The sequence below is a fragment of the Pyrus communis genome, chromosome 3, assembly GCF_963583255.1.
Source record: "Pyrus communis chromosome 3, drPyrComm1.1, whole genome shotgun sequence".
NCBI lineage: Eukaryota > Viridiplantae > Streptophyta > Magnoliopsida > Rosales > Rosaceae > Pyrus > Pyrus communis.
The window spans coordinates 3,806,604-3,858,177 of NC_084805.1; the positions used below are offsets into that span (position 1 = coordinate 3,806,604).

The 51,574-nt window shown below is 37.3% G+C and overlaps 5 protein-coding genes and 1 pseudogene across 6 annotated transcripts; 3 read left to right on the forward strand and 3 right to left on the reverse strand.

Annotated features, from left to right (window-relative positions):
* Positions 1-11,691: 11,691 nt before the first annotated feature.
* LOC137729080 (uncharacterized) lies at positions 11,692-15,142 on the reverse strand. The gene is made up of 2 exons (XM_068467902.1): positions 14,132-15,142; positions 11,692-12,177 (listed from the first exon to the last, which is right to left on the reverse strand). Exons 1-2 carry the CDS (start codon positions 14,982-14,984, stop codon positions 11,822-11,824), a joined length of 1,209 nt encoding a protein of 402 aa, XP_068324003.1. The 5' UTR covers positions 14,985-15,142; the 3' UTR covers positions 11,692-11,821.
* A 3,484-nt stretch (positions 15,143-18,626) lies between these two features.
* Positions 18,627-24,426, reverse strand: LOC137729079 (outer envelope protein 64, mitochondrial-like). Its single transcript, XM_068467901.1, has 13 exons — positions 24,038-24,426; positions 23,775-23,927; positions 23,539-23,663; positions 23,133-23,258; positions 22,861-23,043; positions 22,520-22,664; positions 22,216-22,384; positions 21,100-21,234; positions 20,804-21,004; positions 20,277-20,404; positions 20,140-20,191; positions 19,079-19,148; positions 18,627-18,881 (listed from the first exon to the last, which is right to left on the reverse strand). The coding sequence occupies exons 1-13, from the start codon at positions 24,301-24,303 to the stop codon at positions 18,799-18,801; spliced, it is 1,836 nt and encodes a 611-aa protein (XP_068324002.1). The 5' UTR covers positions 24,304-24,426; the 3' UTR covers positions 18,627-18,798.
* A 49-nt stretch (positions 24,427-24,475) lies between these two features.
* Positions 24,476-27,019, forward strand: LOC137729273 (uncharacterized). Of its 2 annotated transcripts, none has more exons than XM_068468145.1 (5): positions 24,476-24,588; positions 24,838-25,099; positions 25,232-25,364; positions 26,342-26,510; positions 26,684-27,019. In XM_068468145.1, exons 2-5 carry the CDS (start codon positions 24,890-24,892, stop codon positions 26,898-26,900), a joined length of 729 nt encoding a protein of 242 aa, XP_068324246.1. In that variant the 5' UTR covers positions 24,476-24,588; positions 24,838-24,889; the 3' UTR covers positions 26,901-27,019. The 2 variants fall into 2 exon arrangements, with proteins under 2 accessions (XP_068324246.1, XP_068324247.1); XM_068468146.1 differs by having other exon boundaries at positions 24,528-24,645.
* A 6,936-nt stretch (positions 27,020-33,955) lies between these two features.
* Positions 33,956-37,114, forward strand: LOC137727708 (tobamovirus multiplication protein 1-like; annotated as a pseudogene).
* Positions 37,115-37,255: 141 nt separating this feature from the next.
* On the reverse strand, positions 37,256-45,594 carry LOC137727750 (calmodulin-binding transcription activator 2-like). Its single transcript, XM_068466566.1, has 13 exons — positions 45,493-45,594; positions 45,278-45,397; positions 44,731-44,846; positions 44,437-44,525; positions 44,160-44,202; positions 42,942-43,119; positions 42,668-42,781; positions 42,226-42,524; positions 41,262-41,762; positions 39,961-40,652; positions 39,013-39,592; positions 38,203-38,526; positions 37,256-37,745 (listed from the first exon to the last, which is right to left on the reverse strand). Exons 1-13 carry the CDS (start codon positions 45,530-45,532, stop codon positions 37,611-37,613), a joined length of 3,231 nt encoding a protein of 1,076 aa, XP_068322667.1. The 5' UTR covers positions 45,533-45,594; the 3' UTR covers positions 37,256-37,610.
* Positions 45,595-47,092: 1,498 nt separating this feature from the next.
* On the forward strand, positions 47,093-47,695 carry LOC137727709 (probable amidase At4g34880). Its single transcript, XM_068466528.1, has one exon. It carries the CDS (start codon positions 47,093-47,095, stop codon positions 47,693-47,695), a length of 603 nt encoding a protein of 200 aa, XP_068322629.1.
* Positions 47,696-51,574: the final 3,879 nt, after the last annotated feature.

The following is a 51,574-nucleotide window of genomic DNA, read 5'->3' on the forward strand; positions in this document are numbered from 1 at the left end:
GAGCACAATGCCAGATGAAAAAAAAAAAATTAATCAGGCAAAAGTGGTCAACGTTTCGATTGTTTTAGAGACTTTAGGGGACAAAATGTTTTGACGGACAAAGTAAAAAATGATGTCAGACAAAGCTTTCGCGTCAAGAGAAAAAATTGGCACATATCATGCCACGTTTTGCTTGACGAAAAGAAATTCACCGGGGAAAGGTACGTATATTAGTGTTTAGGGTTACGATTCTTCGGGCAAAGGTGAGGGGCATTTTCGCATATTCAAATCCTTTGATGATTTTTGCATTGCGAAATTATTTTAACAATTCAAACGTCGCTATAGTTGGTATATACTCCGAGATGACATGTGCCAAAATTCACCCAATGCAAGTTTTTGAGATTATGCAACAGGACAAAATTCTTCGACGGTTAGAAAAGTATCATCACAGTTAAAGAGATATTTTAGCTTCGATTTTGATGATTTTTCATAACTAAACTCCTCGACCCAAAAAGAATACAATGAACTCACCCCCATCATCAATGTCAAATATTTACACTAGTGGTTGCTACACAATATTACATACTATTTAATAGAAGTATAAATAAACTCCAACTAAGTGTTTGTTAAATCTATTGTTTTGACGGATACACAGTCAATGAAACCAATTTTCACGATCCAACCGTCAAATTTGTTTGAATGTAGGAAGAGATTGCATACGCCAATAACTTTCAAAGATTAGGTAACAAGACTAAAGGTTAGACGGCTTCAAATGTATGATCACAATTTAAGACCTACAGAACCTTTTGACAAGCCCTGATCCTGATATTCCCTGAACACCAGGCTAGGCATATGCTGGTCAACACCTGAGGGTGACAAAAGCCATTTATTGAATACAAATGTTGAGAACAAGGAATAAGTAAGACTTACAAATTTAAATATAATGAATATGCATTTAAGAAACGTGTTCAGAGCACACATCTATTCTAGAACACCAAAAGAATTAATATCAAAACTGAATGAACAAAGGAGTGGGTCCTACACCAAGAGGACTCGAAGAAACCGATGCGGACTTGCCTTGATGCCAGGATGATACGCCTCGATTCTAAGTCCTAAGGGAGCGCAAAACAAATATGAGTGGACCAAGTTGATACACACACACACACACACACACACACACACACATATATATATATATATAATAAAATAGTTATCAACATACTAACCCCCAAGTTTTATGAAAACTCATAGCATAATATGTAATAAGTTTTTCCAAAAACCCTAGCATGCCATAAAACCTTTCCAAAACGCATCTTGTATATAGTGTGCTACTAGTGGTATCAATATCAATATCATACGGCTGAAGCCACCAACCTACACCCGGCACGAAGCCAATATAATAGTAACATCGCCCTCAGACACCAACCTACAACCGGCACGAAGCCAATATAATAGTAACCACTAGATACACACAAAAACATTGAATATAGACTTTCCAAACATAAGTGTGTGTGTGTGTGTGTGTGTGTGTGTGTGTGTATATATATATTTCAAAAGCATCTTCATAGTATAAAGTCATCCATCATCTATACTATAAAGAAGTGTGTGAAAGCATGTTCAAAATAGTATATCATCATCCATCAAATACCCTACAAGAACATGGGTTCTATAGAAAATATGGTATTCCAAAATAAGCTCAGTATAGCATGATAATCAATTTCTCATAAAGCGTATTAAGTAAATCATGTTTTTCATGTATGCATTTCTACTATTAAAACATGCATTTTAGAAGGGGTCCACTCACAGATACTTCGCCGCCGAAGAGCCATGCAAACTAGCGAAGATGGAATCGCCACAATATATGCACCTAAGCACATAAAGGGTCCAATTAATAAAACTATATTATAACAATTGAATTTGGGAAAACGGATTCAAGACGCCGAATTACCCTAAAAAGGGTCCTAGTTAAATTTTCGAAAAGTCAATAGGGGAATATTCCGTTAGAATATTCTAGGAATATTCCGTCTGATGGGCTGGAGGGTTTGGGCCAAAGGGCCCTAGGGTTTTTTAGCTTAGGTCTAAGCTTTACACGGCCCAAGGGCCTTAGTTCACTTAGGGTTTTGGGTTGGGTTTTAGAATTAGGAAATTGGGTTGGGTTTATGTTTCTAGGTAAAAGGGTTAGGGGTTTCACGGGCCTTAGGCCCTTTTTGCATGGCCTAAAAAGCCTCAGCTCCTTGGGGCTTTAGGCTTGAAAGCCCGGCCCGAGTCCAACACATGGGTCACCGGACCTAAAGGAAGGAAGGCAGGAACATGGTCAGGGACTTCCCTAGGTTCGACGGAGCTTGAAACATAACCATTTCAAGTAAACCAAAATACCAAAATGAAGCTCGTGAAGCAAGGAAGAGATCTATACCAATTTTGAGGCGAGTGGTGGCCGGAATCGGCTAGAAAACGCCTACAAAGGCCGGGTTCTTGCAGGAAAATATGGGGGAAACTTCCCGATCTGTTTTCACGTCCAAATCTTCACCATAGTCATTTTTAATCGTCAATAAAGTGATCTAGCCTACGGGGGAGGAAGATAGAAGGAGTTTCGAAGCTCACCTTCGGCGGAGACAGCGATACATCGTTGGAAATGGATGCACAGTAACCGTACCGTGCTATGTGAATGAGAAGAAGAGTTTTCCTTGCTTAGTTTAGGACCTAGAATGTTGGTTGCTTGAGGGTGTGCTCGCCAGAGTGATAAGGTGGTTATGGTGGTGGGTGCGTGGGTGTGGTGCTCAAGCAGAAGGAAAGAGTGTAGAGAGAGAACATGGGTAGAGAGGAGAAAGTTAGGGAAAATAGAGAAAAGAAAAGGATGAAGAGAGAATGGGGCCGGGGGACACAAAAATCAAGGGGGTGGGCCCCTAGGGCTCACCAATTAAGATCCAAAAATAATTTTTTCAATAAAAACCCAAAATTATTTTTAAAATCGGGGGTGGGGTTTTACACCTTTGATTTTCATGATTTTTTTTTTTTTTGTTTTTTTTTTTTTTTTGTAAGGATGGTAATTGAAGGTAAAAACCCACACTGAATTGACTTGATGATCAAATTTGATTATCTTTTAACCATTTGAAAACGAATAAAAAAAAAAGGAACAATTGAATTTTTGTTGTTCTCCTAATGTTGGTAAATTTCGTCGAGAAACTTAACTACGCCATCGGGCAACAATATTAAATTCGTCAGGCAAACTTTTAAATTCCCCCCACTTTTTCTCGAAAAATTAGACTTTCTCCCAGATTTAAATGGTTGCCCGATGAAGTATTGCAAATTTGGTCTGGCAAAGGCAATTTCCCACCAGTGTTTTTCTCCAAAAAATAAATTGGATCGACATTTCTATGCAACCTTTGCCCTACGTGTTGGTCATTTTGCTCGATGAAATAACAAGTTCATAATACACGTCATATTTTTTAAATTTGCCCATCGAGTGTCTAAGGTTTGCCCGACGAATGGATTCCTTGGGCAAATGTCATGATTTTTACAGCAGGCGGAGAGCCTTCTTTATCTTCCTCCCCCTCTACTCTCTATCTCTCTCACCCTCTCTCTCTCTCTCCATCTCTACTCTCTCTCTCTCTCTTTTGCCCCTTCTCTTATTTCAAGCTCTCACAGATGTATGTTCTTCTCCTTTTTCGAATTCAATTTTTTCAGTATTAGACATTTTATGAATACTTGAATATGTGAATTTGTGAATTGAATATACGGGAAAGGGGTCGGGAAAGGGGATGGGGTGGGGAGCGGGTTGAGCTGCGGGGTAGGCTCCGGGTGCAAGTACATGCCCACGAATTTAATGAAATATAAAGCGTTTATGTACAAGATCCAACCCACATAGATTGCATCAAAATGGTGGAAAACTAATCAAACGACAAGATGTGATAAATTTTCTCAACAAATAATGAGGTAGGCACAGGTGAATGGTCTTGAAAAGTAAGCATGGGAAGAACGCTGAGGAAAAACGCGAAACTAATTCATCTTATGTAATATTTGTTGTTTTTTAACAAAGTGAAAAAAAACATGAGAGTGGAGGAAAAGCTCATGTATAAAAGTGAACTTAATTAGGACTCAATTTGAGAAGACACCAATCCAGCTGGGGTGAATTATTAGTGGTATAAACTTAATTTCCATGTTACAACACCAATTGTTTTGAATAAATGTCAAATTGTTCAGATGATGACAGCTGAGGCTCCTGAAAATAAAACATAAAAAAAAAAAAAGCCTTTTATTAAGTTCTAAAACATAGATGAACTTTGCAGTTTATGGGACATTAAGCTGAATGCAAGTATAACTATATTAATTTATTTATGCTATAATAACGCGTATAACACTTGTTTGTACCATTTTAATACATATTTGTATTTTCAAACAACAATATTAGATCAATCCTATTTGGTTTTGTTGAACAATATCTTTATTTAAGAGCTTGAGTTAGTTGATTGTAGTGTTTTCTAAAAGCTTTTTTTTAATTTTTTTATGTTTCATATAGAAAAATATGTGTATTCTGTTGTCATATTCTTATTCAGAGTATCTTGAATAGGCTTTTTGAATAAGCTCGTAAGATAGTAAACCCACGAAAAGCTTCTAAATCTGAGGAGAGAGATGGTTTACAAGAAAACGAAGGTGAGAAGGCAAATGTCGAATTAGATCTTAGTGAACTTCATGGACTGGTTTAGGTGGCGAAGTACCAGCTACGTACTTTCATGGCTGGTATGATCAGTGGATACTGCTTAAATTCCGGGTTTAAGCACCACCATCATAGTGACCTAGACACGCTAACCGGTAGAACTGAACAATAAGTGAGTAGGTCTAGATTGTATCAATTTACTTGATAATATTTTGGTTTTATGAACCGAACCAGATCATATATGAATATCTTGTTCGATTCATGGTTTCAGGAGCTTAGGGAACCAAATGGAACCAGATTGCTGTGGATGCAAATTTCTGCCTTCTTGATCTTGGACAAAATTGCACCTACAAAACAATTAACACCTTAGGTCAAGACCAAGTGCCTCACGCGCTCATGATGAATTTTGTGGAAGAAAGATCTCCTATCCCAGCTGCTATGGTACTAATACAAAATTCAAACACAGTAATGGTAATATAAACCTACACAGTAATGGTAAGATCTCCTCCCCCAACAGCCCCACCCATTTGGTGGATTAAACCAGTGCAGTTTTTCCCCTTTTCTTGTTTAAGGCGTGCTCCGCCCTAAGCAAACCAAAAATAAAAAACAAATAAAAAATAAAATACAATTTCGTATAATATAATGTGGAAGGAGAAGACCAGAAACTTTTATATGATTAACTACCTAGCACCTGCCCTAACCCTTACATACAATTACTGACATCGTTAATTATACATCATGCATGGTGGTGCACCCAAAGTTTTCGAGAAGCGTTACAAAGCGAGCATAGGAGGCATGGAGGTTGGGCCAATCAGAAGACGAGCAATGTGTGAAGTGGTGTTGAGTTTTGGTTTTAAATCTTGTATTATATTTCTCATCATGTTTACAAGAGTGAAAGGCAACTCTTATAGAGAGCCGAAAAGAAGACTACAAAAACAAGGTTAACAGCCATACCTCACTACCAAATCAATCCTAACAAGTGGATAAGACAAATATTAATAACAAGTAAAATGATTCCTAGAAACAAGGAAGAAAGATTGACAAAAGACCTAAGTGGTTGAGAAAATCACTTTAACCCATGACTTAGCAAGAGTGATGTTTACAACCATACTTGTGACATTTTCTTTACAACCATACTTGTGACATATACAAGCAACTAGCAACTAGTATTCAGTTTGTTTCAATACTCCCCCTCAAGCTGGATCAAGGGGCTTAACTAATCCAAGCTTGCACAACAAACGCTGGAACTAAGTAGAATCTAGGGCTTTTGTGAACAAATCAGCCAGTTGATCGTGGCTTCATGTGAACACCGTATCGATCACCTTGCATTTAACTTGAGCACGAATGTAATGGTAATCAACTTCAATATGTTTAGTCCTATCATGAAACACTGGATTAGAGGCAATATGCATGGCAGCTTGGTTGTCACAAAACAAAGACATTGGTGTGTTGATTGTGAAACCAAGATCAAAGAGAAGACCTTTTAGCCATATAAGTTCACATGTTGTTGCTGCCATGGCCTTATACTCAACTTCTGCACTGGACCGTGCAATTACGATTTGCTTCTTGCACTTCCAAGTGACAAGATTACCTCTAACAAATGTGCAAAAACATGTGGTAGACTTTCAATCAATGGCATTTCCAGCCCAATCAACATCGGTGTAAGCCATGATGTGATTTGAATCATTGTTCTTCATAAGTATTCCTCTACCTATTGAGCTCTTAAGATAACGAAGTATTCTTTTGACAATTTCCCAGTGAACTAGTGTAAGAGAATGCATAAACTAATTGGCTAGGCTTATTGAATAAGAAATATCAGGCCTAGTAATGGTGAGATAAATGAGTTTCCCAACCACTCACTGATAAACACTAGGATCCTAAAGAGGTTCACCTTTTTCATGCAACTGAAGTTTGCTAGTTAAGGCTATTTGAGATGGCTTACATTCCATCATGTTACCTTCATCCAGAAGATCTAGAACATACCTTCTTTGATTCAAGAATAACCCCTTTGAAGAGGTGGCCACCTTAATTCCAAGAAAGTATTTCAAGGTCCCCAAGTCTTTAATGGCAAATTTTTGATGAATTGATTGCTTAAGAGCCATGATTTCACTCATATTATTACCTGTAATAATAAGATCATCAACATATATAAGTACCACTAATTTCCCAGTATTACCATTTCAAACAAACAAGGAAGAGTCAACATGACTCCTTTTGAACCATGCAACTTCAAGAACTAAACTGAGCTTTGAATACCAAGCTCTAGGGGACTGTTTGAGACCTTATATGCCCTAATAAAGTCTGCAGACCTTGTTGGATTCCTTTTCTCTTGGATAACCTGAAGGCAACTTCATGTACACTTCTTCTTCAAGCTCCCCATGAAGAAATGCATTCTTCACATCCATTTGGAATAAGGGCTATGCATTATTGACTGCCACAGATAACAATATCCTAACAATGTTCATTTTGGCAACTGGAGCAAAGGTCTCCTTGTAGTCAATGCCATAGGTTTGTGTAAAACCTTGAGCTATTAATTGTGCCTTGTGTCTCTCAATGCTTCCATTGGAGTTGAACTTGGTCTTATATATCCACATACTTCCCACTGCCTTCTTGTCCTTTGGAAGATCCACCACACTACATGTCTAGTTGTCAGTCAGAGCTTAGAGCTCTTGAGTCATAGCATCTTGCCACTTAGGCATGCATGAGGCTTCATGAAAATTCCTTGGTTCAAAAGTGTTGGATAATTTGTTAAGAAAATAAGCATGAGATGGTGAGAATTTGTAATAAGAAATGGCTACAGAGATATAATGCCTTCCAGTGTAAGTAATGTACTCTTGCAACCTCACTGGTGGATGTTTGTCTTGTGCAAGATTTTTTCTTGGTGCACTTATAGCTTGCTAAGTGGTTCAGGTTCTAATGGTCCTGAAGAGCTAGGCATGCCCTCACTTACGCTCTTAGTGGGGTGAGACTTCTCAGTGTTGGTATGAGCAGGAATGACTTCATGAACTTCTGCTAGAGTAGGCAATGGAAATAGGTCCATAAGATCTTCCCTATTGGAATTAGTCTCTAAACCTTTGTGGAAATAAGCTGAATATTCATCAAATCAAACATCTCTAGAAATTGCCAACTTCCCAGTATTAGGATTGTACATTTTGTAACCCTTTTGAGAACTGGAGTATCCCATAAACACACATTTGATAGCCCAAGGATCGAGTTTATCATGATGGGAAGCTTGAATGTGCACATAACAGGTGCAACCAAAGGTCCTGAGTGAGACAAGTCTATAGACCTGCCCTTCATGACTTTGAAGGGAGATTTATTATTCAAAACATGAGTTGGCAGTCCGTTAATGATGTAAGTGGTAGTGAGTAGGGCTTGAGACCAAAATTTCTTGGGAACATTCATTTGGATCATAAGTGATCGAGCACAACTAGTTTGATGCAAAATTCCATAAGTGCTCAAGTAACTACTCATGTTATTGGAAGTGTACTCGGTGCCATTATCTGATCTTAACATATATAACTTAGATGAGAAATGATTTGTGATTTGGTTGTGAAAGTCTTTAAAAGCATCAAACAATTCACTTTTAAACTTTAAAAGATACAACCAGGTCACTCTAGAATAGTCATCAACAAATGTAACATAATATCTATACCCATCACAGGATTCTACACTAGAAAAACCCTAGATAGCTGAATGAACAACCTCAAAAAGTCTACTAGTTCTAGAATTAGAGGAAACAAAAGGAAGCGTAGTGCCTTTTGACATTTGACAAGTTTCACACTCAAGTGTGTTTTCAAAAAAAAGGGAAACAGCTTGGTCATCATAGGTTCTGAGGGATGAGCAAGATGTTGGTGCCAGAGTTGGTGTTACTGAGCTTGACTTAGGTTAACACTGAGTTTTTTGACAAATTTGGACTCCTTTGAGAGGTAGTAGAGTCCATTTAAGAAGAACCCTTCACCAATCTTCTTCTGTGTAACTCGATCCTTAAACACAACATTGTGAGGGAAAATATGACAAGACAATCTAAAGATTTTGTGATTCTTCCTATGGACAAAAGCTAAAAAGGAAAGGAAGACACATATAAGGCAGTGGAATCAGTATGCTCACTCAGCAATCTAACTTTCCTTTTCCCTAGAATAGGTTCCCCTTTCCCTTTTGCAACAAACACATGAATTGGATCACTAGTTTTTTGAAATTCATGTAGACTAGAGGATTTATTAGTTATATGATTAGTGGCACCTGAGTCAATAATCCAAAAATCATGTGTAACATTAGCATTAAGAGCAGTGGAAATGGCACTAATTATACCTGGAATATTGCCTTTCGATGTGTTCTCCGAATCAACCAAGAAACCAGCAAATTTCCCTAGCATTGCAGTAGGGTTTTTAGTCATCACTTCCTCATGCTCAATGCTTTCTTGCTTCTTTTGAAGAAAAAATGCAAACTCATTGATCAAGGAAATCGGGTTTGTTGAGAAATTTTCCATCCCATCAACTGAGGAACAAGCTAAGTGAAAGGCTTTTGGAATGACTATCTTCACATCTTTGATCATCCGGCCTTCCCTATCAAACTTAGGTTTTTACTCATGATGTAAGATCCAACATTTTTCTCTTAAATGTCCCTTCATGTTGCAATAAGAACATTTCCAGTCTGCTTTCTTCCCAAGCACTCTATCACCAGTTGTCTTGTGATTGGTTGTGAAAACCCTAGCCTTAGAATGGGATTTGGGCTGAACATTCATCACTCTTCATCGAGTACCCTCTCTCTGTACTGCATGACACACACTAGTAAATAAGGGCAGCTCTGGAGTCATTAACGAATGACTACGCAAGTCTTTATACTCATCTCCCAAGCTTGCAAAGAGTTGAAACACCTTGTCTTCATCAGCCCTCTTCAGAAGCACAACGGAATCAGTCGTGTGTGGATAGTACATATCAAGTTCGTTCCACATGGATTTCAAGCTTCCAAGATGTTGAACAAAAAAGTGATCACCTTGCTTTAGACTAGCAACATTCTTCTTTAGTTGAAAGATATGAACTGAGTTGTTTAGGCTACCATACATGTCTTTGACAGACTCTTTTAGAAGAAGGGAAGATTCTGAGTAGCTGAAGAGCTTAGACAACTTTGGCTCCATGGAGTTAAGTATCCAGGACATGACCAACTGGTCAGTAGTGTGCCATGACCAACTGGTCAGCAATCAGCACTAGAGACATTTTCTTCTGCCATCTCTTTCAATGATGAGAAAACGAAGAAGAAAAAAGGAGAAAAAAAAAATGGACAGATTCAGGACCCTATGGTTCCTACTCTGATACCATGTTGAGTTTTGGTTTTAAATCTTGTATTGTATTTCTCATCATTTTTACAAAAGTGAAAGGCAACTCTTATAGAGAGTCAAAAAGAAGACTACAAGAGGAAGGTTAATAGCCATACCTCACTACCAAATCAGTCTTAACAAGTGAACAAGACAAATATTAATAACAAGTAAAGTGGTTCCTAGAAACAAGGAAGAAAGATTGACAAAAGACCTAAGTGAGTGACAAGGTATGGAAGACTAGAGTATGGTTGAGAAAATCACTTTAACCCATGACTTAGCTAGAGTAATGTTTACAACCGTACTTGTGACATATACAAGCAACTAGCAACTATTATTCGGTTTGTTTCAATAAGTGGTGAAGCCACAACGATAGCACTTTCTCTTGATCCTTTTCCTCTTCCAGCATCTCTATCGTCGCTTCCAACACTCTCTCCAGCTCAGCCCTTCCACCGATGCTCAAAACCAGGACATCGGTTCCGTTGCTGGCTCGGCATAGCAATGGCAGCCACAACATTAACGTCTGCACCTCTGTTTGCTTGTGTTGCTCTTGCTTGCTTTCGTCGTCAGTTTCATCCATTCCCAAGTGTTTGGCCTGCTTGAACAACAGTGCTGCACGAAAGGGTTTATCAGCTAGGGTTATATTTAGCTAAATGTAAATAAGTCAAGCCTATATTTAGCTCAATAAAAACAAGGGGTGTGCCATCCACACACCCATTTTTACTTCTCGCACACCATTTGTTAAGTTCTGTCCGTTGATCTTTTTCATTTCATCCGATCTAACGCCCGAAAATTAAAAGGATGTGTGAGCGCAAAAAACACTAAACAAGCCAAACTCGAGTAAGGTAATACTCGGTTGAGCGCAATAACGATCCCAATTATAAATGTGTATATCGAAGTTATGTCATGTCGTTGTTGAAAGAGGAACGCCTCCCTCCTTACACATAAAGAGCCAAGCACTTTCCAGTATAGAATTCCTGAATGAGGTGATGTCTTGTACGAAATTGATATTCTCTACAGGAAATGTGGACTTGTTTAAATGGACAGCTTATAGGACTCGAGGTACTTTAAAAACAGACGTGTGTTCTTCTAAACATAAAATTTGATTAATGGTGGATCAAACAGGAAGCAGTTTTTCCTTTCTTCTTGTTTAGCACCCCCTTCCCCCACCCCCCCCAAACAATTAAGCAAACTACAAATAAAAATACAATTCAATTTCGTATGATATAATGTGGAAGGAGAAGACCAGAAGTTTTTATATGATTCACTACCTGGTACCTGCCCTACCCCCTACGTACTATTACTGACATCGTTAACTATACATCATTCATGGTGGTGCAGCAAAAGCTTCCGAGAAGCGTTACACCAGCAAGCATAGGAGGCATGGAGGTTGGGCCAATCAGAGGACGAGCAATGTGTGTATCGAAGTTATGTCATGTTGTTGTTGAAGGAGGAACGCCTCCCTCCTTACACATAAAGAGCCAAGCAGTTTCCAGTATAGAATTCCTGAATGGAGTGATGTCTTGTACGAAATTGATATTCTCTACAGGAAATGTGGACTTGTTTAAATGGACAGCTTATAGGACTCGAGGTACTTTAAAAACAGAAGTGTGTTCTTCTAAACATAAAATTTGATTAAATGGTGGATCAAACAGTAAGCAGTTATTCAGGAACCACACCAACAACCACCACCCCCAACCCACCCCCCCCCCCCCCCCCCCCAAAACAAAAACAATTAAGTAAACCAAAAATAAAATTACAATTCAATTTCGTATGATATAATGTGGAAGGAGAAGACCAGAAGCTTTTATATGATTCACTACCTAGTACCTGCCCTACCCCATACGTACTATTCTGACGTCGTTAATTATACATCATTCATGGTGGTGCAGCAAAAGCTTCCGAGAAGCGTTACACCAGCGAGCATAGGAGGCATGGAGGTTGGGCCAATCAGAGGACGAGCAGTGTGTGAAGTGGTGAAGCCACATCGACAGCACTTTCTCTTTATCCTCTTCCTCTTCCAGCATCTCTATCGTCTCTTCCAATACTCTCTCCAGCTCAGCCCTTTCTCTGATGCTCAATACTGGGACATCGGTTCCGTTGCTGGCTCTGCATAGCAATGGCAGCCACGACATTAACATCTGCATCTTTGTTTTCTTGTGTTGCTCTTTCTTACTTTCATCGTCAGTTTCATCCATTCCCAAGTGTTTGGCATGCTTGAACAACAATGCTGCACGAAAGGGTTTATTAGGGTTATATTTGGCTCCATAAGAAACAAGTCAAGCCTATATTTGGCTCAATAAAAAACAAGCCAAGGTTGAAAATTGGTATTTAAGACGGAGATTGATACTTTATCACTCCATCTTTCTTTTGTTTTTAAATAAACTACACGCATGAAAAAAGAAACGGACGTTTCTGTGACTATGTTAACAAGAGTAGACTAACTTATTGCAGTCATTAACTCGAAACAGTTTGAGCTCAGCTCAGTATTGAGCTCAAAGTTTATAAGCTTGCTCCGCCCATATGAGAAGCAAGCCAAGCTTAGTTTGCGCTCAAAAAACACTAAACAAGCCAAACTCGAGTGAGGTAATATTCGGTTTGATTTGACTAATTTACAGCCTTAAGCACACCTGAGGTCCTTCGAGATGACATCTGATGAGTGCACGGCGTGCGGTGTTTCAAAAGCACGGCTTATTTCAAAAAAATTAATAAAATAGCCATATGGAATACTCGATAATAGACTGTTTTACAGCTTAACGTGAAAATTAAGAATGCACAAGCTTATAGAAGTTTTTCTTATAATTTTGGTTTAACTCCATAATGACTAAATATGGGATTAAAGATGGTTAAAAAATGCAAAAAAATTTGTAGCTCAATTAAGTAAATTGTAATCGAATTAACGAGTCTGATTCCTCACACTCCTTATTGTTTGTGTAAAGAAAACAATGTTAGGGAGATCAAAATTTTAAATTATCTACATGATGCGGCGGTTGATGATTGGACTCATTTATTTAATAATTTAAAGAATAAATTTAACCATTAATCGTCACAACATGTAGTTTCAAAATATGATTAAAATTTTGATCTCTATAGCATCACCTATAAATATATATATATATATATATATATATATATATATATATATTCCATTAACTGTGAAAGTGCTATAAATTTTGATTTCAGTAGCTTTACCCTAAAATCAAGAATGCTTATTTTCACAAATTGAAAAGTCAAACAGAGGGGAGATAGCCGTACGTAATTTATGAAACTTTCCATCTACCACTCCAAATCTTAAATGGCGATCTCAAATTCTTAATCATCAATTCTAACAAATATATAAATATATAACAAAAGAGAATAGATATTCAAAATTGTAGTGCTCCACGCCAGCAGAAAATCATAATTTTTAACCAAGAATGCAAGTCCACTATCATTCGCTAATGAAGATTTCATGTCACATCTCGACCCCGACGGGATCATTTCTCAGATCCAACTCCACCGTAGCATGATATTGTCCGCTTTGGGCCCCGATCATGCTCTCACGGTTTTGTTTCTAGGAACTCACACGAACTTCCCGATGGGTCATCCATTCTGGGATTACTCTCGCGCGCTACTTGCTTAACTTTGAAGTTCTTACGGAACCCGAAGCCAATGAGCTCCCAAAAGGCCTAGTGCTAGGTAGAGATGGGAATATACATATAAGGATCACTCTCCTGGGCGATGTGGGATGTCACAATCCACCCCCCTTAGGAGCCTGACGTCCTCGTCGGCACACACACGACCAGAGTTAGGCTCTAATACCGAATTGTCACATTCCACCCCGGACCGGGATGTGACATTCCAGATTTCTTCCTTTAGCTAAATATATTGTATTTAATGTAGATTGATTTGTATATGATTTCCATCCTCGTTAGGAGTTAGGACTTTATGTAATTTCTTCTATATAATGTAATATTCAATAAATCAATGAATAATGTAGAAAATAGATATGCACATGAAATTGAATATGTAATATATTTTTTTCAACAGTAAGTAATACGAAATAATATTAGTAATTTAAGTTTTTCCTTTCAATTTTTTTGTGTTTCTCTTAAATGGAAAAGATTATATCTATCGCTATTTTAAAAAAAAAAAATGAAGGAAGAAAAACTTGAAAATTAAAATGATTGTGTAGAAGAACTTACCCGAAACCTTGACCAAGAATGCTTGTAAGTGCGGCTCAACCGAAAGGGAGAGCCAAGCTAAATTAAAGGCCGCAGCCCATCTCTGCACAGCTTCATCGGCCGAGTCACAAGCTGCCAGCTTCTCAGCCAACCAAAGCACCTCACCCGCCAGTTTCTCCGCCGAGCTCCTCGTCCCGCTCGCCCTCGTCCCTCTTATCCACGTCACGTCCCCAATCGATCGAACCGCCCGTAGAACCCGGCTCAACCGGTATTCTGCCGGTCGAGCGGGCCCCAACAAATCAACGCCATCACCTCCCCGTACATCTCCTTGTTCGAGGGCGGCGGCGGCTTCAAGCTGGCTAAGAGTAGTGGAAAAAGCCGCGGAGAGAACAGTACGGTTGACTTGACGTAAAGCCTCAACGCCCTCGTTTTGGTTGTCGTCGATGAGGCTCTCTGCTAAAGATCGAACCACTTGGTACTTGCGGGAGGTTACGGGGATGTCGTTGACGAGGGACAACAGCTGCGAAAGCGCTCGGCCGATAGCAGAGTCGCCGCCGCAAGTAATAGTAGCAGCACCGCCGCTTGAGGCGGGAGTGTAATCGTAATGATCATGAGTAGTGCTGTGGTTACTAGACTTGTTGAAAGTGGGAGGCTTATAGTGATAGGGTTGGGTATTGTTAGGGTTTAGAGGAGGAAGCAAACGGAGGAGGAAGATGAAGGAAGTGACGAAAACGTAGCGAAGGAGTTGGAGGAGTTTGGATTTCTGAGACAAGTTTAGGAAGGATTTGTCTGCGAAGATAAAGACGGAGGCTACGAGGTTGCGAAGAAGCAAAGGAGATACGGTGGTTGGAGACCAGCCTTCCATCATCACCATCCTCCTAAATTAGGGTTTTTCCGTTCTTTTTTGTTTGTTTGGTCAGAAAGTTGTTGGGGTTCAGATTACTTGCGTGAGTATATACAAGGAAGGTAAGGTGTGTGGTGTAAACTTTAGAGGAAGAAAATGAATGAGGATCGAGTGGAGGGATTAAAAATGGGTGGTGTTCTTTGATCCGGCCAGTTGTTGGACCATGACGACGACATGTATGTTTTCTAGTCAATTCTAGGCCCATTTTGTTTTGTTTTGTTACGTGGTTCTGTTGCCTTCCTGTGTACGCACTCGTCGTCGTAAGGAAAGTCAAATGTTGCACCTACTGCCAATTCTTAGCCAATTCTTATGATCCGGATCCCCTCCTCACCTTTAAGAATACAGCCTGTGTGAGCAATCATGGCCATTAAAATTTAATAAAACAACTATAAATAAGATATTCTTTAAAAGTTATAATAACTGTATTATTTAGATTAAATTTCAACGGTCACGATTGCCTGCTCATCAGGCTTAGTTTTTTAAGATCAGGAAGGGATCCGGATCCCAATTCTTAATCCCTTTGCATGTCATTCGTCACACTCACACTAGAGGGCATTAGCATTTGTTGAGAGTGTGATATATAATTGAGCTACTCCGCATATTGTTAATTAGTATTATGGTGGAATCATAACTTTTTTCATGATATCATAGCCTAATTGTTCTGCATGAAGCCCATCATCTACACTTGCTCTACATTATTCGAGTTGTGTAGTCCGCATAGCAGGTTTGAAAATTCGTCACATATAAAGGAACGTGTAGAAAGTATGAATCTCTCATCGCTTAAAGAAGCATGAGTTGGATGATATTAATTTGACTTCTAATTATGCGTTTCTATGAACATTACTAAACTTTGTGGCTACTAATCACAATGGCCACAATTGTACCAAAGTTCGCCCATCAGTGGCCCTTAAGCATGGTGCTATTGGTGTTGGCCACACCAAGTACCGGTTTGATACTGAGGTGTTTTTATAAAAAAGTGAGTATAAAAAAAAAACTGAGCTAAACAAGATGTTTGGTAAACACTTAAAAACAACTTATTTTCACAGTTTTGGATGAAAAAAAAACTGAAAACGTGAAACAGTAAAAATGAGCTTATTCTCACAGCACAGCAAAATCAGTTTTTTTTCTTTCAAAGCACAGCAATAAAAAATTAGATAAGAAGTTTCCAGTTTGTTTCCGGTGGTTTTTAAGACCATGAGCTTCAGTTGTATGAACTAGCAATAAAATGTTATGAATTTACTTTAATTTATTTAACTTTCTGCATTTTTCTTTCCCGTATTTTTCTTTTTGGGTTATGTCAATTGAAGGAGAAAAATCAAAATATTGGAAGAGGAGAGAAAAGGCTTCAATATTTGAACTTGAGAGTGGTAGGAGGAAGAAGCAGAAGATAAAAAGGGAAAATAAAACAGAAAAAAGTGAAGTGCGGCGCTGGAAGAGAAGAGGAAGTGAGACAAGGGGCTATGAACCAGGTTGGTGTTATTCAGATACATTTTTACTTTTATATACCTATCTTAAGTTTTTACTGTAAAATCGAATAAAAAAAAAAATTAATAGATAAAAATTTACAAGAATACGTTAAAGGTAAAAATTGATGCGTTAACAACACTAGTCTATGAAATAATGGGAACATTATGGTTTATATCAAACTAATATTTTATATCTTTATATTTTGGGAGTTCCTTTCAAAAAGAGTAATTTGGATTGAACTTTCCCGATATATTTTAAGCGGAAGGATTTCGGCTACAGAACAACAACAAAAAGGTACGGGAAACGGAGACACGTCACCACAAGAAAGTAGAAAAACTCCAAAGGCAACGCTCAATGTGTGACCTAAATATGAACCAATTGTACTACTTTTGTAAATAATACAAAATAGTAAATTTTGAAATTATTTTGTCAGGTCAAATAACATTTTGTCGGGCAATGTTCGTCATTCAAAATCTTTTTGCTCAAATGTTTGTCCAACGGCCTGACAAAATAATCTCGTTGAGCAAAGTACATTGATTGACTTGGCCAGACGAATGAATATTTTCCTATACCATTATTTCGTCTAGTTTCTAGAAATAAAAATATTTAAAAATATTTTCCCCATGAAATATTCTTCGGGTAATTAATTTAAATAAAAAATTACAATAAATACTTGCTCAACAAATATGCGTTGTAAAGTGTGTAATGATTTTCAGAAGTTCTTAATTGAAATAATAGTTATTTTAAATAAATAAATTATATTAATCTAAATGGTTAAAATCAATCACAATATTTTGTTCAAAAAATAAATCACAATATTAAAGAAATTTATTTAATTATATTAAAAAATAAAGTATTCGTACAATTGTATGTTAAAAATACTAAACTAACTGGGGTGGCTACTGAGGCAACTGGTGGGATGGCGGTTAAAGGTCGCTTGAGAATCGGGAAGGCGAATGCCAGAGGCTAACATTGCTATGAAGGCCCCCTCTCACTAGCGCACAGCTGTTTTTTGAGCTTATTCCCGCTAGCGTGCAACTTCTTCTCGTTAGCATGCTTTTTCTCTAGCTTTTTCTTCTCACTGGCGCAAGACTGCTAACTCCATCTCCAACTACTGTAGTTTGGGAGACGTCTTGCTTGTAGTGTGACAGCTTGATGAAGAAGATCCCCCAAGATCCTGAACACGACCCGCTTCTAGGTTGCGGAGTTCTTTGCCTTTCCATCGCCCAATCCGATGATGATTTGTTTGATTGGTCAAGAAATTGAAGAAATAATTAGGAAATTTTGGGTTGTCATTGTTTGCCCCTGTTCTAAACTTACATATACATATACACGTACATATACATGTATAATATATTTATGTAAATGTAATTCAAGAGGAATGTATACATCAGTGTGCTATGACATAAAATACTATTTAGCTAAATTGTTCCTGGTTCAATCTTTTCCAGTGACTGCCTATCACTTTCTTATTACTTATCTCCTTAGAGATTTGATCAAAATCAATAATTTTTCCAAGATGGCTGAGACAATTATTCGAGGTAGAGTAGGAGTAGCCGAAATTGAAGGAAAGATAAGAGAAAATCGTTTACGGTAGTTTGGACATATTAAACAAAGCCTACTATCGCTCCAGTTAGAAGATACGATAACGAAATAGAAGTTCAAGGCCAAAAGGGTAGAGGAAGACCTAAAAAGACTTTGAAAGAGACTCTAAGAAAAGACTTGGAGTACTTGGATCTAACGGAAGACGTGGCACAAAACCAAACGCAATTGCGTTGTAGGATTCATACAACCGACCCCACTTTGTGAGAAAAAGTTATGTTGTTGTTGATGACATGGCAAGGTAAGTCAGAGCTACGCCACACCATCAATTAATGGAGCACTTGACGGAAAGACTAACAGAAATATAAAAATTGTAGAAACATCAAACTTTTAAGTATAAAGTGATATGAAAAAAACTAATGTATTAATGTCAGAATTTTGAGAAACTTGAGGATAACAAAGTGAAAATTACCTAAAGAAAAATTAAAGGGTACAACATTGACTATTTCTTGGGATTTTTGTTTTTTATGTTTTCCTATAATGATTTTCCTGTGAGATACACAAAGTATGTGCTTTTCATTTCCCAAAAGGAGATGATATATGAAGTATATAGAGGCCTCTCAACATCAGTCCCAAACAGATTAATTACAAAAGATAAATAATATGCACATAAGAGGAACAAAAACTTGTCGCGGCCGCTAAACAAAACATCACCTCTTTCCCTTGGTTTTCTTCCGCACGAGTATTACGAAACATAATTGTTGTTGGCAGGGACTCAAGTCATCAGTTTCCTTAGTCTTTTTTCAGCAAGATTGGCAACCTTATTTTGAGGTTCAAGAACAAGGGCATGCTTGAAATCTTCAAATGCCAAACAAGAAAATAAGAAACAAGCTAAACCAACCATAATTGCATATTTTTCGATTGAGCTCAAGTAGTTCGCCTTATAATCATACGATTGAGCTCAAGTGATGATACAAGATATGTCATATCAGAGCAGCGTTCATAAATATTGAAGAAGCAGCAGAATGCAACAAAGCATATGAATGGGTTCTGACCTTGAGCAGCTTCCTTATAACAAAGAAGTGATTCTCTAGCTGTTCCACGTCGAAGATATGCCTTCACATTCTGCAAAAATGTCAGAAAAATGAAAAGATAAAAAAGGTCACAAACAATGAAAAGTTTGTACAGTTTCGAAGAGACAGTTTACATTCACAACCATACACACAGCGCAAATTCTGTTAGAACTAAGAGTCGACCCTCATGAAGTAGGCATACTCAATAAAGGGTCGCAAGTAATACAAGAGGTAGATAAAAACAACTATGACTGAGCTGAACACGTGGATCAACTGTCAGCCTATTACACAAAGAACTGTCTGTAAGTCATTAATAACTACTTTCGCTTCAATCTCTAGTTCACAACGCTTCCCGGCACATGTGGCCAGACTGAGCAGAACAAGTGGAACTATACTGATTGACATGAAACTTGTGTGGTCAAATTGAGCCTGATATGCCATGTAAATGATATGCTCCCTACCATATGAAACTTAGAGCATCTAACTCGACCAATTGGCATTCAGTGGAGAATCCCAGAATTTTATGAATTTGTGATGCAAGGCTTCAAATTCTCTATGTGAGATTTCTATTCTCAACACAACTGATTTGAGGATTCAATAGAGCCCAAATTTCCATTATGGCCAGGTGTGTACTGGGGAGGTCTATGAATTTCATCGATTAGCTTGAATTGGTATTTTTCTATTCTATTGAAAGGATGCTCCTGGAAACAGTAAGCGTTGAAGAGTAAAGAACCACAATCAAACAAATAAAAGGAATTACCCTAATGATTGTTGGTCATCCAGTTTTGATAGCTTACTCCACTATAGAACACTGTTGAACAAAGGAAATCCCTAAATGACTTTGTGGTAATATAATATTGTTGAACAAAGTAAATCCCTAAACGACTTAGTGGTAACCATCAGAAGGAGGTAAATTGAACTCCCAACTGCACTAACAGAATTGATGACAATAAGCATAACACGATTTGGTTTGTAGTGCTTTGACCAATAGTTATAGAAACAAAGAATCTAAGAACATGCATGCAATAGAATGACTTTATTACCTTTTTGTCAAGTGATATTGCCTTGCTGCAGTCCTCTTCAGCTTGCTGGAAGCTGCATGATTGAAATTGATAAGCGCACAGATACAAATGAAATGCAACAGAAGGATAAATTGACGGATCAGATGGGCATTTCTTACCACCCCAACTCCAAGTAAGCAGCTGCCCTGTTGGAGTAGTAAGTTGCACTCATCATGTTCAATTTGATAGCTTCAGTATAATAGTTGACAGCCTTATTCCATTGCCTTCCCTTAAATGCAGCATTTCCCTGGAAAAAGTTGAGTAAACATAGAAATTGATATAACAAAATAATACTAACTGATAAAGTGGTTTCAAAATTTTTTTGCTGGTAGAAAATGAAATTAACAGAACCGAGCAAAATATTCGACATAGCAAAAGGGGAAGAACAACACCCCCTGATCTTTGACCCTTGTCTCACTTTTGTCCATATTTTATGCCAATGGAAATTGAGACATTATGCACACTAAAGGGTATCGTTAACAGAAAGGGACAAAGATTCAGACCCAAAATATCATTCTATAAAGGTGGGAAGTACCATTCATGCAGAGAATGTGTAAAGATGACAAAAAATAATAAAATATTGAAGAGGACTTGACAAAATGAAGCATTGAAAACTAAGATGAAGAGACTTTAGCGGTGAACAAACCTTCTCTTTTAAGAGTTCTGAAGCATCCATGTTACCATTGGTATCTGGCAATGGCGATGAATGGGATGCAATGCTGACTTTCTCCTGAACTGAAGAGTACATGTCCAAGACTATATCAAGGAGAAATTTATCGGCACCATGGAACGCAATGAATGAAACAGAGATGGGGCAGTCATTGTGCTTTCCTACTGGTACTGTAACCTGGCCATGTGCAAATATAATCATGAAAATAAGTTTCAAAGCTACAGATACTCAAAGATAAATTTGAATGTTCAAACTTTAAAGTACTCAGTTACCTGACAGCACCCAGACATGCTGGCAATGCTTGTTAATGCTAATGTTCTATCATTAAACTCAGATGACCGCCCTTTCTTTCTATTAAGCTTTAATGGAGGATCTGCAATTGTGGGAATCACTAATATTCCATCATCCTGGGACACCAAGAGGTTGTAAGAAATATAGATACATAAAATGAGGTATTGTGCATATAAACAATCGATTTGAAAGAAATTGAAGAAGAATAACAATAAAGCATGGCCAACTCAATATTTTCACATAATAATTTTGTTCAAAACAATTTAAAATGTAAACTATGCAGGAGTACTGGAGCTGCAGACAGTTATTCCCCCTTTTCTGGTTTCAGAAGGAAGGAGGGGTGGGAGGAATAACAATATAAGAGAGCTCAGGTTGTTGGAGCTCAATACGCCAGTGAAAGTAGACAAGAAAGCTAAAGCTGACCCACCCCTTCAATATTTGTATTTTTCAAATTGTTGGCCATAACAAATCAAAGGAACAAACTTAGCTGACTTCTATTATTATTAGTACAAGGTTGGAAAGATTTGCAGATATGTTAACTAAAGTGACTAAACTGGGAACTAAGTTTTAAATATAGTTCATATATCTAATTGTCCAACCGAAGCAATACAGGAAAGAGAAGAAGAGGGAGAAACCAAGAGCATCAAAGACTATTCAAGTTGACTCCAAATCAACAAAAATCCATTTCAGCTTCTCTTTATTCAATCAGACTTGATATTTCTTATCCTAAAACCTAAACGCATACTTTGGAATCAACTCATCAGAGAAATATTCCAGCTCACTCCATATACTGATATACACACTACATTGAAGTTTTCACAACCAACTCTCCTGCCTCAGATTAAAGACTTGCTAGATTTGGTCTTCTTAGAATACCATAACAAACAACAGTAATAAAAGAATATTTATATTTAGAGAAAGATACTGCAACAGAAAAAGAAGTACATTTCATGCAGTTTACAATTTAGTGACAATTAAAACATTTCTAACCTTGATAAAATTTCTCTGTGGGAGTCACTTTATTACTGCTTAACACCAGTGAAGTATATATCGATTGAAGCCAAATAAATATAACAATCTGTACGGAGTTGGGATACCTTTAAAAGACTTTGAAGGGCAGCTCTCATCTCAGTCCTTACTTTATATAGGGTTTTCATGTTTTCATTTGTAAAGTTAATTGCTGCACGAACACGATCTGATACATCAGGCCCTAGCTTTGGTTTCGCTGACTTAACCCACTCTTCATGATTGGTTTTGAATTCACAACTGAAACAAATTTATAGATGTCAAATTAGTAGAGAGAGAAAGAGAGAGACAGAGAGCTTATCAAATTTCCTTTCCCATAAAGGTAACTCAAAGGAATTTGAGAAGATTTAATTGACCTGAATAATCTTAGAATACCTCTGTATCAAAAGCATCACAGAAGAGAGAGTTTTCAAGGTAAATACTCCATTTTGATGTTTTGTGGATTCTTCACGAAATCCTTTTAAACTGGGTACACTTGAAGCAATATACTGACTAAAATTCATATGCTTTGGAGGTTGGTCTGCAGAGACAGAAAAAGAAGTAACTTCAACATAGTTACAGTTGGTTTACTTGTGTACGAACTCCCAACGCATTATGACAATAGAGGGACTGCATAGCTGACTTTAACATTGATCTATAAAGATTAAAAGAAATGGCAATGACTCTGGAGCTCTATATGTGTGTGTGTGTACATATTCTCAAGTGAAGTAACTTACACCCGGATAGATGTTCGATTGCTTTGCTGACAACATGTACTGTCTTCTCAGTAGGAACTTTAGAAAGCTGAAAGAGATCATCGGCAAAAATAAGGTGTCTCGCCCTTTTAGGTTCCACAGAATTCAGTTGAAGCAAAACATGTCCAACACGACGTAGAATAGATGGATCGCGGGCAAAGATTCCTAAAAGACCACAACAATGTCAAATAAAAGAAGGTGAAAGAACTATAAAAGAGAAACCATAAACCAGAAGTAGAAGTGCCCAAGCATACCAACAGCGTCTAAACTTTGTGAATTTGGCAAAACTCCAAGCATAGATACAGCCCCATGGGATGGTCGGTACCCAATGACACCACAAAATGATGCTGGAATTCTAACACATCCAGTTGTATCAGTACCTATAAAAGTATAAGAACTTGAAAGGATCAGCTGATACTATAAAAAAGCCAAACCACGAGGGTATGTTTTGATGTGCATGATTACATAGTTAGCCCGATCTCAGTGCCCGAGCAGGTGATTTGATAGCTACAACCTTTTTTCATTGCGACTTGAGACAAAACATAAGAGTATGAATCTAATTCTAAAATATAGGCAAAATTTTAACCGAACCAAGAGTAAAATGAAGTAGAAATTCTGCAACGACAGTAAAATGAAGTACAAATCCTCGGAGGAGCTTACCAAGAGCAAAGTCAACAAGACCGGCTGCAACAGCCACAGCAGAACCACTGGAAGAACCTCCCGGAATATGGGATTGTAATTGGGGATTCACAGGCGTTCCGTAATGCACATTCTCACCAGTAATCCTACAAACAACAACTAGGTATCAAAAGTTCGTCACTTTTATATATTGTTAGTTGTTTTTGACATTTTAATTTGAAAGGGAATACACAAAGTAACAGAAAAATGATGAGTACCCAAAGCTGAGCTCGTCCATGACGGTGTGGCCATAGCAAGTAGCCCCATTTTTAAGCAGAGTCGTCACCACAAACGCCGTCTTGGTCGCCGCTTCATGCGTTCGCGCCCAATCGGGACTCCCAAACCCCGTCACATTTCCCTTCACATCAAATCTGAAACAAACCCATCCACCCATAAACCAAATCAGAAAGAATCACCACAAAAAAAAAAAATGAAAGTAAAAGCAAAAGCAAATATAACTGAGATAGAGCGAGAGAGAGACATGTCGGAGATGGCGAAGGAGAGGGTGGCGAGGAGCTGAGTGGCGGCAGGGGGAGGGGGCTGAGGGAAGGGGATGAGCTGGAATCGAGGCTCCATAAATGGTTCGGATAGAAGGATTTGGGTTCCGGCTCGGGGTCGTCTTCGCCTGTGGGTCTCGGCCAGGACCACGATCCCTGCGACGGTGAGACCGATGATGATCCAGGTTTTTGGGTTGGAGGAGACATTGGCCTTGATCGCCTGCAGAGGCTGCGGCTGAAGCTTCCACATGATCAACGATCAACGATCGCGACAAGGACAGCAGTGAGCCCAGCAGCCAGCACCAACAAGGGGTTTTGGGGGTTTGGGGTTTGGCAGGGTTTTACATGGCAACCTGCGACCGTGGGTTTGACGCGCGAGTCCTTCTCCTTCTTCTTTTTTCCTTTTTTTTTTTTTTCCTTTTTTTTTTTTTTTTCCTTTTTTCTTTTAATAAATAGAAAAATAATTGGCGTAATGATAGGGTCTCCTCTTTCGGTCCGACTTGGTGGCGACTGGGCTCTCCGTCCTCACTTGCAGGTGAGGTCACTGCTTCTCCAGCTTCTCCGTCCTCTTCTTTTTCCTCTAATTTAATTTGTAAGCTTCTCTACAAATGGAATTAGGGTTTTCGAATCCAAGCTCCCTCTAGGAAATTAGGATTTGACAGGTTTTAGGGATTTAAAGATTCAATCTTTTAGGGGTTTTATGGATTCAATTTTAGGGTTTTGCAGCTCAAATCTCAGATTTGTGGGCGTTTTACTAAATTTGATATTATTTTTCATATTTCAGCGGCGATTTCCCACCCCATTTTCCCTTCCTCGATCCGTCCCTGCATTAAGCAATGAGCTTGGCGTTCCTCCAGGGCTATTCTTCCCCTGAAGAAGAAGAGCAAGATCACCGTCTCCATTACCATGGCTCAAGCTCCACTGACGATGATGATAACGACGACGGCGATGACCAAGCCCACAAAGCCACATCCGTCTTTGACTTTCCAAAACCCTCCTCCTCCGTTGCTTCTACCCTACCTTCTGCATCCGACGTCTTTTCTGAGGTACCATTTTACCCTAATTCACCCCATTTTTCTTTCAATTCTTTGCAACTAACCATACACTTTGAATTTGAATTTCTCTTTTGCTGATTTTTTTGGGGTTAATTTTCTGTCTCTTGGTTTGGATTAATTGAGATTTCCGGACCACCCGAGTTTCTCAACAACTGCGTACAAGAAGACCCTTCCACAAGGGATGCCGGTCCTCAGCGGGGGAGGCATGGTGTCCGCAACGGCAAACTTCAGAAGGAAAAGAAAGATTTACCTTCTGGTTGGTACTGTTTCATTTATTTATCTATGTTACACAATTTATCAGTTAGTATTTGGTTCTCTTATTATGCATAATATTTACCTAAAATTGTGTTACTGCAGTCAGAGCTACTCTATTTTAAGTCATAGAAAAATTAGTTTCAAGTTATAGCAGCGGCTAACAAGGTCGTGATTATCAGTAAATACAATTTTTATACCAGGCACGGTGGAAAAAATTGATGTTAGAATACGAATTTATATTCTGTCTAGGAACAATTGAGGTTAGTTATCTACTAGATATGCATCTTATCTCCTTACATCTATGGTTGGGATGCATGTCCTGAACTTAGGTCCTTGTTAGATCCGAACCGGTAGTTCTTATAATGGAAGTGATTGTAGCAGTAGACGTTATACTATGATGCTTATTAGAGACGTATTTTCTACAAGTTTCAAACTTCAGTTGTAATCTTGTACTTATTGGAGTAGAGTGGATGATACTTTCTAAGTTTTCTCCTGAGTTTTCTTGAGCCGTGTTGCTTAGAGATGACTTCTTCAATATGATATGCTTTATTTTGTAATTAGAATTCCTAAGTCAGGAAAAGCATAGCTGTCTATGCAATATCAACATGAAATTTTGTGGTGTCTTGGATTTGTGTTATAAAGCCATGTCTATCCGACTTTAATCTCAATTCTCTTGGAACAAGAATTCCAAAATATATATATATAACTGTTAATTGCGCCATTATGTCAAACTGATGGACGTTATCTGTGTTTTGGATGCTCATGTCAGTGTTTTCTTCAGCGGGAACAGAAAGACTTTTTGCAGTCAATAAACTAATTAGAAAGATATGGAAGAGGAATTGGTTAAATGTCGATAAAATTTTACAAATAAGTGGTCATGCGTATAGTACTATGAGTTTGTCCAATAATTATCAGGTTTTTTTACTTTCTGCATAAGTGTACTGTAAAAGAATTCACTCTTGTTAAATTTGTGTACAGGTGCTGTAGTGGAGTCCAAAGCTCATTTAGTTGGAATTCATGAGCGAGTAAGAAGTGATTTTGAGGGTAAGCAACCTCCAACATCGGTGGTTATGAGCACCACTGAAGGTGCCAAGCGTGTGCCAACTGCAACAAATCCTAGTGCAGAAGATGCTGCAGCGCTTCTTAGGTACGTATTGCTATATCTCCCTCTCCCTGACCCTTTTTTCCTTAGAAAAGAAAACTTTCGTGATTCCTGCTAGTGCTGAGAGACAATGGCTGGTTGAGATATTTTTGTTTAGGAAGTAGGTAATTTGGTTGGAGTTCTTGTAATTGCCTAAATTTAAATATTTCTCTTGATAGGATGTGTTTGCAATGTGGAATACCCAAGACCTACTCCAATGCAAGGGGAATGGTCTGCCCAACATGCGGAGATCGTCCTGTAGATCCAACCAATGATTCCAAGAAGAAGGGATCTACGGTGAAAGATAAGGAGAAGAGTAAGAGGATGAAGGGACAGTCGTCTCATGCTACATGGAAAAGTGAAACTGAAATGCATCTTCGACAGCAGTTTGACTAGCTGAGTAGCGTAACGTCTTTTAGGTTTAATGGATGTATGATGTAGCTTAACCATCAGTTCAGTTAGCGGACCTAAAGCACTGTGGGTGAATGCGAAGGGCTGTGTTTTTTCGGATTCATGACAGATCCAAAGTGTGATTTTTGTTTGCTTTTATCCTTTAATAGAGGTGACAGATCCAGTTCATGGAAAAGAATTTAAATAGTGCTCACAGCAGCTGGTTGAAGACCAAAGTTACCTAAATCTCCATCTTTTCGAAGTCCCAAAATGTGACCTAAGAATTTGTCGCCTTAAAAGAAAATTTTAAGAGAGACGGTTCTCTCATGTTGTAATAACCTGAGATTTGTCAACTGTCGTTAACTCCTAAAGGGCAAGTCATTTGCTAAGAAAAACCCTCAAATTTTCAACCTAACGTATAGGTGACATTTGTACATTTAGGTTTAGCCTAGCTGGTTAGGGTAGTGTGTTTTCATCTCTGTTCTCAAGTTCAAAACTTCGTCTTTTTAACTTAAATGAATTTGATGTAGAATTGTGATTGTATTAAAAGAATTTTAAAAGCCGACTCTAACTTAAATGAATTTGATGTAGAATTGCGATTGTATTAAAAGAATTTTAAAAGCCGACCTGAGTCGACCATTTTTTAGTAGTATTATTATGTTTGTTCCTTTCATTTATTTAAATTCAGTAATATTATTCTTACCATGTTTTTATATCATACTTATATATATGAACAGCTATATGATTTAAATTAATTTAAATTTAATTTAAATAAAAACCATTAATAAACCAATAATTTAAAATTTAAAAAAAAAAAAGTAAAAAAAAAAGCTATAATTAAATGGTGATTCTGACATATGAGGAGTCTTCTCCTTCCTTCCCTATTCAATCTTGCTTCTTCTCCCGTTTCTTCTTCCACGCCAGTTCTTTCATGCCATTTTTTTACCCCAATTTTTTTTCACGTTAGTGTGGTAGTATTCTCAACTAATTCTCATACGGCAAAGATTCATCGACACTCTCCTATTTGGATTATTGGTAAGCATTTACCATTATTTTTTAATGAGTTTATATTTTTTTAGTTTGTTTAATTCTTCTTCTTTCTCTTGATCTCCATTGGACTATTTACATAAATCTTTTTGTTCATAGAAAAATAACACTAGGGGTTGAAGAAGAATCCGAAAATTTGAAGGACACTAACCAAGTGATGGTTATTAACAGCCCAATATATGAAAGTAATTATTTTTATTATTTATTGGCATTTAGTTTCTACTACATAATAATTTTAAGCAAGTTACAATGATGAGATGAAGGTAGTGGTGTCAGGATGAAGGTTAGTATCTATAATTGGCTTAGTTCCTCAATAATGCATTAGAGACCTTATTAATGGCAAACAAATAAAGAGACATTTTTTCACTTTTAGATTAGGCTTTCTAATCACGTTCAAATTAGGTTTTCTGATCACGAGAAACCTAACCATGAAAGAAATAATATTACATATTGTAATATTGTTGTGATCGACATTATACATCACTTCGTGCTAGGGATAAAAGATATTTTGTTGTGGGGTTTGTCTTTTCAGCCATTGTAGTGCATACACTAGAATTAAGAGACTTGCACATATGGCAGGTGTATTTGCATTGATAGTGTGGTGTAATATATAAACTTGTATAATTATGTTTTATGTTTTAGGAACTGTGGTTCTTCAAATGAATTTACTAAATAAGATGATGTAGTTGAAGTGAGTTCCTGTAATGAAACAGAAAGCAATAGGGTTCATACAATAGAAACTTCTAATGAAAGTATTGAAGAAGATGATGTAATTGAAGCAACTTCTGATGCCACTGAAGCAGAAAGCAATGGGGTTCATGCAATGAAAAATAATGGGACTAACATGGAGAAGACAATGAATGTGGAAGAAAATGCGTAAGAGCCTCGATTGGAATCATCCTTGACAACGCGGATTAAGTGGCTACATATTACAAGAAATATGGGAGAATCAAGATTTCCAGTGACAAAGAGATCATCAGCGAAGGGAGATGATGGAAAATTGAGGTATATTACTATGTGCTGCACTCGATTAGGTACATCAAAAAGTACTTCAAGTAATCATCTTAAGCCATATCCAAGTATAAAGAATGATTGCAAGGCTCAACTAAGGGTAGGTTTGTACTTGGATGAGAAGTGGCGAGTGAATTATGTAAAGTTTGATCATAATCATGGGTTGAGTCCAACAAAAACTCGTTATTGGAAATGTTTTTGGGAAGTTAGTTCTTCTGTAAAAAAGAACCTTGAAGTGAATGATAAAGCCAGAATAAGGGTCAACAAAAGTTATAATTTAGTGGTGGTTGAAGTTGGGGGGCATGACAACATGAAGTGTTTAGAAAAAGATTGTAGAAATTATATTGAAAAAGTAAGGCGCTCACGACTTGGAGAAGGGGATGCCACTACAGTTTAAAACTACTTTGTAAACATGCAAGTTCAGAATGCAAATTTCTTCTATGCAATTGATTCATACAAAAATGGTCGTTTAAGAAATGTATTTGGACAAATGCAAGGAGTAGAGCAGCATATGAAGAATTCGGTGATGCTTGACGAATAAGTATGATATGCCATTTGCTCCATTTGTGGGGGTTAATCATCACGGGCAATCAATTTTATTGGGATGTGGGTTGATTTCAAGAGAAGATACCAACTCCTTTATTTAGTTGTTTAATACCTGGCTTGCTAGTATGGATGATCATGCTCCAAGTCGAATAATTACATATCAAGACAAAGCTATGAAAAAAGCGATTAAAATTGTTTTTCCTAATACTAGACATCGGTTGTGATTGTGGCATATAATGAAAAAGGTTCCTGATAAGCTCAAAGGTTATAAGGAATATGAGTCCATGAGCTCTTCCTTAGATGGCATTGTTTATGACTCAATGACTTCTGAAGATTTTGAAGAACATTGGGCTGAGATGATTGGAAAATATAAATTTAAAAAGTAAGCACGTAAATGGTTAAGACACCTGTATGCAAAGAGACATCATTAGGTGCATGTGTATGTGAAAAATAAACTTTGGGCTAGAATGTCAACGACACAAAGGAGTGAGAGTATGAATGCATTTTTTTATGGCCACGTGAACTCCAAGACTACTTTAAAACAATTTGTGGAGCAATATGAGAATGCATTAAGGAGTAAGTTGCTAAAAGAGGCATTTGCATATTCTGATTCTTTCTTTTCAAATGTTCGTTGTGCAACTCATTATGACATGGAAAAGCAAGTTCAAGTTGTTTACATGATTTCAAAATTCAAGGAGTTCCAAAAGGAATTGACAAGTATAATGTATTGTGATAGGGTTTCAGTTGAAAATGATAATACAATTTTGGAGTACCAAATAGTTGAGCGTCTTCTGATCAAGGAGAACAAAAAGAAGGCTGTCATTTTCAAGATCCGGTTTAATGAGCGCAACATTGAAGTTAATTGCAATTGTTGCAAGTTTGAGTTTAGAGGCATATTATGTAGACACGTGCTTTATGTTTTAGTTCATCATGACATTGACTTTATTCCAGATAAGTATATTATTCGAAGATGGACGAAGGATGTGAAACAGTGTCTCACAAGGGTTATGATAAGTTACAATAATTGTGTTGCTACACCTGAAGCACAAAAATCCGATATGATGCATAAAACCTTTGATGACATTAAGGAATTTGCCAATGATTATGATGATAAGTGTATGCTTGTGGTGAGATGGATGCATAAACTAAAGGAGCAAATATGTAAATGTGACGGAGCAGTTAATAGCACTCAACCAACACCACAGTCACATATTGCTATGAACTCTGATCCTCTCCGTAACCTAAGTCAGCGTATACTTATGCCATTGTCGACTAGAGGTAAAGGTCGTCCACCATCTAAAAGAAAATAATCCAAGACTGAGCAAGTAATCAAAAGAAGACAAAAACGACAGAAAAAGATTACATCTCATAAGGACAATACAAATGAGGAAGGAACACAGGTAACAAACATATTTGTTTTATGTAACTAATAAGTTGATAAATCATAACATGTTTCATTTGCAACTTTTGTAGAAATCCATAGAAAGTGATGCAATATGCCATATTGATGGTCGACCTCCTTGTAGAAGTTATAACATAGTTGCAACACAAGAGAGTAATGTCGTTGTGAAGGTATGCGATAAATATATTGATCTTCTTGTTATCTTTTTTCTTAGTTAATAATCATTGTCATTGTAGTTACAATTAAAATCTTACTCTTTGTAATTGTAATTACTTTTATTCTTTGGGATTTAGCATTCTCATCTTGCACAAGGTGTTCAAATTTGCATGCCTGCCAACCAATATCCTATTTTCCCCCATACTAATGTAAGTTGTGCATTTTGTCCTATTGATAGTGATTTTTAATTGCTTTTGTGTTAGCTATTGAACAAATATTACATATTGTAGGAAAACATGACTTTGTTATTGGAACTCAGTCAAGGTGGTCATCCAAGCCTATTGTACAAAGAGTTTGAGATTGGAAATATAACTTATCCTACTATGCATGGAAATAATGTCCAAGTAAAAATTGAGAGGTTGCATATAATTCTTTTGTTGTTATTAATTAAATATTTATTTACATCACAGTATAATGCTCTATCTATAGTTCTTATGGGGTTTTTTTTTTTTTTCTCTCTCTTTATTTAGGGTCAACAATTTCAATACTGGAATGGAGCTTATAATATATACAATATGCTTGACTCTATTTCAAGAGAAAACGATGACCAGGAGCTCAACTAAGCAATAGAAGCAAAAATGAAAGAAATTTCTTTTTGTAGTTTGAGTTTTTGTGGATTTGGATCCTATTTCTTCTAAACATAGATTTCAATGCATTTGAAATATTTTGTAACAATAGCCAATATACAAACGTGTCACTCTTTTAATTCTTGTTGTACTGAAACCGGAGTCATTTACATTGTGCTTGCAATTCAAGGACCTTAAACAGTCTCATGTTTCCATTTGCAACAAAATTGATACGAATTGAATTATGAGATTTAAAATGTAGGAAGAGAACATTAATGATAAATGTAAGTCAATGATACATGGTTATATAAACTAGATGCCACTTCTCTTACAACAATTCATAAACAAAAAATGTAAGTCAACGATAAACGGTTGTATGAACTCTTTACTATGTAATCAAGAATCAGCTAATGACTTTCAATTGTCTATTCAATGAAACCCATCGTAATAATTGAAAAAGTATACTTGCATTCTGAAATAACCATTCAAAATTTCCAAAGAAACTAGGTTTAATACTCGAGTCATTAAGGACTCCATCTTGTTCTTACTATATGGACTCCATCACAGGAATATAAATTGGTTTGTACTTGGGACAGTTAGGAAGACACAATGATTGAGCTCGTCATCTCAGGAACATAACCTAGCTCCTACCATATGGACTCGACCATGTTCTTGTTCTTCTTCTTGTTGGTTTTTCATCATCTCTATAATCTCCGAGGGCCACAAGAAAGATTTGTTGTGCTGGCCAAATGCTTCAGTACCTGTTTGCAGAAACATTAATGTTATCAAATGATACAAATAAACAAGACTGGATGAAGAATACCCCCACAATATCAAGAAACGTAGTACATACATATACAGGGTAATATTTCAGATGAAATTATTCTCAGATCCATCTTGGCATTCATAAAAAATAAAAAATAATAATAATAATAATAATAAACAATAATCAAACCACGAAATGTAACCACTAAACGCATGGAACTAGACTTGTAATTTGAATTTCTTACAGTTTCCATTCTTCTTCTTTTTATTTTCAAAGCGACTGGTCTTTCTCTAGCTTGCATGCACTTCATATAATCATATTTCTTACGATTGTGAGCATACAATATAAAGTTCAACAAGAACATATAACCTCTCTAATTTATGAACCTATAATCAAATTAAAGGAATCTCAGGTAAGTGTCGTCAGGAAGCCTCCACCCCTTCATCACGACACCACTAACGTCAACTCTGATCAAGACCCAAAGAAGAATTTATCTTGCTACACAATGGAGATTGGGAGAGAAAAAGAAATAAACAGACTAAAAAAATTAAATTCATTGAAAAATATGATAGATGTGTACCAATAATCCAAATAGGGGAGCGTATGAACCTTGCCGTATGAGATTTAATTTAGATTGTAGTGGATTTGACTGACCTAAAAAAATGGCGTGAAAGAACTGGTGTAGAAGAAGAAACGGGAGAAGAAGCAGGATTGAATGGGGAAGGAAGGAGAAGACTCCTTGGATGTCATTTTTTTTTTTTTTTTTTAATTATTGGTTTATTAAATGATTTTTAATTTAAATTAAATTCTTGTTAATTTAATTGATGTGGTTGTTCATATCAGATACCACATAAAATATAAAAATATGGTATAAAAACATAATAAGTATAACATTACTGATCTAAATTTGGCTACCATATTTACAAGTACGCAGTGCAATCACTTTGACCACGATATATGATCGTTGTATGTCAATCCAGCATATTACCGTTAGATTGCGGGCTATTCACCAGCATAGGAATCTCTTGCTGGTAGTGATGTGGTGTATGGGAGGCCGTTGGAATATTTGGGCGGTGAAGATGCTATCAAATGCATGCAGATCAAATGGCAAATGCACTCACTTAAAATTCATATCGGATTCCATTGAGGATGATTCCTTTGTGCAGTCGATGAACATGGCTGACCCGCACGTGGTCTAGTCCATCTACGTGTCCTAGTTCTCCTTTCTCCACGTGTCAGTTCCCTTGGCTCTGTCATCTTGCCAAGTTTCTCTGCTTCTCCAAACAGAAATCGTTTTCCTAACTAATTAGTTTCCTCTGTGAATAGCAAAAAAGAAGACGACATAGTTTGTTTGTTTTGTTTGAGAGAATTGAGAGGTGGTGGTGGTGGTGGTGGTGGTGATCATGATAAGCAGGAAGGGCTTGGTGTTTAATTACAGCGGTGGCGGGGACGGGGGCGGGGGCGGGGGCGGAGGCTCATATGATTGGTGGAATCAGGATCAGAAACAATGGGAGAGTACTGTATCTTGTGTGCTTCTTATGGATTGGTTTCCCTTGTTGCACTGGTACAATTAACAGCATTATTATTCTCGTTTCTATCGTTTTTCATTATTATAAATGGAAAATTTAAATCAATCTCGTTCAAGGTAATCAAGCTGACTATAGCAGTGTGCTCAAATCATAATAAAAAAAGTGATTTGCAGGTACAACTTGGGCGTATTCAGTTAAGAGTGCTAGAATATGGGTGGACAATACAAAAGTTTTTCCATTTGATGAACTTTCTAGAGAATGGATGTAAGCTTTTAGTTTATTTTTATTTTTATTTTTTGGTGTTAATTTATTGTATAAGCATTTTTTGTTTTTCTGAAAAGAAAATGCATTTGGGCGGTGAGGGCTCTCCTATTTGGTCTCTACAAGACCGTCTTCCTTATTAAACCTAAGGTATGATACTATGGCATATTTGATTTGCACTCCTCAATTTTTCATTTTTACGCACACGCACACATAAATGTTGTCCTGTTCTAGGATTAATAAATGTGTTTTTGGCGAGTGTACTATGATGTAAGTACAATCGGTATTTTATGCGAATCTCTACACTAAGGGGAGGGGTGACGGTTTGAACCCAGGAGGCAGTGGGCAAGTGTATGATGTTTAACAGTTTAAGTAACAATTGTTCACATTTTAGGATCTTTAATGTTCCATGGTAAACACTCGTGACTCACAAGGATTTGAAAATTGTTCCACCTCAAAGAGTTAAGAAACTTTGCGAGGGCTTATTGGTTTTAGGATGGAACCCGCCTTCTTTTCATGCTTAGTACGGAAAATATACTTGAAAATACATAGGGTTCATCAATTAAGTATGTTGGAAAGGTATAAACAGGATGTGCAAGGTCCCCTTAGTGGAACGTGGGCTCGTAGCACAGGAATACCTTTTCGACTTTGTGTAGAGTTTCCCTTTTGACTGGTGAAACATGAACCTTCAACCTTGTATAAGTAGATTAATTTATATTAGCATGTATAATACACTCCAAAAAGAGTTGAGCAATAAAAGATGTAGCTTCTCGAGTCATCAGAATACGAATACTGAAGAATTGTACAAGCAGTATTAAGATGGTATATAAAACTTGCAAGAAAATCTAATGTATATTGTGAATGCTCTCCCACATTTTCAACTAAGTACGGCATTGTTTAGTTTTTCTCTCTTGTATTGTGAGTGCATTGACAAAGCATGTATAAGTTTTTGTTTCTCCCACACTGTGAAAGTAGGATTCGGGCTTGACCAGGCTCCTTTGTTGGTGGAGCAGTTCAATTAGAAGTGCATGATAACAAGCCTTCAATAGCCTTGGTTTTGTTCTCCAGTAGCATGCATCATGTATTCTACTCTTCATGAGTCATACGTCTGCATTTCTTAGATTTGAAAGCGGAGTTCGATTTATCATAACTTTTGATCCCTAATATCAATCTGTTCTGATGCTTTGCATTATCTTAATATATAACCTCTTCTGATTACGCTGCCTAAATGTTTCGTAGGCTCTTGAAATGCTGCTTATGGATCTTCCTGGACTTCTATTTTTTTCCACGTATACGTTACTTGTCTAATTTTGGGCTGAGATCTATCACCAGGTACATATACCAACGTTTCTTTGCCTTTGGATCCAATGTGAAATATTCATTGTTCATTGTTAATTACTATCATCTGATTCGTTTTATGATTTTTTCAGGCCAGAAGTCTTCCGACAGATAAACTTAGACCTGCATATTATGTTATAAATGGTTTTGTATACTTCACGCAGGTAACTCAAAACGAGGTTTTTCCTGTTGAAAATGGTTAGATGCTTGCAATGTTGGATTAATTTTAATTTGCTACTACACTGCGAGCATCTCTGTTTCCTGGTCATTGTGTTATGATGATAGGTGTGCATTTGGATTTTGTTGAGGTTAAGCAGAAGTCCTGTTGCCGTAGAAGTTGCTAGAATCTTCTTTTCAGGTAAAAGTCGATACTATATATTAGTTTTTTGCCTTTTGTTAATTTATTTCCAATAATTTCAAGTGCTTGTTAAACATTTATGCAGTTTGAATAGTAAGTTCATTGCCGTAGGCAATTATTATCCCTAGTCAGCGCATGAAGTCGATTGTGACCTTATTTGAAAGCTAAACGATTATGCAGACAGAATAACTAAAACTATATACGTTGATGTTCGTTTTGTTTGCAGTTATTTCATTCTGTTCTGCTCTGGGATTCTTGATATATGGTGGAAGGCAAGCACTTTTGTCAGCTCAAAGAAAGCACCCGAGTTTTTCGTGTTTTTTATTCTTCTTTTTATGCTTATATTTTGTTCGTTTTCTTTATGGCCTTCAACGAACCGAAGATATGAGATGTACTCTTACTGGCGGTTTTCAAGCGCAATTCTTGCAATTTGTGTAAGGAGGCACGGTGCCTAACTTATTCACATGGCAGGTTGGATGGGTCACAGGCATTTGCTGCACATGTTTCTTGATAAGATGCATTGTGGTAAGTCCCCTTCAATTGCGAAGCACATGTAACCAGTAAAGTTATTGAGTTCTGAGGGTTTCTTTCGTGATTGTATTGCAGCTCGCAGGTTCTGCATTTCACAAAGATGCAGATGTCGATGTCATTGGTCATCCCATCCTCAACCTTGTTTATTACATGGCAAGTTTTAAATCCTGAACTTTTGAACTTTATATGCTAGAATTATCGCCTGTCCGGAAGGACCGAAACCTCAATGGACTGCTTGTGTTTTTGACTGCTTGTTATATAAGCGCTTTTGTTTATGATGTAAATTACTTTCACTTCTTTTGGCAGTCGGCGGAGACTGTTCCATCGGCTTTGGTGCTTTTCATCCTTCGGAAGCTGCCCCCGAGGCATGTTTCTGATCAATACCAACCCATAAGTCGAAAGCTCCATTTGCCTTTTGAGCCAACATTGAAACTGAATTTGTTGGATGATTCTGACCTGCTTCAGTTTAATTATGCTTGTATGTTCTTTACTTATTATCTCTCCTGTATATTCTTCGTTCTAGCAACGGGAACGGTATCTACCAACAACCTCTGGAATAACAACTGGAATGCCGGTACTAGCTCTTAGTTTAGTGATAAAAAGTTACTTTTCTCATTGATCGGGAAAGAATAAACATAATTTAGACGATTATTATCTCTCTCACGTTCAGTTCAACCTAGAATCTTTGGAGATGCACAATACTAGTAGAATCCGGCTGCACCGATACATATACATATCTACGACGATTTGGTACTAGATTTCAATGGATGCATGAGTTCATCTGCCGAGCTTAGTTATACAAAGATTTTCGGGTCATAAATAACTTAGTGACTACAAAGTCTTATGCGATATCGAAAATCAATCTAGACATGTATTCCTAAACAAATTGAACCATAATACAAACTAAACATTTACCTCCACTACGGTAAAAAAAACATACATGAAATTACAACCACATTAAGATTCTGTAAGCCGGAGTAACTTTCAGATGTCACGACTACACTCCGGCGTGATCCTGCAGAATGTGGGATATCGTATACGATTGCCTAAATTCATCAAACATATGCACAGATGAACCAGGATCTCCAAACCAGGATAAGGATGCCAATCATGTAGAATGTACAGGTCGAGCAACTCAAGTCGGCTCAATCAAACGCGATAGACATGAAAGTGTCATCATCCAACAACTTGTCGATATCAATTAGATCATCGCCACCCTCGGCCTTTTCATCACCACCCTCGGCCTTTTCTTCTGATACCTCGACAGCCATGTCATTTACCTGCCGATAGTCCACAACATGCAAAACGTGTTATCGAAGTGGAGCGAGTTATTGTTATTTAGTATCGCCTAACGGTTCCATTAATCATCTAATAGAAATGACACGGCGACGTCCAATAAGCATCGTGGAGATGATACATGTTTTTCTATAACAGATTCAGACACTGCAAAGTAGAAAAGCAAAATATCTGCAAGAATATAAGAAAACTGAACCAAAAACAAACGTGTTAACCAGCAATACAAACATGTTAATTAGTGGGTACTAATGATCGACAAGAAGTGAAAACGTCAGCAAGAGAATCATAACATAGTATCATAAACTATATACATCATGGGGGATTAGCAAGTAAACAAGTAAACTAACTAAAGCCAAAATGAAGCGCAATCAAAAATTCGGTTCCACAGTAATTTACATAATAATATGAAAGCGAAATGCAAAAGTTAAGATCCATCAATACCTTTGTTTCACGGAATCCTTCAACAACATTTAGCAGTCTACGGTATTGAGCTCTTCCCTCTGGATATTGAACCATAGACTTTACCCTAGTAAGTGCTTTTTGTAATCTTTCCTCTGTTTGTTTTCTTCCTTTCTTGAGAAAATCATAATCATCCTCACTTGAGGCCACAGGTTGGGGGTCCGGAATCTTGGCAACTGCATCTGGTCGGAATCCTCGTAAACCAGTCCCCTTCCGTCTCCAACGCAAAATAACTTTCTCCAGAATTCCAACTGACCAGGTGATTGCCTTGTATTGTTTCCTTACCTGGTGTCCCCTTACATGGGCCTTCAAAATATGAAAAATGGGAAATTAACATTCACTTCCATGGTCAAATCTTTCGGAGAAGCAAAACCCAGAAAATTAAGAGGGTTTTTTGAAAGTTCATATAAAAAAATTCACATAACTGCTGCAAAAGTTAACAGTATGGGAAATGGAGGAAAATATACAATTAGGATTCCGCTTAAAATCGAATAGTTAATAAAAGTGGAGATTCAGACCGCGATTTAGTCAAACCCTGAACTCTTAAAAGTGGTCCAAAAATTAACAAGTCTACAACCCTTTCCATCATTTGTCTAAGAAAACTAAAAGTAGAATTTTTATATGTGAAACAGATGGTAAATTACTTTTATAGAGAGCTCTATATGGATCATTAGTGACCCAAAATTAGATAATGATAAGATTGTTTTTTTTTTCTTTTTAATGATGATAGTATATAATGATAAGTTGAAAATGATAATAAATAATAATCAACGTCAAAAAGTTGCAACGGACCTGGATTTTAACAATTCTCTGACGAATTATCAGGAATTCTTTTCTCTTTTTCCAACCACGAAACTTTTTCTGTATCTGAACTGCAGCAGTATGAGCATTTCCGTTGACCGGTCCCTTGTGTGATTTGGAAGTTATGAATGAAATTGCTCGTTCATCCGGCATTCCGAACTCATCACTGTCAAACTCAGTTAACCGTTTCCTCTCAAATGACTGCATCCTGAACATTTGCTGTATCCGATCAGCAGCTTGGGTAGCATTAGTTATAGCAGTAAGTGAGTCCTTCAGTGACAGTGCATCAGGTATATCACCGTAACACACAGGTGTAGCTATCCGTTCTGAAAAAGTTTTGACAACTTTTGTTCCAGATATTTCTGCAGCACCATCTTCCTTCGCATCGTTCATTGTAAGGGATTTAAGGTAAGTGGTCAGGGAAGACTCTGCAAGGAAGCCTGAGATTCCTTTGTGACTGCTAACAGATGCCAGATCTGCTGGTGTTCTACCCAAAGGAACCTCTGGAGACGGATCAGTCAGTGCTCCAGGATCTGCACCAAGAGATAAAAGGACTGCAACTGTATGCTCTCTGAGTTTGGCATAGGTTCAAGAAAGCAAAAACAAAAGAGTAAAATGTGAGTGGTGTTGGAAATTTGCAAGAAATTTATAATGGTGAAAGCTAAATGACATATATAGCTTAGAGCTTAAGATGCGGGTTAAAAGCAATATTAGACGTTTGTTACTGTAAGATCACTAGTTAACTAGTGGCAGAGCACTCCACCTCACATATTTTAGATGAGATCTAGCATTGCAAAAGTTGCGGTAAAACAAACTTGGGATGCTTTAATGGGCTCCGAGGGAAGAGTACAAGCCAAGTCCCATGGTATACAACAAAGGTAGAGCAGATTCAACAGAAGCTAGACTAAAATAAAATGAAAAGGGTTCTGATGTCCTTGCCTGCCATAGAAAGCAGCCCAATGAAGGGCAGTCAAACCATTAACATCACGAAAATTGATGCTAACTCCTGCAGTTACAGTGGGTTTTATGGCCCAATCGTAGCCAAGGGCAGCTGCTAAATGTAGGACACCTTGTCCCTCAGCATCTAATACACTTGGTCCTTTACCATCTTCTATTGCTTTATAAAGGAGCCATGTGTACAACTTCTCTTTCATCAGCTTTATAAGATGTTCCATCCCTTCATTTTGGAGCAAATAATTCACTGCCGCTGGCTCTGCTGCATGTAAATAATCCTCTTCCTCCTGGAGTGATATGATTTTACTAATTAGGCTTCGATTCTCCTTAACACCTCCAAATAGTTGACCTGAAGGGCTTAAAGGTCTCAGAGACAGTAAACTCTCAAGACGTAAGTGAAGATGCATTTCAGGTGCAGCGCCATCACCTATATCTGTAATATCTAAACCTTTTGTGGAGCCCACTTGATACTTGAACTCCCTTACTTCACTACAAGCTAGCCTGTTGGAACAGGTTACATAGAAAGGGACTTGCCCGGCACTGTGAGGTGGAGCAAAACAGAAAAGAACTCCACTGGCTAAAACCTGTGCTGGAACCTCCACCTCCCCGAACATACAAGACCAGCTGTATTTTGTTACCTCCTTTTGACTTACCAAGAATGTTCCGAAAACCAGAACCTGTTTCACGTTAAGAAGAATGAGATGACAACTAATACATCGAGCACATGTTACAAATAAATGACAACCATCTGATCTGCAATAGACATGTCAACATATTCAGTAGCCCTTTACAAATGAATGGAGACTAGCCCTAATTATTGACATTGAGTTGCAAAACAGATACCAAAGAACAAATATAACAGAAAAATTGATTAACCAATCAGTTTAAATGGGGACAGAAGAGAAGCAAAACCAAAATATGTCAGAAATCTCAAGTATAAAAATAATGGAAATTAAATTGTAGGTGTCTTTCTTTTCTTCTCCGTAAGTGGAATATGTTAGCATTGCAAGAAGTTCTAAGCACAACATACAAAAGTCTAGCTAATAGTTACAGACTTGTTCAGAGTAATCATGCTTATGAAACAATTGCATGTTATAAAATACGTTTTCATCAAGGAGAAATTAATTGGCGCAAAAACCATCATTAAGAACAAATTCTAGTGAGCTTCTGACAAGATGTATTTACGTGGCAGAAACTCAATCCAAGATACAAGTTACTATTTTTCTTCCCCATGTTTTAATTTTTCTTCTTTAAGGTGTATGATTATATAGTTCACAATTTTGTACCTCAATTTCAGAGTCTGTATACGCCCACTTTGGTGAAAAATCAACTATGCTGAAAAGCTGGTCCTGGGAGATGGAGGGGCTCAACGAGGAATCATCAACTACATCTCCACATTCAGCCGTGCTCCATGGAATACCAGATGAAGATTGCATCTGCAGATCATCTACCTCTTCGAGTTCCTTGGAAACCCACCTAGAAAAGCTGTCAACTTTCTTCAAACCCTCTTCTCGATCTAATAATTGCTGTCTCAAAGTTAAAGCATAGTTGACATTCCCATCTTTAGAAACATCATGCTCAGAACTTGATATGATTAAACATTCAGATTCTGCATTTGTAAGCTGTGCTTGAAGGTCGTCCTGCACAAGCTGCTCATTTTGCTGATTGAGATGAGCACTAACAAGGTCAGGAGTATTTCTCAGATTCGCTTCAAGAGTTCTTTGCAAATTCATTGACTGGTCCAGGGAACACTCAGGCAACTGCAGTGAATTGTCTCCCAAAGGAAGCTGGATAAAGAATATAAGAATTAGAAAACTAATGTAATTCTTATTTCTTAATTTGAGAAATCTGTTCTGTTTTATAACATACAAAAGGTGACAAATAAATATATGTAGCAAATGAGAGAATCCATGAAATGAAATCACGCAAATCAAAAAATGAAATCCAAACTGTTGGGCAGTCAGTTACCAAGCTGAGATGCTCTTTGTTGATACACCATGTTATTACTGTATACTTATAGTATTGTTCGGACCTTATAAAACTCAATACCTCAGCTGTTTTGGATGTCAATACACAAAACTTAGGTAGTGAAAGTGCTGCAGTTCAACAAAACATTAAAACCCAGGACATACACATGGAAGAAGCATTGCACCTCATTTCAGCAATTATCTGTATCAATAAGCCCAAATGATATACAGCTAAGGAGCATGCCTACCATAGATCAAAAAAACCACAGAAGCTATTAAATACCTGCCAATTTGTTTGAAATGGCATAGAACTCCCAAACTCCTCCTTTAAAAAACTATTCCCTAAATTTTGTTGTTCAACAGGAACTTCACCAGAACCAATTTGGGTGGTAGACATTGATGCATGAGAAGTTCCGGTGTGGAATCCTGTTGTGCATTGTTCCAAAATTTCTTCCCAGGATCCCGCGCCAAGTGTTTTTTGACAATCAATCACACCAATAGAGTCAGCACTGAAATGATGTTGATCATTCTCAAATTGTGGCCTGTAGACTCCATGAATTGATGACTGGCCATCATAATTGTCTGGTAAGAATGTAAAATCAAATCACGATGTTACACCACATAAGAGGCTATTGGACGAAGCCATTCAAACAAGGAATAATAAACAAGTAAGATCTTTTCCGCCAACCCTGCGGAAAAAAATAATAAGAAAGAAAGAAGATTACTTAAACTTGGATGCAGTGAGGGATCAAGCTCTGCGTTGTCCATCAGAGGACCATTCCCCATTTTTGGTGACTCAAAAACTGAGTGAAATAAGGAACTCACTTGGTGACTATCTCCTGCATCAACTCACATGTTAAATGACAATTCTAGTGCAAATTTAAGAAGTGTGCAAATCAAATTGTCTCAAATGAAGACAAAAAGTTCTCGACCCAGAATAAGAGAAAACCCAACAAGTAAAAGATGACCTCTTTTAACAAAGTCAGAGAAACAGAATACCGGAATCGACATCTTCACATGCTGATGTCAAGGTGCTGCTTGGGCTTGCATAATCTGTATATCCTGAAGGTGTTCTGCCATTACTATTAGAAGGGCTAGAAGTCCAGGGGCTGCCATTTTTCAGATCCGGTGCAACCTCATCATTCTCTACAATGCCTCCTGCATTCGCCCTATTACCCTGATAACAAAATAACCAAAAGCCAAATCACAAACAAATATATTTTATGCATAAAAAATTTCAGAAGAAAGCAGCCACAAAAAAAAAAAAAAAAAAAAAAGCATCAACAATAAAAAAAGAAGTATGCATAGCGGAGATAATCTGGGTTGAGAAACTTAGACAAACTTGAATCTTGACTCTAACGAAACTTACACCCAATTTCTTACCAACATAAAATCGCAAAGTTGAGAAAGTACACAGCAAAGGTCAAATATCTGAACTGCGCAAGGCATTTTATCATGCAAACCGCAATTGTTAAACTACAGGCCCTCCTCTCATTCCTTGTACCTTTTTCTTTTGTACACTTCCTCTATTTCTATAAACCTATCCTTCAGATCAATATTTCATGCGGTTTCACTCCTATTGTAATTTCTTACTTTCTTGACATTGTGAAGATTACAACAATAGCTGCTATTTGGAATTTTAGATCATGTCACTCAGCCCTAATGCCATTCCAAATCAACCTAAGGAGTCCGTTTGGTTTTTTTTTTCTAAGCCACTCTGTACTGTTCCAGATCTTCCAAAATTACTATATCAATTTGATTTTAGTACCTGAGCCTTGGCTTATTAAAAATGGTGAGCAGGGACTAGGGCACGTTCTACGTTAATTCACACCAGTAGGGAGAGAGATTTGAGAAAACTTAAAAAAAATAAAAAATACATACATACATACATATATATATATATATATATATATAGGATTATGTCCAGAATAATGTGGCTCAATCAACATTTTATGCTTTAAGGAGAGGTCAATGAAGGGAAATTGTGGCAAGTTTGGCAACTAGTGATTGGAACTTCGAAATTCGACGAGAAGATTATTTTTACATGAAGTAAAGTTGCAACCCTGCTATTAATTCCTTAGATTAACTGTTAGGAAATAGAAGAACGCAAGAGACTAGCATGAGCAAGTACTTTAACTGGATGAAAGTTGGTCTACATAACAGAAACAATAAAGGACATGAAAAGTAGAAAAAGAACAAGGAGGAGAATAGTAATACCTTTACTTGCAAGTAATGAACAAAAACTATGTGCATCAAATCCCTGCAAATTGAACAAGTAAATAAAATTAAAAACAGAAACCGTGAAAAAAAGAAAAGTTTTAAAAGGCAGAAAACTGTACAAAACCTAACTATATTTATGCATTCCGAAAAGAAATATAACCAGATAAATTTGAAACTTTATGGAAAGGCATGAACAGTCAACTGTGAAATACAAAATTTTATACCAAAATGTAGAACGCATATAAATAAATAAACATATCTAACTCAGACTTACTGCTCAAGCAGCCAATAGCAGCGCCTTTGAAAATTTTCATCATCTTCTCCATGGGCATAGTAGCAGTGTAGAACATCTACACTGCCAACCTGAAATAAACTGAAGAGTGTTACCTCGCAGACTCCGGTAACTCTTTGTTGAGTTTAATGAAGATGATTTTAACATTTCTCTTCAGAAAACATCCGATAAAGAAAAAAGTTTGAGTCCAATTATACATGAGCATTCTTTCAGTACATACAGAAAAAGTATCGTCTTTAACAGGAAATTTATTACAAAAACACAAACTCCAGATACCTTTAGCTTCTCATGGGCCTCCTTCACAGTCTTGCCGTCTCGTTTCTTCCTCCAGTTATGTCCATCCTTTCTAAAGTATCTCAGAACCTTCCTGTCAAAAAGATAAAGCGAACCGCCTGGCATGGCAGAAAAAGTTCCACACCAGAATGTTCTCTGTGTGTAAATACTACAACTGACACAACAACCCGTAACCACGTTTTATGTACAGAAAGAGCTAGTGAGTTTGCCTAACATGATCAAGGGGTTCGATAGAAAAAATACGAAAACGATATCCCGAGACATCAGGGGGCACTGAATATTCATTCTAATCTAATCTAGTTTAAACTAAACCACGGGAATGGGGATTCGAACTTAGGTGCAGAGTCTGCAGACAGCTGATCTGTTAAAACCCTAACAAATTGGAAATTTTTTTTTTTTTTAATAAACCAATTAAGAGGAAAGAACATGTAGCTTTGCAGAAGCAAACATGAGCAAAACATAAAATTGAAAGAAAAAAAAACACATATATTGTTAATTAATTACAAGGTCAATAAACAAATAACCGTACTAGGTGGTTTGTTCGGAGGCTCTGGTGAAATATTGAACTTGTGAAAATTGCTAAGAATTTCACAGATTTCAGCAGGGCGCAGCCATCGGTGCTGGGCCTCAACCAGTAATTGCTGAAAGTCTGCATACACGAACGAAATCAAACCAATCAGAAACTGATCGAGCAGGAATTTAAGTTCCAGATAATTATGGGTAATCGAAGGTTGGAAATCTGACCTAATCGAGGACCCTGAGCGTCCGATCCGCGTTCTGCCATGGAAGACTAGTTGAAGCTCATCGAGTTGATACAAAGTAGACTTTTACTTTCCTATTAATTTGTGTTTTTTTATTATCTTCAATTCATTTGGATTCGATAATTCCGATGAAAGAAGTCAAAGTCAAACTTGTACAGACGTAAGCAAGAAAATTTTATACAGGGCCGTTTTTATCACCAATAGTATTTGAAATTGAGTTACTCTTCAAGATAATTATTGAAATCGAAAATCGATCAATTAGTTTTTGAAAATAAATGTTACAAATCAATATGATGCTTTCATTATAATTTTGTCAAAAATTATATTATGTGATGCAGCACATAGATAAATCTCACAAATCTAATTAAATATTAACACAGATAAAATATTTAAATAATAAAAATAATAATTTTTTATTTTTGTAGAATTAATTTTTTTTTTTTAAATGATATGTTCATCTTCTTCCCCATTACCACTAAGGGTGAGGTCGGTTTTTTGACAAAACTGAAACGAAACCAAAGTTTCGATTCAGTTTGGTTCGGTTCAATTTTCTTTCGATTTTGGTACGGTTTTAATTTTTTTTATTTTATAAAACTTGATCATTTTTTTAATATAGAATTTAGAAAAGAGGTTTATATTGGTAGACTAATAATATGAAAATGGGGAAAGTGGGAAGGTAGTTGTACATATACAAGATCATATAAATCAATCATATGCTATCAACAACCTCAATTGCAAAGAAAAATAATCACCATATCCATTCAAAAAATAAACAAATAGAAAAGCTATTACAAGTTTCAAAGCCTTCCAAAACTTTCCTCTATAACCAATGAAATATCCTTCCGAATTGAACGAAGTATGCTTCTTGAAAAAGCCATAGGCTTAATTTCAAACTTGGCAACAAAGTTTCACAAAAATGGGCATACATTCATAAAGTGTAAAGGGATTTGATTCGGTTCGATTTTTTCTTTTTCGGTTCTTTTTTTTTTTTTTTCGATTTTTTTGTTTCGGTTCGGTGTTCGATCCTATTTTTTTCGATTTTTGTTTTTTTGAACCCACCCCTAATTACCACATACCAATGTAATTTAATTAAAAAAAAAAATAAGAGTGAAATTTGAATCCACATTGAACGACATGGCTTGGTTTGGTATTGCTGTGCTTTGAAAAAAAGTTGTTGTGAGAATAAGCGGCTGTGCTGTGAGAATAAGCGGCTGTGAAATAAAGCCAGCAAAGTGTTTGGTAAACTTTTTTGTAAAAGTGCTTTTGAAAAAAAAAAGCAGTATCATAGTGTTTGGTAAACTTTTTTGTAAAACACTTGTGACTGTGTGAAATGACCAAAAAGGGGTATATTACTAGATGTGCTATTAATTTAATTTTCTTAACAAATAAAAGTGAATTACTAAATATATTTTATTTTTAGAAGAAAAATATTTATAAACTTTATCTTAAATATTAATTAGTATGACAAACTACTTTGTTTAACCCGGAACAATAAACAAATGAAATCGCAAAAATATTGATTTTCAAACAACCTTTGTTTAAATGGCAAAAAAACCCATCAATTTCTAGCCTTCATCAATTCCATGGCTACCACCAATTCAAGGCAGAGACTTTTCTCTCTCCTCTCGTTTCTTATTCTAATTCTTCAATCCAAAATCTCATCTGGGTCCGAAACCCCAATTGAAGAATCCACCATTGACGACCTCCAGATCGCTTTCAAGCTCAAGACTCTGACTTCACGGAAACTGGTTCAGTTCTACCTGGACAGAATCCAAACCCTCAACAGCCACCTTAGAGGGGTCCTGGAGGTGAACCCAGATGCGCTTTCCCAAGCCGATTCCGCCGACGAACAACGCCGGAAATGGGAATCGAACCCATCAGCCAGAACCAGAGCACTGCCGAAGCTGCACGGGATTCCCATTTTGCTCAAGGACAACATTGGCACCAAGGACAAACTTAACACCACCGTCGGCTCCTTTGCGCTGTTGGGTTCCAAAGTTCCGAGGGATGTCGGGGTTGTGGCGAAGCTGAGGAGCTCTGGGGCTGTGATTCTGGGGAAGGGTAGCTTGAGCGAGTGGTCGTATATCCGGTCGTTTTCCGCGCCGTACGGATGGAGTGCCAGAGGCGGCCAGGGTGTGGTGAGAACGAGAGAAGGAGAGAGATCGTTCTGGTTCGGATTATGTTAGAGAGCTCTGAGGTGAAGAGCGTGCGAGAGAGCTCTGGAAAGGTGAGAGCGTAGGTGAAGGGAAAGGGAGGACAGTTTTGGGTTATTCATATTTCATTAAACATGTACACTGTTCACCCGTGTGTGGGTGAAAATAAGCTGCTTTTGAAAGCTACAAATTGCAGCTTCTTGTCATCTCCTGGTTTTGGGCTTTTTTTCACCCTCAAACTTTGAAACAAAGCTGTTTTTCAAAGTTTACCAAACACCAAAAATTTTCATAGCTTTTTTTCATAGTAGTTTTTTTTTTTTTTCATAGTAGCTTTTTTTTTAATCACCTCACTCCCAAACAGGCACTCTAGTGCAACATAGCAATGTTCCATTAACCCAACAGCTTTACAATATCATCAAAAGGCTAATTACTCTCCCTTCTTGCCGGCCTTCTCTGGTGCTCAGATTTCAAAAGTATCTTTCAATTGCTGCTCAAATTTCAATATCTTAGTCAATAGAATTTGGTATCTTTTATTCACACGTCTCCGTCAAAATTTTCTATTCTTCTAAATTAATATATAATTTTCAAACTCTTCCTCTTTTCTTAATAATAATAAGTTTTAAAATATATATATATAACAGCTTTTTTCTCCAACTATGGTGTCATAAAATTCAGCACATTGTTCCCTAGCTATATTAATTGTCAAACAATTGTTCCAACGACAAATTTTTTTCAAGTTAACCATATTTGTTAACTTTTTGTGTATATTTTTATGATTTAGTTTTACAAAAATTTTAACTAAAATGTAGGGGTGGAAAAAAAAAAATACCAAAAATATCAAAGCATATAGAAATCGAACCGAAAAAAAAATTGAACCGAAAATCCCAAAAATTTTGGTACTAAAACCAAACCAATCCCAAGTTGTTCAGTATGGGATTCGGTCTCACACACACACACACACACACATATATATATATATGTGTGTGTGTGTTGGAATATGTGTAATGGGCTATTATATTATTAGAATAATTAAAATGTGGAGATAAGCACGTGATCTATGGTGTCTAAGTTAAATCAAGCATTGGGTACTGCCTGAAGTTTGTGTTGGTTTGTGTGCTAGCTAGAACTCTTTCTCTCTCATTCATGCATCTCGAATTAGCTATGTGTCTGCAACCCAGAAACCACCCAAACCTTCCTTCAACTCTACCCCAATCCAAACCCGAACAGACACATCCTTACTCACTTTCTCTCGTTTCATTTCACCTTTCTCACCTCTACCTTCACTTAGAGTCTCAAACTCTCTCTGTCTCTCCTTCTCGAATTTGAAGCTTACCAACCACCCACCCACCCTCTCACAATCTCACTCCAACGAATTCTCTCTACTCCGGCCACCACCACACCTCACGACTTCATCCCTACATCCGATTCTCTCCAGCGATCTCTTTGTGTGTGGGGTTTCGAATTAAGATTAAGGTTTCAAATTGGGGTTAGAATTTCGAATTGGGGACTCGGGTCAGGAGGAGCACGTTGGTCTTGCTATCTCTTCACCTTATTTCGAGCTCAATCCTCACTGATTCACTGTTACTCCGTCTCTGATTTTCAATTTGGGGTTTTAATGAATGTTCGGATGTTCAATTTCAATCTGGATGATTTGGATTTTGATGCAGGTTCGGTTTCAGGAAATCCAGAAATACTGAAAATATTTCATAATCCCTAAATTCAGGAATACCGAAATTTTGGTTCGGGATCAATCGTCAGATTTTCGTCCCGAAAATGATCGGTTTAGGATTCGATATGCTGTTTTCGGTTCGGTATCCCATACCAAACATGGGAATGAATTTTTCTTAAGCATAGAATTACTTTAGTGTTCTCTGCAACAAATAAAAAAAACAAGTAATACAATGATACACCAGTGTGATGTGACCCAAAGGTCATCTGATGTCTAAGTTAGAATTAATTGTGAAAAAAAACAAATCATAAGCTAAGTATCTTGGTTGAGGAACCATTACTTCTATGTGGATGTCCATGTCTATATTTAGAGGCATTGATTGAACTTTAAGACGATCCATTAGGGCATGCGTAGCGCTCACTAAGTGGTTGGTTTGAACCACAAGTTATCCCAGTAATTTAGCCAACAATAGTTGACTATATGAAGCTTAATGAGGGGCACCAATTGAAATTTTTGTTTAAGAATGATTCATAATAGCATCGTTGATTGTGGTCTATGTTGAATTTGGTGAATCCTATTCAAGTTTTGATCAACAAAGAGTTGAAGCTATGCATGCACTTGAAAATCCGAAAGTAATAGTGACACGCCTGACCCTGATATCCATCCTCCAAATACCAAGGTAGACACATGATAGGCGACATCCGAAGATGACGAAGCCATATTAAAATACATAAGAACAATAAAGAAATAACTAACATAAATAAAACTTATAAATTTAAGTATAATGAATCTGTAATTGTGGAACGTGTTCAGAGCATACAACTAATCCAAGACACTAAAAAGGAATAATATAAAATTGAATGAACAAAATGATGGGTCCTACACCGAGAGGACTCGAAGATGTCAATGTGGAAGTACCTTCCTGCCGAGATTGTACGCCTCAATTCTATGTCCTGAGGGAGCGCAAAACAAAATATGAGTGGACCAAGTTTATATATATAAGTAATACTAAGACAGTTATTCAACAACGTACTATCCCCCAAAGTTTATGAAAACTCAATAGCATAGTATGTAATATATTATATATAATGTGCTAAGTAGTATTATCATAATCGACCGAAGCCACTGCATCACCCGACCGAAGCCAAAAATATATTTCTTCCGACCAAAGCCACTACATCTCCTGACCCAAGCCAAATATAAATATCTTCCGACCAAAGCCATATACCAATGACTGGCCGAAGCCATAAATAAATACCTTCCGGCCGAAGCCAATATAAGTATCTTCCGCCTATAGGCACTACATCTCCCCACCGTAGCCATGTAAGTATCATTCGCCCGTAGGCAGTCTCATTCGAATAACCACTAAGTAAGCATATAAAAACATTAACATAATGTTTCTAATATATATAACTATCTCAATTCGGAGCTCAGTAACTAAAACATCATATCATAAAACCACGTTCATAAGTAGGTATATAGTCATCAATCATATATACCACAAAGAACGTAAAGTCGAATAAGCATGATAATTCATATAGCGTGAAACCAATTTACTCATAAACGTTTCATAAAACATAGACATAAAATTATGCTTTTCATGTATACATTTCTAATAGTAAAATCATGCATTTTAGAAGGGGTCCACTCACAGATACTTTGCCATCGAAGAGTCGTGTAAACAAGAGAGGACGGAAATGCCATACACAATTGCACCAATTTCAAGACGTGTGGTGGCCAGAGTTGGCTGAAAAATGGCCTGAAAGCCACGGGTTCTCGCCGAAAAACTGGGGAAGTCTCCCCGAGGTGGTTTCATGGTAGTTTCGACGTCCAAGACACACAAATACAATCAGAAACTAATTATGAGGACCAAAGGGAAATGTTTTAAGTGTTTTCGAGGCTCACCTACTTACCATGGCCTCTGCCACGGTCGAGTTCCTAGGTCCTTGTCCAAGGTTCATGGTGACGAGGTCCAAGTTATGGTGAGTGAAGGGCCTCATCGAGACTGATGGTTTTTAGATAGGGCTTTCCCTTGGCACTACCTCAGTGCTTGCCAAGAGAGAAGGGAGAGAAGTGAGAGTGAGTTTTGGGAAAGAGGTGAGAGAAAGGACCTTAACGGGGAGAGAAGAGAGTGGACCGGAGGGGGGACAACACCAAAAGCAAGTGGGCCCCACAGACATACACATTAAGACCCAAAAAGTAACCCATTTCAAAAATATCTAGCCCCAAGGTGAAAATACCAA

Bases quoted from the DNA above. Each gene is read 5' to 3' on its own strand.
- LOC137729273 (XM_068468145.1), top strand. From the start codon at position 24,890: ATGAGCTTGGCGTTCCTCCAGGGCTATTCTTCCCCTGAAGAAGAAGAG. The intron at 25,100-25,231 runs GTACCATTTTAC...GGATTAATTGAG, and splicing joins CATCCGACGTCTTTTCTGAG to ATTTCCGGACCACCCGAGTT. The intron at 25,365-26,341 runs GTTGGTACTGTT...ATTTGTGTACAG, and splicing joins AAAGAAAGATTTACCTTCTG to GTGCTGTAGTGGAGTCCAAA.
- LOC137729079 (XM_068467901.1), bottom strand. From the start codon at position 24,303: ATGTGGAAGCTTCAGCCGCAGCCTCTGCAGGCGATCAAGGCCAATGTC. The intron at 23,664-23,774 runs GTACTCATCATT...TGTTGTTTGTAG, and splicing joins ATGGACGAGCTCAGCTTTGG to GATTACTGGTGAGAATGTGC. The intron at 23,044-23,132 runs GTATGCTTGGGC...GTGGTCTTTTAG, and splicing joins ACAAAGTTTAGACGCTGTTG to GAATCTTTGCCCGCGATCCA.
- LOC137729080 (XM_068467902.1), bottom strand. From the start codon at position 14,984: ATGGTGATGATGGAAGGCTGGTCTCCAACCACCGTATCTCCTTTGCTT. The intron at 12,178-14,131 runs GTAAGTTCTTCT...CCTTTCGTGCAG, and splicing joins ATTCTTGGTCAAGGTTTCGG to CATTGTTGTTCAAGCATGCC.
- LOC137727709 (XM_068466528.1), top strand. From the start codon at position 47,093: ATGGCTACCACCAATTCAAGGCAGAGACTTTTCTCTCTCCTCTCGTTT.
- LOC137727750 (XM_068466566.1), bottom strand. From the start codon at position 45,532: ATGGCAGAACGCGGATCGGACGCTCAGGGTCCTCGATTAG. The intron at 44,526-44,730 runs GTATCTGGAGTT...AGTTTATTTCAG, and splicing joins AGGCCCATGAGAAGCTAAAG to GTTGGCAGTGTAGATGTTCT. The intron at 38,527-39,012 runs GTCCGTTGCAAC...CATATTTTGAAG, and splicing joins AGAGAATTGTTAAAATCCAG to GCCCATGTAAGGGGACACCA.